At 33.1% G+C, this 72,089-nt stretch overlaps 5 protein-coding genes and 1 long non-coding RNA gene across 15 annotated transcripts in view; 3 read left to right on the forward strand and 3 right to left on the reverse strand.

Annotated features, from left to right (window-relative positions):
- The window catches only part of LOC107889377 (uncharacterized), a 2,763-nt gene extending 1,454 nt beyond the window's left edge, over positions 1-1,309 (forward strand). Inside the window, exons 1-2 of one of the 3 annotated variants that reach the window (XR_005901152.1) lie at positions 1-52; positions 1,014-1,309. The exon at positions 1-52 is cut by the window's left edge and continues 1,454 nt beyond it. The gene's annotated coding sequence lies outside the window, so the exon portion shown is untranslated. Of the gene's footprint in view, positions 611-1,013 lie in introns of all 3 variants that reach the window. The other 2 variants (XR_001681729.2, XM_041076568.1) reach the window with 2 other exon arrangements.
- Positions 1,310-6,235: 4,926 nt separating this feature from the next.
- Positions 6,236-8,675, forward strand: LOC107889381 (mitochondrial fission 1 protein A). The gene is made up of 5 exons (XM_016813786.2): positions 6,236-6,505; positions 6,908-7,046; positions 7,878-7,999; positions 8,260-8,323; positions 8,430-8,675. Exons 1-5 carry the CDS (start codon positions 6,413-6,415, stop codon positions 8,513-8,515), a joined length of 504 nt encoding a protein of 167 aa, XP_016669275.1. The 5' UTR covers positions 6,236-6,412; the 3' UTR covers positions 8,516-8,675.
- Positions 8,676-9,032: 357 nt separating this feature from the next.
- Positions 9,033-12,150, reverse strand: LOC107889380 (DNA-directed RNA polymerase V subunit 5A). Its single transcript, XM_016813785.2, has 4 exons — positions 11,759-12,150; positions 11,084-11,260; positions 9,826-9,939; positions 9,033-9,320 (listed from the first exon to the last, which is right to left on the reverse strand). The coding sequence occupies exons 1-4, from the start codon at positions 12,026-12,028 to the stop codon at positions 9,195-9,197; spliced, it is 687 nt and encodes a 228-aa protein (XP_016669274.2). The 5' UTR covers positions 12,029-12,150; the 3' UTR covers positions 9,033-9,194.
- Positions 12,151-14,407: 2,257 nt separating this feature from the next.
- On the forward strand, positions 14,408-19,333 carry LOC107889379 (rho GTPase-activating protein 68F). 6 transcript variants are annotated; one of them, XM_016813780.2, is made up of 4 exons: positions 14,408-14,572; positions 14,953-15,267; positions 18,246-18,510; positions 18,895-19,333. In XM_016813780.2, the coding sequence occupies exons 2-4, from the start codon at positions 15,024-15,026 to the stop codon at positions 19,127-19,129; spliced, it is 744 nt and encodes a 247-aa protein (XP_016669269.1). In that variant the 5' UTR covers positions 14,408-14,572; positions 14,953-15,023; the 3' UTR covers positions 19,130-19,333. The 6 variants fall into 6 exon arrangements, with proteins under 6 accessions (XP_016669269.1, XP_016669273.1, XP_040932504.1 ...); XM_016813784.2 differs by having other exon boundaries at positions 14,423-14,572; positions 14,953-15,228; XM_041076570.1 differs by having other exon boundaries at positions 14,423-14,572; positions 14,981-15,228.
- Positions 19,334-20,452: 1,119 nt separating this feature from the next.
- LOC107890310 (uncharacterized) lies at positions 20,453-21,647 on the reverse strand. The gene is made up of 3 exons (XR_001681914.2): positions 21,507-21,647; positions 21,313-21,406; positions 20,453-21,102 (listed from the first exon to the last, which is right to left on the reverse strand). It is a non-coding gene; the product is annotated as an uncharacterized lncRNA (long non-coding RNA).
- Positions 21,648-53,876: 32,229 nt separating this feature from the next.
- Positions 53,877-57,207, reverse strand: LOC107889382 (BTB/POZ domain and ankyrin repeat-containing protein NOOT2). Of its 3 annotated transcripts, none has more exons than XM_016813788.2 (3): positions 56,461-57,174; positions 54,502-55,454; positions 53,877-54,246 (listed from the first exon to the last, which is right to left on the reverse strand). In XM_016813788.2, exons 1-3 carry the CDS (start codon positions 56,929-56,931, stop codon positions 54,225-54,227), a joined length of 1,446 nt encoding a protein of 481 aa, XP_016669277.2. In that variant the 5' UTR covers positions 56,932-57,174; the 3' UTR covers positions 53,877-54,224. The 3 variants fall into 3 exon arrangements, with proteins under 3 accessions (XP_016669277.2, XP_016669278.2, XP_016669276.2); XM_016813789.2 differs by lacking the exon at positions 53,877-54,246 and having other exon boundaries at positions 54,337-54,823; positions 54,894-55,454; positions 56,461-57,207; XM_016813787.2 differs by lacking the exon at positions 53,877-54,246 and having other exon boundaries at positions 54,337-55,454; positions 56,461-57,185.
- Between the last annotated feature and the right edge of the window lie 14,882 nt (positions 57,208-72,089).

Genomic DNA, 72,089 nt, shown 5'->3' on the forward strand with positions numbered 1-72,089 from the left:
TGAACTGCAGCTCTAGAAGGCATTGTAATGGGCTCTATGGCATCGGCATAGGGTTTGTTTGTTTTTGTATTTACAATTTTTTGCTTAATTATTACTGTTGTTTCTTTTGGACCTATTATTGTTTTGGAAGTCGGCTGTTAATTAATTGTTAGGGATAAATACCAAATCTGCCATTTTGACCCAATATTCAATGACATTGGTCTATTTTCATTTGGTTTGAGACACAAACAGGAAGACTATTTCATGGAATATACCTTACGAACCATAAAAACTACTAATAAATATAATGATTTGGCAAAGTGCGTTTGAAAAAGAAAAAGAAAAATGTTGAGTTGGAGAGCTATTTTTTTTCTTTTTTCTTTTTTTTCTTTCCTTTCTCTGTTTTCTCCTCCTCAGCTGCTGGCACCAATCCAGTTTTCAATTGCCAAGGCCTTAGGGAGGTTGGCCAGTGTTGATCCAGGCTCTCTGATCCAGATTGGCACTTGGTGGCATGAGATCTGGCCAAATTGACACTGTTTGTTACCAGCTCCTAGCCTGTACAGCTGCTGGCAGTGGTGCTGGCTTGCTCATTGGCAAGGAAAAAGGAGTATTAAAGGAGGGAAGAAGAAAGGTAAAAGGAAGAAGAAAAGATAAAGTACTGAGAAAAAGTGAAAAGGAAATAATATGATAGTTATCCATTTTCTTGTTCCTGTCCATGCCCTTTCCTATACTTAATATATTTTGAGCTTAATATGTGAAGTGATTAACTTTGTTGCAAGCTATGCTAAGTGCTGAACAGATTTAAACATTTCTAATGAGCCATTTGTAGAAATCAGTAACTTTAACTGAGATTACTCCTTGCCAATCAAAACTACTCTTGTTGCAGTAATGCAAGTTGGGGTGCTAACCCTCTTATGAGTTTGTAAAACATGTCCAAATTGTTGCTTTCATCCATCATTTTGATTGTGGTATTTGCTTATTGTTATGCGTCTATCCTTGTCTAAAAGATACGTTCTTATTTCTATATTTTGCAGGAGAAACCTGAAAGAAGAATTAGGAGCATGGGGAACCAAAAGGCTAAAACCATTTCTAATTTCATTCATTGGTGTGGCTTGCAAAGCTCGGTTATTGGTTTTCTTAAATTCCAGTGTGCTGTAAAGTGTCGGTTCAGTTTGATAATGTTAGTCTGTCTGTATTACAAAGCTCCATGGTTTGGTCTTCGTCTTTGATAAGACTACTGGATGTATGAACAGCATACTTTGTACAGAAAGACAATTTTTCTTCAGATTTGTGGCATTCATGGAAGGCACACTCGAATCTTTGATGATCAGTCTTACTGGTTTATCCGAACATTACTCATTTTATACAACTATGTCTGGATGATGAGAGTTTGTTGATTTGTGTTATGATGTTGATCCAACTACCAATAGGTCTGTGTTGTTATTTCTTGTGCAACGATATCTATAAGAGATTATAGGTAGATGCATTAGGGTTCCTATATTATAAAGCTTAGTAAAGATAGGATGTAATATGGAGATGGATAGGTCGAGTGCATGTGATGTACTTAGGAACATGGCATGTGGATGAATGTCCTTGGCATTCTAAGAAATCTTGGGTCTCCAGACAGCATATTCAAAACATGATAAGCACTTGTAAGCAAAGAAAGTAGAAACAATTTGAGCCAAGGCGTTACGGCCCCAATTGATGGATCTTGTAACTGGTCATTCATAGGCAATTCGTCTGTCTTGTTAAGATTCTTTTCTTGATTTTTACCTCTTCCTCGCAAATGATCTATGTTGAACAAATGAAACTTATTGAAGAGAATTCTAAACCTTAAAACTTATTAGAGAGAATCTTAAATCTTATAAAATTTGGTTTAATCTGACTTCCTTTTACTGCTACCAATTGGCCTCTTAAATAGAGGTTACATAAGTTTACTGAATAACAAATTATAAGCTAAGGAAACCAAAATAAAGGACTCTAAATAAAGAAATATTCTTAATATCTTCTAATATCTCTCTAACATACTTTTAATTAAAAAGATTTCTTAAAGATGTAAAATACTCCTGAATAAAATTTTCTAATAAAATAATGATAAACTAATCTAATAATAATTAATTAACATATCTTGTTTGCAAGTTTGAGATTTAAACTCTTCTTGATTTTATGCAAGATAGTCGAGATCTTTTATCTCAAACCAAAATTAGTTTTTTTATTGGTGTTTGAACGAGTATGATTCGTCACAATTGTAGTAAAGACTCTTGTCTCTCTACACGAGTCAACTTTTTAATAAAAAGAGAATCTTTTTTACTAGCACCAGAGTCCTTTGTTGATTCTCAACTACGTAGTTCGACAACTTGAGTTAGTTTATATTTTATCCCACAATTTCATGCCAAATTCATAGCCTGAACCAAATTGTTAGTTTTCTGCATCTCCACATCTATTCAAATTGAATCTGATAATCCCACAGTATATAAATTAATTTGTTGATCCACTCTTATGGAATTTACTCAGGTTAACAATTCTAGAAATTTGCAAAGATAGTCTTCCACCGATCCTATTTGATTCAACTTTGCTAATTCCCCCAAAGGATTCTAGCGCAGTGGCGGTCCAAATCGTAGAGTACAATATCTTTTGAATGCTTTCCATGAAAGATTAATCTCTTCCTACTCCACAATATTGTGTCTTTCCTGTCAAGTGAAAAGCGGGTAGACTTGCTTTATCTATTTCAGTTGTCTTCTGATTCGCAAAGAACTTTTAGTATCGGTGCAACCAAATTAGAGGGTCTTCTGTCCTATCAAAAATCGGAAAATCCAACTTCGTGTATCGTGGAACCACACTGAATCTTGTCGCAGTCCCTAATCGATTTTACTGTTTCTCTAGTCGACTTTTGTTTTTGTTAACATTGTTGTTACTGCTGTCAACCCCTTTTCCCTGATCAAAGTTTTGAGTGAAAATCATCAATTCTCTCATCTGCAGCATGAACTAATCAATTCTTGACTATGTTCTTACTTTAAATGACTCCAACGCTTCTCTCGTACCAAAACCACCGATTATTTCTGGCTTTGATGTCAAGTTGTTACAACCTCAACTGATAGATAGATCTTGTTATTGAATATTCACAGGCAATCTATTGTCTTGTCAGACTCTTTCCTTGATTTTTATTCTTTCCTTGCGAATGATCTATGTTGAACAAGTGAAACTTGTCGAAGGGAATTTCATACCTTAGAGTCATTAGAGAGTATTAATCTCCTAAAAATTGGTTTAGTGTGACTTCCTTTTTATTACTATCAATTGGCCTCTTAAATAGGAAAAAAAATTATAAACTTTCCTTATCAGGTCTTTATCAATTAAAAATAATCATTTTTTTTCACACCATATGTACAAATAAGGGTTACATAGGTTTATTGAATAAAAACTTATAAGCTAAGAAACCAAAATAAAGGACTCTAAAAAAAGAAAAATTCCTAATATCTCTCTAACATACTTTCTAATTAAAAAATCTCTTAAAGACATAAAATATTCATAAATAAAATCTCCTAATAAAATAATGATAATAATAATTAATTAACATGTAACACAATGTATCAATAGCCTTTTAACTAATACCTCCTTAATTTCTTGATTGTGGGAATGTGAATAGAAGCGATAAAAAATATCATGGAGGTCTTTGTATGGATTGCATTTTGTCTTTTTACTTAAAAATAAATAAATTAGTCCATGTTTATTATATCAAAGAGCAAATAGTCTTTTTTGTTAAAAAAATTCATTCATTTTTATTGTTAAAAATTGGTGTGGCTAACAGAGAAATCAAATAGTTACATGTGGTACAATAACCAGTTTTTAATAGTAAAAATAGATAGAATTTTTAATACAATGATTAATTTACTTTTTAATTTAATGTACATGGATTAATTTGTCTATTTTTCCAATAAAGATGATAAAATGCAATTTAATTCCTAATATAAAAACTTCAATATTGGAGCCACTTGCCCCTCAACACCTTAAACCTCTATTTATTATCTTGGTTATCATCAAATAGCCTTTTCCTTAACTATGCTTGTTCATGCATGCTTTTAAGTGGTTTCATGCAATGGTACTCTTAAAAATGTTTTTTTTTAATCTAGTACACTGTTATATGAACTATAACACCTTTTAACTTGTCTCCATTGCTAGATTAATGATACGGGGTATTATAAAAATAAGTACAATTAATCACAAACAAAATAATTATTCAAGTTAATTCCTAACATTCATATAAACATTTCATTTATAGCATAAAATACAATTATAGGCCTTAAACCGAGCCTACGGGGCCCTAAAAATAGTTTGGGAACATTCGGGAACCATTTTGAAACAAAACAGAGAAATTTGGGAAAAGTATAAAATTTTGAAAATAGGAGTCACATGGCCGTGTGGCTTGAAAACATGGTCGTGTCACCAACTGTGTTCAATTCGAAGTATGGGTCACACTGCCGTGTCCCAACTCGTGTGTCCGCCCATATGGGTATTCGAAATCGGGTCACATTGCCGTGTTGCAGGTCGTGTGCCAGACCATATGTACATTCAAAGTTGGGTCACTCGGTTGTGTCGTCAGGCCGTATAACTCTCTTAGATCGTGTGGTTCATCCTACACTTAAAATTTAAATGACATACGACTATGTGGTGTGGCCGTGTGTGGCACACGACTGTGTGGTAGCCCGTGTCCCAGGCCGTGTGCTTCACAAATTGCCCATAATGCAAGCCAATTCAAACCCAATTGCTTTGGGCATCAAACCAAACCAAGTCAAGATACTTTCATATGATTAAAACACATTCAAAGACATCAAAACAAGCCAAAAATCAATCTAGTTGCCTAACCAATGTGCCCTCATTGACACCACAATTTATAAGCAAAAAATGAACCAAATCAACACTTATCAAGCACCCAACTCATTTGTATTTAGATTGATCATAAGCAAACTATCACCTAGCCAATTTGCAAATCAATCATACCATTTATGTCTTGTACTTTCAAGAAACCATAATTCATATCAAACTATCACCTTAAATATATAGACTAGAACTACTCAAACTTCCATTTCATTCCATATACTTATAAACAACTTATATATACATCATCACAACATTAAGCAGAAGTCCTAAAATATTTACAACTAATTCACTAGATCAAGGTACCAAACAAATCCATGACCATAAAATATTACCAAATCAAGTACCAAACATAAAAAACATGGACAAACTAACCAAAAGTCCTAATACATGCCATTCACAACCAACATCTAAAATAACTCAAAACATCTACCAAAGTAAGAGATGGATAGAGTGTATGCTCCGACTTGAACTTTCGACCTACTAGGCTTCACGAAATCTACAAGAAAAACACGATATGTAAGCACTATATGCTTAGTATGTTCAAATATATGTAACATAACTTAATTATAAATTTACTTTACATAACGCATACATAATCCCAAATCTCACTTATGTATTCAAAAATTCACATAACAAACCTTAAAACATTGATATAATAGTCTTTCAATTGATATCCTTTTCAACCTTTTTATTGTTTCGAGGATGTCATGGTATCTTCCAACCAGGGTCTTACACAATTCTGAAATGATGTCATAGTAGCTTTCAACCATGATCTTTTCCTTTTCAAGTATAATGTTACGATATCTTTTAATCATGGTCTTTTCTTTTTCTTAAAATCAAGCAATCGAGTCACTTATTCATATATATATATGTATATATATTTATAGGTATCAATTTACATATCGAAATCAAATAATTTACTTTTAATTGAAATATGAACTTACTTAAGTAGAACCAACTCCAACATGAGACCAACGATTATTCTGCTACTTTGGCTTTTCCGTGATTAACGTTCGATTAATTTGTTTCTTGATAAATTAAAGTTTAAAGGTTGAAATGTTAAAACCTTATCTTTCTCTAAACATTTGAGAAACTGAAACGAGGAAGATATAAAAATTATCATCTTCTATTTTATTGTTTTAACTTATATAGTTTAAGTTTTTTTTTTTAATTAAGCTATGATTAACTATTCTTTAAATTAATTAAATGTTATCAATATGAATGATGAGATAAATATCCACCATCATATTTACATCTTGGTTTAATTATTCAGTTGACCATTGTTGTATGTAATAAAATAAATAACCAACAAATAGACAGTTACAACTCTACCCTAATAAATTTTAGTGCATATAAATAAGCAAGCATTTATAGATGGCGTATAGCGCCCGTGCTTTGGTAGTTTCTACCTCACGTGACATGGCAATTGACAATACCAAAAAGTCAATTTCTTAATCCTCAAGTTCTGCCCACACGAGAGAATAAATGGGGGAGGAAAAAAACCCAGCCAAAGGCTCCGTTAAGATTTGTTGATAAAACTGTGACTCATAATTAAAAAATGGAAGCGAAGATCGGGCAATTCCTTGAATCGATCGGGACCTTCTTCGGTGGTGGCGATCAGATCCCTTGGTGTGACCGCGACGTCATTGCCGTTAGTATACTTTCAACTTTTCCATTTACTCTTTGTATTTTTATCCATTTCAGATTGGTTTAGTAGCAATAATATGCGCCTTCATAGCTTATTTCTCTCTTAATTTTTTCATTTGGGTCTGATATTCTCTCTAGTTTTTTTTTTTTGGGTCCGTATAAAGGGTTCGAGGCATCTAGTGGTAAATATCATTGTAAAGCTTCTTAAAATGTTCAAGGAAAGTCTGAATGTTGGCCATCATGGCAATGCTGGAAGCATAGAATTAGAAGAAAGTGGGTGGGGCAATGGGGAATGTTACATATTTATGTTGTCTTGATTTACTGGGTTTTCTGTATTTCGTGGACACTCATTTTCTTCATTTTTTATTGTTTTGGCATTTGGTTTCGCTTGTGGTATTGGTGGAAGGGGTGTGAGAGAGAAGTTGCTGATGCTGCCAAGGGTAGTTCGGAGGAACAGAAGAGCGAAAGCATTATGCGACTTTCATGGGCGCTTGTTCACTCTAGGCAAGCTGAAGATGTGCAGCGTGGGATAGCTATGCTTGAAGGTCAGTTATTGATATACCATCCCTGTCTTGTGGGTTTCTTTCCTTTATTATGTTTCACAAATTAATGCAGAGTATGTTATTTTTGTCCTACCATGTCTGCCTGTTTGTAACTGTAATAAAGTAATAGTGATCCAATGTTGTCAATGTAAATATTTGTCAAATCTTACTCATGTTCCTAAATTTTATAGGTGGTCTCTCTCTTTCCACATTTTCCTTTATTGCTTCCTCTAATTGCTTTGAATGCTTTCAGATGGTTACCTTTAGGCTCTAATTGGTATAGAGGATGGGAAAGAGTGGGAATGGAAATTTTCTCAATCTAATGGTTATGCTACAAAGTAAGAAAGTGGCTATAATCTTAACCATTTGATTAACAAAATTTTCATCCTCACTCTTTTCCACATTTCATACCAAGCAAAGCCTTAGTGAAGCTTTTAAATGTTTTATAATACCAAGTTAATCTATTGTGACTATATTCTTGACTTGGCTATGTTTTTATCTTCTAGACCTTAGTTTGTTTGCTTCATTACTCTATGTTTCTAATCATAAGTCATATTTGTGCTAAATCTTCAAAATGCTTGTTTATGCAATGTTTCTAGTTGTGAGAACTTGAGAAATACCCCCCTTTTGGTGAGTAATTAAAGCATAAACTTTTCAGTAGAATTATTAAAGGTGTTCTTGTGCCACCATTCATTCTGGCTCCTCATATGGTCCTTGGCAATTGTGCATTGGAATATCACATTGTTATTTGAATATTTTTTTACTCTTTATTACCTCTGTTTTTTATGTGTCACTTTCAGTCTTTAGCATTACCAACAATATTTCTCTTTGCAGCATCATTGGCCAATAGCAGCTCTCCGTTGCAGCAGAGGGAGAAAATTTACCTTCTAGCCGTTGGATATTACAGAACTGGTGAATTCTCAAGGAGTCGACAACTTGTGGGGCAGTGTCTGGAGGTTTGTTTTGTTTGCATTTCCTTAAGTCATTTCAGTCTAAAAATAGATTCTTGGTGGTTTTGCATAACAGTTAAAACTAAATCCAATATTTTAGATTCATACCCATTTCTCTTCTTCCTCTCTGAAAGTTATCTTTTTACGATATAATTTTCCTCAATACATTGCTTGATCGGTTTTACTTGATTCTCATGATATTCCTTGATGACGTTAATACTTATATGTTGTTGTTGTTGTTGTTATTATTATTATGGCTTGTGTAGATTGCACCTGATTGGAGGCAAGCTCTAGTCCTTAAGAAAGCAGTTGAGGAGCGCATTGCTAAAGGTGTGATAACTAGAATTTTCTTACAGATTCTAAAGTTAATTATAGTATAGCATGGGATAGGATAGGATAGGATAGCACAGACTGAATAAATTATGAATTAATGCAGATGGTGTTATTGGAATTGGTATCACTGCTACTGCTCTGGGGCTTATCGCCGGTGGAATTGCCGCAGCTTTGACTCGCAGGCACTGATTGATTAAAACCAAAATTATACATTTGTCCATATTGTTCACATCCTTATGATTTTGCGCCTCTCCCTTTTGCAGATTTTCTCCAAAATATGTTTTGAATAATTTACAACAGTAAAGTTTTAGCATCTGTTGGGTAGATTCTTCCAATGGATGATTTTTTCCTTCTTTCTTATAGAAATGAGATTTCCATTATGCAATATGACGAAGACACCATCCTTGTGAAAATAAAAATTAATTATTGATGGCACGTTACTTTCGATAACTAAATGATGAATGAAAACTTGTTTTAATGACTCATCAGTGATTCTCATATAGCCAGTTTCGGCGTCAGATTAATTATGCACGTTGGGGTATTCTTAAATTTATCAATGGTGAAACATAAACGACAGTATTTTCCTCATTAGCTCTGGTAAAGGTTGTTGATGGAAGCCATTCGACCTGCAATACTACCTTATCCCCTACTAAGTAGTAATTAAACTATTTTAGACAGCTGCCAACAGACATTATAGATTTCAAAGTAGAATTAAGTAAGAATCCACTCAATCAGTGTTCATAAAACAGCAAACAAAGGTCGGAAGCCCCATAGAAAGGTTTGGGAAACCACTTCTGAAAGAAAACTACAAACGCAATTTTCCTACAGGAAGAAACATAAAGAAAAGCGACAGCATTGATTTGTTTCATCACCAGACGCATCGATAAGTAACATGTGACTCAGTGATTTCACCCCCATATGTAACTTTTATCACCTGACCCTTTTCAAAACCATAGTATCTTGCAATGGCATCTTTTTTTAACAGTCGAGGGAGCTACAAAACATAAACATAATATTCAGCTCAGATACCAACAACTTTAACCAAAAACAATATATGTATTAAAATCATATCATATATGACGGCATATGCACATCATTTTAGTGCATTGCATATTACTTGGACTAGGAAGTAAATGTCAAGTACATGTATGACACGAGTATGGTAAAAAATTTCCAAGTATTCTCCATGTATTTGAAGGATCCTTTCAGGTCGTATTCCTGTATCCATGTGTCAGACACGACCACTTAAAAAAAAAATAATGAAGAGTTGGAGCACCATAGGTGCATTGAATGTCTTGATGAATAAACTAAATGCTTTTCAATACGAATTATGATGTTCACATGAATAATACTCAACCAAAGCTCGCCCAACTGTGAGAATTGCAGCCTGTTGATAGAGTCCTCAACTCTTAATTCTAATGACCAAGGGATCAAACCCTGGCAATATGAAGTATTATATATATATATTCAACCAAAGCTCTTAATCTTTCAAAACTAACCTGTTTTTCTTCTATGCTGTACTTCTGCAATAGTCTTTGTTTCTCATGTTCTGTTAGTACCCGGTGCTGGGGCTTCAGCACATGCTTTGTGATATTAACAAGTAGGTCAGTAATCTGAGGACCAAGAAATCAAGGAATAGTATTAGGGATACAAGATGGTTTGAAAAAGTTGCATGTTATCTGAGACCAAAAACAGAAGGTAGCCGACAACCGCACTTGCTAAATTAAACCATAATGGATGTAAAGAACTAATTTCTTTAGTTAACACACAATATTACGTACTGTTTTATTCCCCAAAAGTTACAAATTTATCCATCTGAGATTTAACAAGGAAGAGGGAATACATATTAATGTAAGATGGAATGACAATGAGAAATATTAACCGGTTCCCATAGACTAATAATAGTTAATGGTAGTCAATTAGACTATTTAAATAAATAGAGAATTTCTTTCCCTTCATCCTAATCCCTTCCACCCCAGCCTCTCACTGAAACCAAAGTAACACATTTCAAATGATTATGCCAATCATTCTATAGATGATTAGCTAAATCTATGTTCACAAATTTATTTGATTTGGTGGCGTAACTGCTGCAAGGAAAGAAACTTGAATCTTATAGAAAGAATCAATGTCAGCAAAATTCCTTTTAACTTGACAAAATTGGCAGATGATATATAAGGTCAGTTGAAAATTGCAGACTGAAATACATTTTGTAAGCTTCACATAGCTGAGCTGATTACAATACATTAAATGACTTATTATCTATGACTATTATTAGCAGTGTATAATAACATAATAATTGTGGTTAGCACAAAACACATGAAGAAAAGATAGCCAAGAGAAGTTTCATGTTAGACAAAATGGATGTCCCTTGCAGACAACCACTATTTCTCACGATGTAATCCTAGACAAGTGTGGCAGCTTTTATCGGCATGCAGGATCCCCAGAAACTATAAGAAAATGTTTAAATCATTTCAAAATATCCAAAATTGAATTACTCACAGAAGCAAACCAAAGGCAGTACCCTGATTAGATTTTCATCCTTCATATGCCAATGTTAACCACTTTATAAGTAACAGTAACAAATAATATAAGCCAGAAAACAATCATCACACGGGATGTAACTTTATGAAGCATGGACCAGCCATGAAGGAAGTGGACAATATGGAGTGGACAGAGGACGAAGCTTTTCGTTGAGAAAATGGTTTTCTTGCATGAAATTGAATTTAGAGGACCAACGTCAATGGAAACAGCTTTTACCTGGAATATCTCCACCTTAAATGAGAAAAGGTCTAAAGCTTTCAAAGCTTGGTTTGTTATGTGGTTTTGCACGATTAATATCAACCCGGTCAAAGTTTCTTTGCTAGTAATTAGACCAGCAATGAGCCGAATCCCACTGACTTTAACTACACCAGGCCCATAGAAAACTACCAGCATCTGCTAGGAAAAATGTCATCCATCAGATTGCAGATCACATTGATTAACGAATAAAGAATCACTTCTCAAGACAAAAGCAACAGATATTAAAAAGGAAAAAAATAGTATTTAGTACATCTAAATTTTTTTAACAATCCATCATATCTTTTGACTTTTGGCATTCCCCTTATAAATCAATAAACGCAACTTTCTGCTGACTTAGCTCGGCCAGCATCTGTTGTCGGTGTAGGATGAATTGGGTTGGAAGGGCTGGGAAGAGTTATGGATAGTTCTAATAATCATTGTATAAAAAAAGAAAATAAACGAAGCATGTTCTTTTTTTCACCAAACGAAAATGATAGGGTTCAAATTTGATATAATCTAAACTCAAACTTTTCAGTGAGGAAAATTATATTAAACAATTTAAAGGAACATGCAATGAATGGATACTTATCTAATCATGCAACGAATACAAACAGCAACCAGAACATAAAGCAAAGCCCAGAGAACAAATAATACCCGCTTGGAAGAGTCAGTTTTATGAGTAACAGAGAGTTTGAGACGATCAAAATCAGGGCTTTGGCCATGAATGGCACGAAATTCATGGAGAGAGAGGTCGATTTCAGTGTTGGGTACGGCATAGCCTCTGTCCCTAAGCATCTCCAGCACAGTTCTCCGGGACAGGAAGTATCGATGACTCTCGGTGCTACCATCGTCCACCAACCCACTCAAGCACTTCCCAAGAGCTTCCCCGTTTGACCCATCTCCTTCCAATCCAATCCCTTCCATTTTCACTTTTACTTCAACCAGTCTACGAGTTCAGTATTTACACGACTTAACTACGCTTCCGCTTCGTTTTCCTCGACTGTCTCAGTGGTCTTACTTTTGAAGGGGTGACTACAGTTGCAGTAGTCTTGTAGATGTCCTAATTTGGGCTTAAGATATTGTCCAAGGCTTCAGCCCTTGATTCATACCCAAATCCATTAACTGCCGTTTGCCAAAACAACATTTGATTGGATCAATTTGAGTGAAAAAAGTTTTAAATTAATAAATTTTATAAATTTAATTTAATTTAATTTTTTTATTCAATCAAGTGATATAAAATTTGAGTTAATTTATATTTTTTCAAATTAAATTAAAAAATAAATAGATAAAAAAATAATCATAAAAGTTTCTTTTTCCTCAACAATAAATTCTATATTAGATAAAAGGTAATCTATTTACTAGTGAGAGCCATGATGAATTGCGCTCATTATATTTATCATATTAGGTAATACATGTTTGTAACGTACTTTTAATCAACGCTAAATTAGGCATTTATGTTGGTGTTTTTTTTTAATTTAAGGAAATATGTCTTTTTTAGAAAGAGAAAAGGACTGCACTTTCCTTTTCTCTCTATTAGGGTTAGGATTTTTAATATTTTATATTTAGGGTTTTTTAAAATATTTTATGATTTTCAACTAAAATCAGAGAATTTCAAAGGTAGTTTTGAGGAGTTGAGGATATAATAATGCACCTCATAACACATACATTTCATATGTCGTGGCAATATAGAATTATCACCTTAAAAACCTACTTTGGAGAAATCTAGTTTCAGGGTGATTGTGCTTGATAAGATCAGGGGTTAAAGTCTAAGTGGAGGTTTCAATTGGCGGCCGTAATGTGGTCACAGGTTCGGGTATAAACCGAGGGCCAAAAAATGATTGTTACGCGGTTACGAGTTCAAGCTTTTTGGATAACCTGTAAATGATGCCTTATATACCATACATAAGGGAAAAATAGAGGAATTTCCAATGTAATCAACGTAAAATTTTCTTTATTTCCACGCAATCGGCATCTTTAACCTTTTAATTTTATTCGAAGCCTGACACTAAGGTAGACACAAGAGGACTCTTAGGGGGAGAGCGGATGTTTCGACGAAAGTAAAGGTCAAACTCGGGTCGGCGCGGCAATGGTTGTAGTTATTAATGGGTTGTTTAATAACGACAACCGCTATCAACTCGAAAAGAGCATCACCTTTACTCCACCGAAACAACCGGTTCTTGCCCGATAGTCTTTCTGAGTCCAACTGTACTGGCCTTCGAATAATAAAGAAGATTAAAGGTATCAACTATATGGAAATAGAAAAAAAGAATTACACTAATTATAGAGGAAAAGCATTATTCCCTCTATTTTTTTTCTCTTCTTTTTCATTCAATTTGCTTTATTCCTCATTTAAGTTGATGTTTTGATTTTTTCAGATCAAATCAGGTTTGATTTTAGTTTCTTGGATTGTAAGATTCTTTACTTAAGACCTAGTGCCCCCATCAATCGATCCATACTTCTTGACTAGTTTCCATTTCTTTTCATTTTTTTCCGTTGTTTTCTAATTTGTTTTATTGGTTTCATTCTAAATCCGTTCGAAATTTGGCTTCAAGAAAGCATTTCCCAACCAGCTCTAGAGTTTTTCTTTCCAGCCAAACCATGATTGCTTGAGTTTTCATTGTTTTTATAAATTATAAAAATATATGTATCTAAAATATTAAAAATATTGCAAAAATGGAAAATCTAAAATTCAGGTGAGAAAAAAAAACTACTTCTTTTTTCTAAATAAATTGCGAACAATTATATGTAGATAAATTTTACAATAAATTTTATATTTAGAGATGAGTGCAAATTATTATACAATTCTTTAAATTGACAAAAATACAAAAGATGGTTATTTGAATGCTTTAAGGAACATTTTTTCATTTTTTTTATTTATTAATTATTTGTTAGGTGCCATAAGAAGGGTTCCTCTGTTGAGGAGGGTTATGATTTTGTAGGTTTATTAAATTCATAAATTTACATATAAGTTTAACACGATTTAATTATATATGTTTGAATATAATTATAGTTATATTTTAATTCTATATGATTGAGGATCAAATTGATAAAATTTATAAATGTAGATAATTAAATTTATTAAATTATTTAGAATTAGAATTAAATTTATAAAATATTTTAAATATTGATGATCATATATATTATTGTACTAATTAAAAAAAGTCACATTATTATTTTTGTTAATTATTTACTGGAAAATGACCAATATAAAAATAATTGTGACCAAAATAGAAATAATAAAAAAATTGAAAATTAAATAGAAAATTCTAATAAGTGATGAGGTAAGAGTGAGAAAGTTAAAATGCTAAACGCACCTAGTGAAGGGCTAATTGACTATTTTATAGGTTACCGGCAAAAAGAAGAAAAAAAAACCCGCAAGATAACAAAAGAGAGAGGGTTTCCTTGGAAATTAAAAGCAGCAAGTGGAGTAGCCAAGCCAGAATCCCTGTAATTAGTTTCGTTTCGAAAGTAAGGAAGGACTATTTCTCATATTTCTTCCAAATTCTGTTTGTTTGGACCTAAGCTTTTCGCTCTTTCTGTTTTTTCTTTTAGTACCTAAATTTGTGGCCACTTTTTTTCACTCCTTATCTCCCAGTTATTGCATAGATTTTTGTTTCTTTTCCTTTTTCTTTTTTTTAATCTCGCAAATCTGTTACTTTTATTCCACTTGTTGATTTGTTTTTGTTCTTTGAGATGAGATCTCAGCTTTATCTTCTTACTGTCCAGTACAATCTAGTTATTCATGGTTCTTGTCAATTTCATTTTGATTTCATTGGGAATTAAAAATTGTAAATTTCTTTTTGAAGGAAATGTTAATTAGATTTGGCATGTTAATATGTTTGTTCCAGATAAGTGATACGCGTTTGTTTGTTGAAGTGAGGGACGTTGATAAGGAAAAACAGAAAAGAAATTAGAGGAAATGGGAAGTTCGTCAAATGATGATTTCTCGGTGGTGGTGCTTGCTTCAGATTTGGGCATAGACGCCCGTCCTTTCTTATCGAACCAAGACACTGAAATTGAAGACCAAGACAACTGGCATGACTGTTCGCAGGATTTTTCCGATGAAGATTTCTCCGACCTCGAGTTCCTCCAGTTCGTCTGCCTTCAGGGCTCTGATAAATCGGGTAATCGCATTTTACGCATTGTCGGAAAGTACTTTCCCGGTAAATTCACAAACCCATTTTAATATATGTTGTTTTTCTTCTTTAATTTTTGTAGTTTTTATTTCCTTTAAAAATTTAATTGTAAAGCCTGTAATACTGAGAACATGTCGAGGTTTTGAACTTGTCTGAATGAATTAGGTAAATGCATTAGATTCTTGTAACTGAAAAGTGCAACTCATCCTCTTAGAAGAGAGTTACTTTATCCTCAGAATCATCAAGAACTCACTCATGGGATGAGATTTCATGCTTTTTATTTTGGATTGTTGATATCGACAGACAAATTCTTCTGCTTGTTTCTTTTGCTCAAAGGCTTGATTTCCACAAGCCAAAACTGTCCAATCATCCAACCCCCTATGACGTTCCACATAGATAAAAAAAAAATCAGTTGTGAAATAGAGTTATTGTTGTGGTCAAGAAAATCTTGTTTAGAGTTCCATTTATAAAATCTAATGGGGATATTGCGATTCAATCACTGAATTAATTAAACTACCAAGTCCTTATTGATAAATTGTGTATTTAATTAACTACATTCTAGTTTAATTCCTTAGGTTCAATTTATTTGATGTGATTTGTTAGGTTCTTAAGAAATTGGTAATAAATATAATTATTTCTAATTCATATTTATAGATCAACAAAGAAATCTAAGAATGCATCTTGGTCATTGAATTGTTAAAATAAGAGAACATGATTTTGACTAATCATTCAATGTATAGCATGTTAGCATAGTTCAACTCCTTTATCAAATATCTTGGAGGAGAAAACACGGCTCAATGTCTACTTTCTAACTCCTATATTAATCTGGTATCTTCTTTGATGGCTTTAATAGCTGCCTTGGCTGAGGACTTACATGAGCTAATCATATGCTAGGAATGAGTAACTTATTCAAATCACTAAAGGCGATGAATCTTTTTTGGATCACTCCTCTACCTTTATATGCTTCATGTCATATCCAAAATCACCTTGCCATAAGCATCCTTTTCTTGGAAGCTGTTCATATGAAATCAATGTATGACAATTTGAATACAAGATGACCTATTGTTATAAGTTGGGATCACATATGCTAATGGCACATAAGAGTATTATCATAAACACTTGATTGAGAAATCATTGAAACTTTAATAGCGAGTAATCTTTAATGAACTTGTTCATTTTGACAAGTGGGCATTTGTTAAATATCACTATACTTTCTTTTTCTTTTTGAAAGAAAGCATCTCTATACTTCAACATATAAGATCGATCCAATTCTTCAAAAGCATAGAAGCTTGAAATATGCTAGATTTTGTGCATTGTATTTGTCTTATCTTGATTATTCTGTGACCAAGAACCATTGAACTAATGTTGTCAAGGCACACATAAGGGTGCGCTGTCTTACGTTTTCAAGCATGCACCTAGTGTGTCTAGGTGTGTTGTAAGATATAGGCATAAAATGTTTGCCTGATTGAAGTTCTATTTAATCTCATTTATTTTTAACCTTTCCATTAGCTATTCCTTTACAATTAAGAAATGGGACTTTTCAATATTCGGTATTCAACAACAGAGGTGAACTCATGAGAAAATCACGCATATTCACCAATTAAAGAAAAAGAAACATTTCAATGTTTTACAGATATATTGGACTTCCTTTTAGAGTTTATTATCTTAATTTTATATCTTAAGATTATATATCTTAAGGCTATATATATATATATATAGAGAGAGAGAGAGAGAGAGAGAGAGAGAGATAGGAGGGAGGGAGGCACTTAAATACACAAATATACATTGCACCATGCTTCACTCAGGTGAGCCTTCTTTTTGTGCCTTGTGCCCCAAGCAATAAAGGTTTCTAGTGCTTAGACTGCACCTTGTGCCCTCAATGACACTACTAGAATCTATCTAAGAAACATGATTGTCATGCATAAGGATTTAATAATAGTAACTCTTAATAATTACTTTGTTAGGCTTTCTATGTCATATGGTCTTTGTTTTCATAATTTTATATGATCATATCATTGAAGTTTACTTATTAATAAAGAATATCTCAATTATGATTAACCAATTATAATGTGCAATACGCAAAATAGCAAGAAGTGTCTAAGTAAGCTTAAATGTGCTTGGCTTGCATTGTTTACGTTAATATTGTAGTTTGGATTCTATATTTCTTTGACTCATCATTTTTGCTATAAAAAACTATAGATTTCAGAGCACCATGTAGCCTTAGCATTTTCTTGAAAACAACTCAGTAATATGAGTAGCATCAGAATTCATAGAACAAAGAATGTAATGTGTTATAGTCGAGAATTATCACCACAACAAAGATGGAACCATAAACTTTTTTTTTTTTTTTGTAATCCCAAGACAAAATTAATGCTTAATGAGTCCAAGGCACCTCTAGTATAGGTAATGGAGTGTATATATGTTATGGGCTAAACCTATTTCAGGAAAGGCCATTAGTTAATTTCGAATCTCTAATCAAGGCTTAGGTTTCGATTTTATTTCTTTCCTTAGTTTTCATCATTATGCTTTTACTTCAGTTGATTTGGGAGTTAATTTAGACCGATCACCAAAATATTACCCTATGACCTATCCTACACAAAACATGGCTGAAGATGAAATCTATGAAAAATATACTTTTTAACTTAATACACACTAAACATGAATAGGATAAGATCATCTGATCCTACCTTTTTCCATACACTTATTTGTTTTATCCTCTCCATCATCCTATGTACCTAATGCAATGCATTTATGCCAGAGTCCTTTACATTAGTTGAACCTCTTGGTGTGAAGCTCAATGTGATAAGTCTTTGCAGTTTTTATTTCTATTCTCTAAAGAGTTCTGTTTGATTGTGATGTAATTGTCTTAAATGTTGGTTTCTTGATTAATGTCAAAGACAAGATTTGAAATTGAACAAATTTTATCGGGTTTCTTCAGGCTTAAGTTGTTCCTCTAGTAAACTTCGATTTGGCTTTTTACTAACTACTTGCCACAATGTATACAGCTCCAGTTGTTAGCGGGGAGCGACTGAAGAGATATATATACCACAAGATATGCAGTGAGTTGCCTGAAGGTCCATTCTGCTTAGTTTATATGCACAGTACAGTGCAGAAGGAGGATAACTCCCCTGGTGTTACTATCTTGAGGTGGATTTACGAAGAACTTCCCCCTGAGATCAAGAATAGGCTGCAAGTCATCTACTTCATACACCCTGGGCTTTGTTCACGGCTTGTCTTTGCCACTCTTGGCCGATTCTTCTTAAGTGGGGGGTAAGTTATTTTGAATGCTGCAAGAATCTAATTACCAATTTAGCTATCTAATAAGTTGCCTTCAAATCAGATGAAAATGCTTTCAACTGATTCTTGAAGTGAATATGAAAGCTTCTTCAGCTCTCTTTCTTTCTATCAGTAAGACTACTCTAGTCTCTAAGCAAACTGGTCATATTGTCTGAAATATTTCCTTTTTCACATTCTTAAAGGAGTCAACACGGTATATGCAAATCCTTTCTTTTGTGATCTTAAAACTTAAAAAAAGGTGTTGCAGTCCTTTAACTCATGCTTTTAAATGACAACTGATAGAATATGCTAGAGGTCATAGATATGCAATTATTCTGGCTATATTTTGTGTTAACTCCTTACATTTATTCTTCCCAGTTTATACTGGAAGATCAAATACATAAACCGCCTACAATACCTATGGGAGGACATAAAGAAGGGAGAGGTTGAGATCCCTGAATTTGTGCAAAACCATGACGATGTTCTTGAGCACCGGCCCTTAACAGATTATGGTATTGAGCCAGATCCTCTCCACTTAACAGAGGTACCTAACACTGCTTACTCATTAGGGAGGTATGAAGAGAGATTAACCTCAAGGGAATTCATGTCATAGTTTAGATATTAAACACACAGCTGAACCCAGTAAAAGGGTTTGCAGGATCTGGCCAGTAGGAATTATCAGGTAAAACAAGAAATAAGATTGTCTATAGTAGTCTTTATATTGCGTGCCTTGAATTGTGAGAAATCGCTACGCTGTACTTGTAGTTAATTAAATTTGGTGTGTTATGGCTAACATTAATGCATAGATTTACTATTATATTGCAGCTTTAAAATATCATAGATACTATAAATTTGATAATTAATTTGTCGGCATTTTGTTGGGAGAACCCAACATCTTCAACTAGATTGTTCGTACCCTTTATTTAGTCTCCTAGTGAATGATTCTCCCTATTCCAGTGTAAAACCAAATTTGATAATTCGGAAAGGAATAATTGCCAAATCCGAAAAGTCTTGAATATTTGTACGGCACAATGTCTAAATTGGCTTGGTTCTTTTTTTTGGGGAGTATTTCGGCCCTCAACGTAGGGGAGATCCAATTGGGTTAAACCGGTTTTGGCTTAAACAGTTTTGGCAGTTAAATTGGTTGTCAGTCGTTTATCGATTATTAATGTTTTTATCCCTCTTGACGAACTGCACAAATGGAAGGAAGGTGTTACTAGAACACTTTATCTCCGGCTCAAAATTTCCTTTTATTAAGATATTTGTTTTGCAACATGTTAATATTTTTAAAATCAAATTTGGGAAGTTAAAAAAAAATAGTTCAAATATGATCAAAATAGAAAAATGAGTTATATTTTTATGAATTGGTTGGAATATCACTTTTAAGATTAAATTGGAAAGATTAAAAAGTAAAGAGGATTAAATTATAAAGTTTTCAATTTTACTGATAAAAGGGAAAATGTGTAATTTTCACCATCTTAGATCCATATTTAAGGTTTCAAGGAATGTACAATTGTGAAGAAATTGTATAAATAGTTTTAAAAAAAATGGCAAATTTTGCCATCTAATTATTTAGATAATATAGTTGATGATTTAATATTCAATATTTTTTAGTTATTTTATATAAGTTTATATTTTATAATATATAAATCAGTTAAGTTGAATAAATATATTTATTTTAAGTTGTTTTGTGATGATTTGATTTTTTTAAACTAGTATAATAATAGATTTAGTCTTCAATATTTACACATTTTATTAATTTGATTCTAATTCTAAATAATTCAAAAAATTTTAACTTTCTACATTTACAAAATCTATTAATTTGATCCTCAAACACTTATAACTAAATATAATATAATTATATTTAAATACATATAATTAAATCTTAATAAACCTATATGTAAATTTATGTTTTTGATAAACTCAAAACTCAAAATTTAGTAAATTTGTGATTTTTATAAATGATGGTAATAAGAGAAATCAAATTTTTTTCATGAAACCTAACAACTAATTTGAAGGGATGGTTTAGGAATAAAACTTGATAAATTAATCTTATAATTTGAAGTGCATGCATGGGAATGAAATGGTTGAAGCCTTGGTGGTACAGCTTTCAATCTTGGTAATATGGTGGATATTATTGTGCGTAAACCTTTGCCATGCTGCTTTTTCGTTGATACTGTTTGGATTCACTAGTTAATTTACAGGTAGATGTCGACTGCAAATATTTCTCAGGTTTCCTATAAGCTGCTGCTGCTTCTTCTCTTAGGCTACTGGATTTGCTTTAGTTCCGGCCTCGAAATTAGACCTTTTTCTTTTCCAGAGAGCATATAAAGAACATTAACAAAGAGCATATATATTAGAGAAAAATCTTTATAAAACAAACATGATTAACCAAAAACTACTTGCAACACATCCAAAGATTGTTTAGTAGATTCAAGACTTGTCTACTTTATTATAGAATATGACAAACAAACTCAACCAAATAAGTATAAAGTATTGTCCCTGAATTGACAGTATTCGACCGAAGATAGGTGCATTTTTCAGAAGCATGTTTCGCAGAGCCAACAGCAACAAAGAGCGAACAAACTGCAGGTATGACACCAAATAAAACAAGAGTCAAAATTATTAGATTGAAGGAAGAAGATAAAACAAAAACACAAGGTTAGTAAGTGACATGATTGTATTAATTTGTCAAAATGATCGTCTTTTTAGTAGATTTCTGCCTGCATGAACATTTACAAAACAGTCTTTGTTGCAGAAACTCTTATTATATATATAGGATAATCATGTGTGTACCATCCTTCAATGAAACCTCTGTCTCCTTTCTTCTTTGAGCGAGGGAAGCACTTGTTCTAAGCAGCAGGCCGAGGGGGGTCAGCAGTAGGATATCCTTCCAATATCAAAACAAACAGGAAAAAGAGCAGTTAGGTCTTGGATCATCAAAAAGAATAATATAGAAACTGGATGTTTTTTTTTGGGAGAGTTGGAACCTGCTGGGGGCTGATTCTCTTGTGCAAAGTCTGACTTAGGCATTTTGGAATAAGCAGTATATGTGTGTTCAAAATCAAGCAAAGATGCTTAAACTTGGTACCAACCCATCATTTTATATACATTATTAAGCGTAACAGTGGACTAGTCTCGTAATTTTATTTTACAGCTATGGCTTACTTTTGACTTTGATTAGGTTATATCCGCTACATCAACATTTGTTTGAAATAAATTAAGTGAAAAGATCAATCTCAAATGGAATCCCAGCAGCTAGCAGGTATATTTCCACCTCATCACATTCTAAAAGTAAAGCCACGACGTCCATGAGTTGGATTTTGATTCCTTAATTTGTCATTAAGGAAAAGAAGACCAATATTCAATAGTTAAGATGTAAAACCAATGAAATAAAAGAAAATGCTAATGGGCGTAAATCTGTTGAGTCACTTGTGCTCATCGAATATATGCTTTGGTTCTTTTCAGAGTCACAGCAACACCGAAAGGCGTTTGAAAATCGTGTCACATATTCTTCCCTATCGTACAATGTGTTCCTCTCAATTTTACACTATCTTTAATTTTAATTTTAATTTTATTTGGTAATAAAATGTGTATATAAAATTTAATTTTGATTCAATCATATAAATTTTTAAAAAAATAATACATCAATTTTTTTAATACTATATTATGGGAACTTATGCAAAATAAGAGTTTTAATTAGCTACTGCTCCATTCAAGTTAATAAATTAATATAGTAATTTGTACTTTTATATTAGATAAATATAATTATATATAGACATAAAATGATTCTATATCAATAATTGTGTGAGAATTTAATCAAATCAATATTTCATGCATAAAGTTATACAAAATAAAAATTCATGTATAAAATTATATATTAGACCAAAATTCAAATATAATTTGAATTTTGTCTCTCACTTTAATACTTCAATTTCTTTCCTTGACCTGTGTTGTGTATTAGAAAACGTCATGGGGCTCTTCCAAAAAATTAGAATCCAACACATATACATAAATTCTAAATTTTTTTAAAAAGTTTCTATAAAAAATAGGAAAAGAGAAATCCAAAAATATAAAAATTGAAAAAATTGAAAGAATTTAGTTAAATCTAAAATTGCATAAAAATGTCAAAATTCAAAAAAGGTGTGTATGTACTTTTAGGAAAATTGCAATAATTTATTTTCTTTTACAAAAAAAAAATCCATATATATATCAAATTATTCTAAAAGTTCAATAAAAAAAGGAAAAAAATAGTTAAACTTTAGAAATTTTAAAAAATGTCAAAAATTTAAATATATATCTAGAGAAATTATAATAATTTACAAAATAATTTGCAATAAACTCAAAAAATAAAATTTTTTTAGAAAACTTCTTAAAATCTTAAAAATATTAAAAAAATGAAAATGAAAATTTAATCAATAATGGTTAAGACGGTATACGAGAGCCAATGAAGGTCAACGATGGTTAAAGACAATGATAATATTCTAAAAAGCTTATATATATTTTTATAAATTCTTTTTAATATATATATATATATTATCTTTTTAGAACTTTAGAAATAAATAGAATCATATTTTAAGTTTTAATTGGTTGGAGGTGCGTTTTAATAAGCGCTACATGTCAACAATTTTTTTTCATGAAAATGGATTGAATATAACTTTAAAACCAATTTAGGCTAGAAAAAAAAATTTAAGTATTAAAGAACCAACCTGATTACATGGTCTTAGGATGAGCTGAATTGAAATTGGAGATGGTTGAACAATAACAAAATGAACAAAATCCAATCTATAGGAGCCTTAGAGATTATTTTATGATTGATCCCAATAGAATTCAAGGTAGCATTGGAAGGCCTTCTTTCGACATTGACTATGCTCCAAAATAAGATACAATTTCATGACTGCCTAACGAGGATATTAATTTACATCTTTCTAATTTCTTAGATGCATGTTAGACCTCTCCTTAGTGGTTGATGAAATCCTTAGGCTTATATCGTTTCCTTTTTCACTTAAAGACAAAGTCAGATTTTGGCTAAATTCTTTACTATAAGGACCCAATTAGTGAAAGTATTTTTAGTCAAGTACCGTTCACCTACTAAAACTGCTAAGTGAGGCTTGGGAACGCTTTAAGGACTTGCTGTGAAAATGTCCACATCGTGGTATGCTTGAATGGGTGAAAGTCCAAATGTTCTATAATGGGATTAGATCTACTATAGATGTTGTAGTTGGTGGTGTGCTTATGTTTAAGAATGAATTGAATGATACAGCCTTGCTAGAGGATATGGCTTCTAATAGTTAGTAGTGGTTAACTAATAAGTAAACCACTCAACCCAAGACCTAATTAAGTCTTTAGATGACAATTAGATAATCTAGAAATGAGGCTTGATTCATCTTTAGGCTAGAAAGTTAAGTCCCATCTATGACACTCCTAACCCGAGCCAGTGACAGTTTTAATCAGACGACGTTACATTCCATGCCTGGAGGCATCATTGATGACATGGTCAATGGACAATGATTTTCTAATGATTAATTTACAACACTTATTTGAGGTTCTAGGCTCGATTATATGCTCTATCTTTACTTTCAAAGTTAACTATGAGGTATCAATACATTTGTGAGAGGCATCGATATTCAACATAATATGACCTAATAAAGGCCATTCCATGGTTTCTTAGCTTGCAAGAAATACCTAAAATACCTTAAGTAACACTCTAGTCAATATGGTAATAAGCCTAAGACCTAAATGGCCACATTAGGAATCGCTATACTTAATTTACTCTATAGTTCTATGTTACTATCTACGCTTTCATATTTCCATAATACATTTCAAGCTAACAAATAAACCAACTAAAACCATTTAAGCATCTAATTGCACAATTTATCAAGCACAAATATACCTATATACAAATCATAACATGACCAAGAGATAACTACAATCCTTATAGTGTTGAATGCCAAAAACTATTAATTACTAACTCAAAGCATGAGTAGAAGCTGACATTGATATAGTTATAACTCTGAATAGATGATGCAACCCTTCTCATAATATCAATTCATTTCGACTGTCCTACATACATAAAACAACTATGGTGTGCAGAGCATTATAAAGCTCAACAGAAAACTTATTGAATCTCAAACAATTAATATCAATCTAGTTTGCAACAATCCAATGATAAAACTTAGCTCTTCCATTCATTTATAACAATTCCATCGTCACAATCAAGTATACAATAAAACATATCATTCATCGATGCATCAATTTAAATATTTCAATTCATATTGATTATTTTTATTCATATACAATGATTTTGATAGCACAAATAACATTTCTAATGATACATATTATAACTTATTTGTTTGATATTCATATAGTTATCATTTGCATTAACATAATAAATGCTTCAATCTTGATAATTCATTAATATCTAATACATCAACATATTTACTAACACATTTACAAATTTAACTATCAAACACCTTATTTAATTTATAATATTATTTCCTCTAGAAGTTGGGAGCACTAAGCTTGCCTTTGAACTTACCTCCATTTTTCCATTAAGCTTGTTAAAAGGCTTCACATAACATTGTTTGAAGATGAAATTGTTACACATTTATTCTCAAGAGATTATACCATATCCAAGTTCTCGTTTAATCAAAGGTCATTATTTTCATACTTAATCCATTTTCATTCTCTCTCTCTCTCTCTATATTACAACTATAATATTTACATTTAAACCTTATATAACAATTGGTTTAGTAATTAAGTCACATAAATTTTCATTTTATTATAAAAAATAATTTTATAAAAGCTTAAAGTTACAAAAAAAACCCTTAAACTTAAAAAAAAAACATCAAACCACTTTAATTATTTAAAAAAAATATTTGAGGAGTTTATACATATTAATCTTTTTATAGATAAAATCTTGTATATCTTAGCTTAGCTCAACCACACACCACTTCACAACAAGGACTTTAATCAACCACTTTGATGTTACCTTTAGAGCTAGACACTTCACCAGTGTCTCTTAACTTTAATATCATACCAACACCAAACCCTGGTTGCTATAATACTTATCTTTAAATACATCAAAATGTAACCATGGATGGTTGAGTGGAGAGTGATCTTCTCACCTCTCTTGCACAACCGAAACTAGGAAGTAGAAATCTCCTAAATTTGTTTCCTTCTTGCTCGATTTCTGGAGCTCTTCAATCTAAGCTTCGTTACTCACTTGAACCTTAGCAATTTTGGCTTGGGTTCTCACAGCAGGGAGGAGAAAACTCAAGGACATTTTCTTTTGGAATGGAGGAGATGAGAAATAGAAGCTTCTCCACTTTCTTTTGTTTATTATACGTAATTAATCTATATCTATAAGACAACAAATGATTATTATTTAATCTATGGACTATATAATGACTATGGATTATTTACTACAAGGTCTTAGGAAAACACTCTTTTAGTCCCTTTTCTTTCATATTTATTTCAAGTCTTCTCCTCACATTTGTCATGCCACTTTATTTTTTCCTACAATTTAATCCATATGCCTTTTAGTTATTTGTATTTTAATTTTATTTTCGATGATTTCCCAGTGTCACATTTAATTAATGAATATGGAAATTTAAATTAGCTTAACCCCAAGTACGACACAAACTACGATGTCAAAAATTTTGGGCATTACACCACCAAAATGGAATAATCCAAATTTGAGTTCGGGAAGTAATTCTAACACAGGTCAAACTTATAACCCAACAACCATTCCGACACCCATTTAACTTAGAACGTAGAGAAAAAAAAAACTAAGGGCATTTCTAAAACGAATAATATGATGCTTTATTTTAGGCTAGGTTTGTTTCATTCAAAATGATTTATGAAAAATATTTTCTGTATTTTTTTGTATTTGTTTCATAGAAAATAACTTGATCAAAGAAAAATAAGCTCTTTTTTTTTATAAAACGACTTATCCTTTTAAAAAACGTAAATTATTTTCCGGAAAAGAGCTTCTCTATAAGTAATTTTATTTTTATATATGTTAGGATCGACCCAATTAAGCAATAAGTAAAAAAAAAATAGCGGAATAAATTGAGAAATTTAACACACAAATTTAACATGAAAAAACCCCTTCAAAGAGGATAAAAACCCACAAGAAAAGATAATTTTACTATAATGGCAAAAGAACGAAGAGTACAAAAGATGAAGATAAAACTAAACCCTAAAAACCCGAAAATAAAGAACCCTCAAAATGTAAATACAAAAATTCTCTAAATGTGTTATGAGTTGTAATATCTAATGGGTGTATTTTCTAAGGTTATAAAAGAGCCTATTTGTAGGTTAAATTCTTAGGTCAAATAATAATAAAATAATCTAAACTAAGATCAGTATTTAATTGAAACAAATAAATTATAGAGTTTAACTGAAAGATTATTTCTCAAATTTGACTAAAATAAGAGTCATACTTAACAATATAAAATTAACTTAAATCAAGCTTAATATTATTATATTAATAATAAATTTTATTCTTATTTTTGAAAATATTTAAAATATTAATATAATTTATTATATTAATATTCCAATTTTATTTTAATAATAAATTTAAAATAATCATTTTAAATAATATTCTTTATATTATTGAAAATATTCAATATTAAATATTTTAATAATAAAAATTTATTAAAATTATAAATATATTAATAAATGTTTTGTAGTATAAAGGTTAAAATATGCCATAAGTTCATGTACTTTTATTTGTAGTACAAATTTGTAATTTAGTCCCTATACTTTTATTTTAAAAAATTTAGTCTTTCTAGTTTTCATATTTGAAAATCAAGTCCAATTGTTAACATTGTTAAATTTTTTTTTTGTCAATTTTGTTGATATCACGCTTTTAAATAAAAAATACTCGTTTGGTAGTTATGTAACTAAAAAATGATGTTGTAATGCACTTGAATTTAACAAAATGTTTTTAATATATGTAAAAATAATATAAAATATAAATTTATAGATATAAAATAAACTCAATTGAATAATGAAAATATAAGAAAATATCAAATGTATGTTTGCTTCATTGAAAACAACTTTTATGAAATATTTTCAGGAAATCTATCAAGCAATTGAAAATATACAGATTCATCCAAACACCAAAAAATATTAAAATTTCTAGAAAAGTGGAAACATCGAGAATTTAATGTGGTTGCTAGTCTAACTGAGTGGAAGCTCTTGGCTAGGCACAATGAGAATGGGATTTGGAGCTCATTCTTGGGGCCATGAAATCACTAAAGGCATGAGAGCTCATCATTGGGCCCTTATGGGACCATTTGTAAGGCACATAGACTCATAACTTGGGCATAAAGCCCGCCTTTAAGAAGGCTTCATTTAGCCATACATAGGGGTATAAGTGCTAGACATAAGGAGAATAGGAAAAATCAAATTTTGAAAATGAGAATTAGTCTTGGGAATATCAAAAGTTGACTTCCTAGGGTTCCCAAAAATTGACTTTTAGGGTTTTGAAATCAATATTTTAATTTTTTAGTCTTCTTTAATGTGGATTTTGATTTTGAGGATTAGGGATGAATGCATTACTATGAGAAAATACATTTACTACGATTAGTAACTCATCTAGTTTATTTTTCCAAGTGATTTAACCCTTTATTTAAAAGTTTTACATGCAACTAGTACAAAGTTGTAATGAGCAAGCAAAAAGACCAACTGGATGCATATAATTAAGGCTAAAATAACAAGTAATTAAGTTCAGACTCTTCATCTATTACTTATAGAGTTATTTAGTCATGGAGTCAATTAATTAAAAGTACCATGACTAAACCCCCTATTATTTACCATTATGAAAGTAATATGTGTTATAAAGCTTTAGTCTAATGCCTTTGCCATATGTGTGTTACTCTATTAGAATATCTATGACCTTTTAAGGTTAAATTTGTTCACCTAGTTTGATCACTTTTATCTAAAGGTTTCCACTATATCTACTATGATGAAAATGATCATTATTTGTGCTAATAAAGATTTAATCATTTACCCTAGTCAAATGGCCAATGACCATATTCCATTTTCATAGAAAATATAATGCCATTGAGAGGATATTGTTAACTCTTTATTCGAGCTATGATTCCATTATCTATAAGTGAAGCGATGTTATACATAATTCATATACCCAACATACCAATATTTTGCTTACTACTTTAAGACACATAAGTTATAAATACATCAAAGTGTACAAATCATACATACATAGTCATTCACTTAGTTAGGATTAAGTTAAGTCACACTATGAACATTGCAAGTGCTTTAATCCATAAAAAGATCTAGGAGTAATTCACTAGGTTCCAATAGTTTAGACAATTGCATCTATATCTCTATCTTGAGAGTCAAGTGTAGCTTCGATAGTCAAGACAAACTATCTAATTGGTTTTATAGAGAACGTAATAGTCCTAACATGAGTTAGCTGTTCATTATGATCCTGTAGACTACGAACTAGTTAGACTATCTTTCAAATATAAGTTTTCTTCTACATTACAAAACTTTCTTTATTATGCAACTTAATATTAGTTTTTTTTAACAAAGATATTTAATTTCATTAAAAGCAAACTAGGAAAACATTAAAGAAGTCATTACACAACCTGGTAAAGCAATGAAAGAAAGTAAATAGGTAGTGGACTAAGCTAGCTAGTATCCACCAGTCAAAAGCTATGTTTTGGGCTCTTTCAAAGCAAGAAAATAACCAAAAACCAAATAAACCTAGACCTCTTATTAAGAGAAAATTAGTATCTATCAGCCATAGAAACCACTTTATCCAAATCCAATAGGGAATAAGACACATGTGGTAGTTTTCCGTCCAAAAAAGATATGCATCATGGTAAAGTCATATTGTGCCAATAGATTGACATCCATTTTTGCCTTTGCGAAAAATGTGATGAAAATAGGCAAGTTTGAAAACCGGAAGGCAAATCTACTATCAGTGAGTCAATATTTGCTTGCTTATTTTTTTTAATCAAAATTCTTAAAGATATCCATACCAAAACTATTAAATAAAATGTAAAAATTTTATTAATTCAAATAGTTGGAAACATTATAATAATTTGCAATGAAATTAATAGTTGAAGGGCATAAATACTAACTATTAGTTCATAGAGTATTGAAAATTTTGTTCTAATTATCATATAATTTTTTGGTAAAAACTAGTCGTTGCAAGTGCTCTTCGAAGAAGTAAACGATTGGCCATGAAATATGCTCCATTCCTATGGGCAAAGATCGAATTGCCGACCTCATGATTAAGGGATGAGTTGAGCAACCACCACACCACACATTATAGTTAAATTATTATAATTCGAACCTTGGTAACCTTAACTAAAAAGAGAAAAGAAATTTTACTAGCATGTGTTGGCCCACCATACTTATTGGTTACTTTTAAACATTTCAATCTGTAAATCAAATATAGTTAACAGAGCTCAAATTCAATCTCAAGATTCTAACTTATTTTAGCCTAAATGAGAAGATTGGCCCTTATAGTTTGCCTTGAAATAACTTTCAACATTGCCCATTATTGCCCATTCAAGATTTTGTCTTTTACTTTATAAAATTTCCTCCTAACCTTTTTTTTTTGGTAGGGAATGGAGAGTGGGGTCAACCAAAAGTTAGTAAGCATTTATTTACCATCCAAAATTTCACATTATTTCTATTCAATCTTTTCATTATAGAAAATAATATCAGTGGGAGACTAGAGATTAAGTATGCCCCTCTTTCTTCCATAATTTTACTACAAAAAGAAAAAGAAAACCCTTTTGAACTTGTGGTTTTAGTAAAATTCAAATGGGAATTTGGTTGGGGTTTTCCTTTTTACCTTTAATAATGAATCATAATGGTTATGATAAAAAAGAAACATGATCCGATTACTTCAGGTATGGGACATCCTAATTCATCCATCTTAGTGCATGTTTGCCCTTGCCTTGACACAAAACGTTCACAAGTAGAGCGACACCTAATAATAAAAATATAAACTTTATGATAGCCACAGATACACATATTAAGTTGGATAGATTAAACATCCAAAGAATGAAAAATGTTTAATTTATTGGTTGAGATTCATAACGTATATTATTTTGTAAATCAATAACATTAGATTAGAATTTTATCTTTCTTTTCCTGTTTCTTGTTTTCCTAACAAATCAAACAAAATGTTAGTGTTCTTTATGCTCCCAACATTTTTTATGTTTGTAGCACTAATGGTTGGCCTAATGATCCGTACTTTATTTTTTGCAAATTTTTATATGTTATGATTATAAAGATTCAAATAATTATGATTAAATATTCACACATGCATGTATATATAGTCTCCTTTAATAAATGGGATAAAGCAACATTAGTCCATAAACTTGGCAACTTTTCTCAATTTGGTTTTGTAACACCCCTCACCTGACTCGATCACTGGATCTGAGCTACAAGATGCCACATTCGTTGCCAAAGCAACTACAATCAGTTCACAATAAAATAATCATTAGTACATGAATTCAAACAGATTCATTTATAGATAAACAATAAAAAATCAAATCTTAATCAATCTTACAAAAGCTCTTTTGTAAACCCAAACTCAAAATAGGACCAATTTGCAAAATTTTAAAAGTTCAAGGTCAATGTTGTGACATAATCTCTTTCACATCGTGATGTTGCCAAATAGTTTATCTTGTCATGACTTCCGGCCACTTCACATCGTGGCGTCACATACTATTGACTGACGTTACGACAAGCAAAGGTGTTCGTCGAGACAATGGCTCTGTTTTTGGTAAAAATGAACCATTTGGTACCTATTTCTAAGTTTCCAACCAAGCTATCCAATATGATCCCTTAAAAACCATCCAAATATATAACATTTTCATGCCAAAATAAGATATTTAACCATTTGAAAACAAAATCAATTCATTATGAACTCAACTATTACAAATCATCCATTTCATTACATTCAACCATATACCATTCAAACCAACTAATCAACCATTCAAATATCAACCTTACCTATGCTATACTAAATTAAAACCTACCATTTCATACATAATCTTATACACATAAGTTCAATTTGTACTTTAGTAGCTTATATACCTTAACATATATATCAAGTTTACCAATCAAACATACCATCTCAACTTCATTCCATGCCATTTCACATTTCAATTTATAAATATAGTTTATCACATTTATTAGCATAAGAGTACATATATGTCCAATACCACATGTAATCCAAAACACCAATCAACATGATATATAATGGTTAAAAATAAACTTGCCACAAGTTGTAAACATTCACAAACCAAGATACACCTAGTTACTTATATACATGACACAATCTTTGACTCAAATGATCAAAAAGCTATCGATTTGGTGATAGGATAGTGTGAGCTTCGTGATGATCCAACTTGATGTGTTCCACAAGGTAACGATCTACAAGGAAAAGGGAAAAAACAAACTAGATAAGCATATAAGATGCTTAGTAAGTTTATAGGCATTAAACAAAACTTACATTATCTTACAATCAAATACAATGCGCTACCATAATTTGGCATAGTTGGCTAGACATGACAAAGTACAACATCAACAAGGTCAATTTAACATATAATCAAACTATATGATATCTCAATCATATATCAAACCAATTCATTTTAAAGTAAATATTTCAATACCATGCTCATGCTCAATTCAACCTTTATCCTTTTGAACATCAAGCTCATATCATTACATTTCAATTTTACATTTTATATTAATCGTTTAACCTAATGAACTCTAGTAAATGAACTCGGATATACAGGTAATTACACCACATTAGTTGCTCGTCCGAGCTGAATATATATAATGCCCCAAATCTTAATGTTTCTATTTTTGCGACTAATTGACACAATTGAATATTTGCTTCAGTGGTTAAGTATTCTGGGTGTGTGTGAGAGGTCAATAGTTCAAGCCATGTCTTTAGCAAATTTTGGCTTTTTCCTGAATTAAGCCTTAACTTCTAGCCAGCGGGCTTACATTAAACTATTTGTAATTTCATATCAGAATGGGCCTACTGGTCTGGTGGTTAAGATGTGTGTTGGTGTGTTAGAGATCTAGAGTTCGAATCCCTGTATGAGCAAGGGAGTTTATTTTTGTTTGGTGGCATATTAGAATTTCAATTACACTGAAATTCTGAGTAGTGGAGATAATCAATAGATTTGGGGAAGGAGTTATTAGTTTTCATTTTTGTTTCCCAAAATTTTTTTTATGTTCCCCTCTTCCATCTTTCTTTGTCAAAATTCTCCTGAGTTCCTCTCTTTTTCTTTTTTTCCTTTTCCCATTCTTGAGTATTGGTTTTCTCTTGCGTCGAGGAGTGCATTGGTGTAGTTTTGGTAAGTGGTTTTGGTGCCTTGAAGTTATGGTTATGGTTTTTAAGATGATAATTGGGTGTTCTTTGTTAACTATTTTGACAGCCAAATATCTGGTGTGAGAGGCTGTTCTAGTGCTGAATCGTAGTGGGAAGCGGTCGTGGTTCACAAGGTAAGGGCTTTAAGCTCAGTAAGTGTCTAACCTATTTTGGGGTTTTAGTTCAATTCGATCGTTTAAGGGATTAACTGAGTAAAATATGGTTAATTATAGGTTTGGGTTTGTTCAGGAGTGATTACGCATCGAAGTTGAACCAGGTGTGTACCCGAAACGCAGAAAACGAGATTCAAAGAAAAGCTGAAAAAGTAATCTGTTGACGTTACACGGGCATGTGGTCGCCCATGTGGTAGGCCGTGTGACTGAACATAAGCGTGTGATCGACGAGACAGGCCGTGTGCATGTGACATGGTCGTGTGATAGCCAATTAGGCCATGTGCGACATACGGGCTAGACTGATTTGGGCTGTGTGGCCACACAAGCGTGTAGATCCATACGGACATGTGAGATTCTAGGCCAGGCTGTGTGATCCACACGGCCAAAGCCAATTTAGGCCACCGAGATACACAAGCATGTGGGCCCACACAGGGAGACCACATGGGCGTGTGAGCCTATTTTTCTGGAAAACTCTGTAAGGTTGCACGGGTTGCCCAAATCGACTGTGACTTGTCGTAGGGTTGGTAAGCATTACTTAAATCCCTAATTTCATGATCTGATTATGTGATGTATGATTTAAGCATGTGATACTTAGCATGTAAATCTGAACTGTTAGAATGATATGATAAATTACATTTTAGTATATCATTTTTTGTATGTTGCATTGTATCGGGGTGGGATGATGTTATTTGGAGGAAGTGTTCTGAAAGGCTTCTAAGCCTAATATCTAGTAGCTCAGCTACAATTATCTGATAATATGCCGCATTTCGATACAGCATGGTGTGTAGGGATGGGTGGGTCGATTTTATCCCCATATGGTGTGTAGGGTTAGACGGAGATGGTGTGTAGAAGCTCGTGGGTAGGATTCTGATATTCTGTCCGCATACTGTATCTGACACGGGCTAAGGCCATAATTTTCATCTGATTCTGCATCTGAAAAGGCTAAGGCTTGAACTAATTCTGTAATAGGATCCGGCCCCAGACTGCCTATTACTGACTTCTGATGATTATCTTGTATGTTGATATTTGTGAGGATTACACACTGAGTTGCGAAATTTTCTCTTTTCTCTTTAATCTGTTCAGGTAATCTCCAGCATTAGCTGATCAGTGTAACGGAAGACTCGACGGTGGCCACATGTAATAATTTTAGACTATCTCCATTGGCTTTTCTGATTTTGAATTACTTATTTATTTGGGGTTTTGCTGTAATTGTTGGACTTTGGACTTTTTGGCTTTTAATTTTGACTTTTGAACTGTTGATGATTTTACTACTAATAAGCATGATTAAAATCTAGTTTTCTCTAAAGAAAATAGTTTTCCTAAAATAGAATATTTTCTAAAACTTCCGCGTAAAAGGGATATGTTTAAAAACAAATTAGTGAAAACACGTTTTTTGGACTAAGTAAAAGATAATAGCTGAACAATTTTAATATATCGATGCATTTTCAGAAACACTCTCATGTGACATCGTCAGATTCGGTCATAACGTCCAGGCTGAATTTAGGGTGTTACATTTAGTGGTATCAGAGCCAGGTTCAAAGCTCGACTGTGAATTTTGGGTTTCAAAATTTGTTTTTAAAGAAATTATTTCCAAATGTTTCCAAATATTTTGGTTAAGTATGTGGTACATCGACTCTCTGAAGCCGATCCTGTAAGTTTCTGAAACTCTATGTAGAATTATCTGAAGGTATGATTAGAATATGCTGAAAACACTCTAGGTAGTGTAAAATAAAAACTGTAGTGAGACTACTACTTGCGATAACAGACTCTGAACATTCTAATACTATACTGCATAAAATATCTGTTATTAAAATATCAGAACTGTTAACTAATGCATAAAACTATTAATACAGATAAATTCTAAAATTTATGATGAGCACACATGGAATCTGCCTAACTTGGATACTAGCGATATCGGTATCGCCTGTTGCAGAGACTGGGGATAACGCTTTGTCCCAAGCAGTTCTACAAATTTTAGAGAGGGTCGCTGAGGCCAACACTGGATCTAGGGGCCGTGGGTTGGTTACGAAATGACTCCGTTCTAATGGGGCTAAGTTATTCAGGGGTGTCGCTGGAGTTGCCCCTAACGTGGCCGAGTATTGGATGGAGGCCACAGAAAGAATTATGGACAACTTGGACTTTACTTCTGAGCAAAAGCTTAAGGAGGCTGTTTCTGTACTTCGTGACGAGGCATACCAGTGGTGGCTCACGGTTAAGGAGAGCACTCAACCCGACCGATTGACTTGGGATTATTTTAATACTTCATTCCAAGGTAAGTATGTGGGGGCTAGCTATGTTAATGCCAGGAGGTGTGAGTTTCTTAATCTCACACAAAGAGATCGTTTAGTAGCCAGGTATGAGGCCAAGTTCCTAAGGTTGAGTCGTTATGCACGAGGTATGGTGCGACCAAGTATGAGTGTTGTATCCGATTTGAGGATGGTCTCAGAGGTAGTTTGTGAGTCTTGATAGCTCACAAAAGGGAGCGTGACTTTTTTTGCTCTGGTTGAGAAGACGAAGATCGTCGAAGAGGTAAAGCACATTGAGCGCCAAAACCGAGACAGAGAGAAGAGTAAAAGGGATTTGGAGCCTTCAAATTTTGGGATGAGGCCAAAGAAAAAGGCCAGATCTGATGGGCCAATGAGAGTTGGGCCTCCTGCTATATCTACTGAGGTGGCACTTTGGTAGACGCCATCCGGACGGATGTTGGAAGACTACGGGGGCTTGTTTAAGATGCGACTCTACTGAGTACCGTGTTTGGGATTGTCCGTTGAGAACTGATCAGGTGTAAGCTCCGGGTTCTAGCACTATACAGCCGACGAGAGTGGTTCAGCAGCTATCTAGGGGCCGAGGTCAGGCCAAGGTTGGTAACTTCATGGGCCGAAGACAAAGAGTACCGGGCAGAGGTGCTGGACTGGCTGAGGTTAGATAGCTTGCTTTGGTTTATGCTGCTTGTCGCTGTAAGGACTGAGATGTTCCGAACGTCATTACAGGTACGTTTTTAATATTTAATGTACCTTATTTGGCATTGATAAACATAGGCTCTACGCACTCATATGTAGCTAGTACCGTGTCTAAAAACTTGGGTATTCCGATTGAGAGTACTTCTAGCAAGGTAACTGTTGTGAGTCCACTGGGACAGTTTATCCGAGTGAGTAAACTGTTTAGAGATGTTCTGCCAGAGGTCCAAGGGACAATATTTCTAGCTAATTTGATGGAGCTTCCGTTTGACGAGTTTGATCAGATTTTGGGCATGGACTGGCTGGTTAAACACCGAGTGAGTCTGGATTGTGCGACGAAAAGAGTTGTTTTGAGGATCGAGGAGGACAGTGAGGTAGTGGTGTTTGGGGAATAACGAGACTACCTAACTAATGTGATCTCCGCTTTGGTAGCAAAAAAGTTGGTTTAGAAAGGGTGTGAGGCATTCTTGGCCTACGTCAGTATTTCTGATTTTGGGGACTCTTCGGTTAAAGGCATCAGAACAGTGAAGGATTTTCCAGATGTGTTTCCTGAGGAGCTACCGAGGTTGCCTCTGAGCCGTGAGGTGGAGTTTGGGATTGAGTTGATTCTTAGCACACGTCAGTGTCTATCACCCCTTACCGAATGGCACCGAAAGAGCTGATGAAATTTAAGGCTCAAATTCAAGAACTGTTGGACCGTGGGTTCATTCGTCCTGGTGTGTCTCCGTGGGGAACGCCTGTTCTATTTTTAAAGAAGAAAGATGGAATAATGAGGATGTGTATCGATTATCGGCAGTTAAACAAGCTAACGATCAAGAACAAGTACGCACTTTTGAGGATATATGACTTATTTGACCAGTTCAGAGGGGCCTCTGTGTTTTCTAAGATCTATCTGAGTTGGGGCTATCATCAGTTGAGAGTTAAAGAGGCTGATGTGCATAAGACGGTATTTAGGACTCGATATGGACATTACTAGTTCCTAGTTATGCCCATTGGTTTGATTAATGCACCAGTGACATTTATGGATTTGATGAACGTAATATTTCAGCCCTACCTAGATCAGTTTGTAGTGGTGTTCATCGACGACGTCTTGGTATACTTTAAGATAGAGGATGAGCACGATGAGCAATTCAAAGTGGTTCTACAGATCCTTGGTGAGAAACAGTTGTATGTGAAGTTCAGCAAGTGTGAATTCTGGCTTCGAGAACTAACCTTTTTGGGTCATGTGGTTTCCTCTGAGGAGATTTGAGTTGATCTTCATAAGATCGAGGCAATGTTGGATTAGAAACGGCCGAAGAATACATCTGAGATCCGTAGCTTCTTGGGGTTGACAGGATATTATCGACGTTTCATAGAGGGGTTATTCTTAATCGCCAGGCCGATGACTAAACTTTTGCGTAAGGGAGTTCCTTTCATTTGGACTGCCTTAACTTAGGCTCCTATTGTGATGCACCCTAAGCCCGATAAAGACTTTATGGTATACAGTGATGCATCGCATGTGGGTCTGGGTTGTGTTCTGATGCAAGACAATGATAGTTGCTTATGCATCTCGCCAGCTCAAGACTCATGAGGCTAACTATCCGACGTACGATTTGGAGTTGGTAATATTGTCTTTGCTCTGAAAATCTAGAGGCATTACCTGTACGGTGAGAAGTGTACTATCTACACTGATAACAAAAGCCTCAAATATCTCATCACTTAGAAAAAGTTGAACTTTAGGTAGCATAGATGGGTTGAATTGCTTAAGGATTACGACTACACTATCGAGTACCATCCTGGTAATGTAACACCCCGAACCCGAGACCGTCACCGGAGTCTAACACGAGGTGTTAACAGACTTTAACCCACTTATAAAAAAAAATTTCCCAGACACTGCCAATCTGCGTACTAGTCGCTTTAAAAATCATATCTTGAGTTTCACAACTCGAAAATCAGTTTCGTAATTTTTCCCTGAAACTAGACTCATATTCCCATCTACATATTTTTTTATAGAATTTTTGGTCGGGCCAATTAGTATAGTTTATTAGTCAAAGTCTCCCATGTTACAGGGATTGACTACACTGACCTTTGCGCATTACGACTTGGATATCTCCCTGTACAGGGCTTCAATACTGATGTCGTTTGTTTCTATAGAAACTAGACTCAAAGAAGAATCTATACATATATGGCATGACTCCTAATTATCTCTGGTTAATTTATAATGAATTTCCAAATTCGAAACAGGGAATCCAGAAACCGTTCTGGCCCTGTCTTACGAGAACCTAAATATCTCTTAACATACTGTCCATATGATCGTTTCGTTACTTTCCTATGAAAATAGATTCATCAAGGTCCGTTTACATAATTTATTTACTATTTAATTCCATTCCCACTATTTTTAGTGATTTTCCAAATCCACATCACTGCTGCTGTCAGCATCTGCCTTTAAGGTAGACTTTACCTATTTCATAGTTTCCATGATTCAACTAGCCCTTTTAGCACAAATAGCACAAATTATGATAGTGATTAACCATTCCCAAGGCCAATACTTGTTAAGCATATCCACACCTCTCAATAACCATGTCCATACCAAATGATTATAACATTATACTCAAACATATATAAGCCATTTTCGCATGGCTATCCAAAATTATACAAGTCCAAAGGGTCCATGACCCCCAACAAAAAGGGTAGTCCTATACATGCCATTTCGAAGTTCAACCAAAATTGTACCAAAAAGGGGGGGGCTTTGATAGTGTGGGCGACTTCGACTTCAAAATCCCGAGTCCGATAGCTGGAGAACCAAAATCTATAAAACAGAGAATCAAGGAGACGGAGTAAGCAATTTATGCTTAGTAAGTTTTGAGCAAGGGATTCCAGCACAACAAAAGTATAGCATTCATGTAGCTAAACGGATAATTTCATATGCACAATTTTTCAATATCATACTTACTTCACATTACCAACCCTTTTATTCATACACAAAGATCAACTTAGCCAAAGGCCGGTAGCTCATTTATCAACTGAGCGAATACTTATTTGTAAGGGCTCAACTAATTCAAAGCACATACGAAACATACCTCAATGTTGGGATGTTTCAAGCGTATTAACTGAAATTTTTACAGCAAGATCATTCATTCCCAAATCACGTACCTTCGGAATTTAACCGGATATAGCTACTCGTTCAAATGCCTTCGGGACATAGCCCGGTTATAGTAACTCGCACAAATGCCTTCGGGACTTAACCCGGATTTAGTAACTCTCACAAATGCCTTCAGGACTTAACCCAGATTTAGTAACTCGCACAAATGCCTTCGGGACTTAACCCGGATTTAGTAACTCGCACAAATGCCTTCGGATCTTAGTCCGGATATGGTCACTTAGCACAAAGCCTTCGGGACTTAGCCCGGACATCATTCAAATAACCATGCACATTTAACAATAAACCATGGCACATTCGTATTTCGTTTTCGTTAGCAAAACTCAAACACAAGACACTTATCATTGTTGCAATTTCGGCTCAATAGCCACACACAAAGAGCATGATTTTGATTTGCTTAAAACATGATCTAATCAAATCATAATTTAAGCTCTTTTACTCAAGAACTTACCTCGGATGTTGTCGAACGATTCCGATAGCTATTCGACCACTTTTTCCTTCCCTTTATCGGATTTAGTTCCCCTTTGCTCTTGAGCTTAATTAAACAAATAAATTGATTTAATCATTTGAGCATCGAAAAGAGGAACACAAGGCACTTAGCCCATATTTATACATTAGACATTAAAGTCACATATGTACGGAATCATGAATCAAACTCAACATTTTAGCTAATTTTCCCCCTTGGCCGAATTTTCTAAGCCAAGACAAAAGCATCAATATGCTTGCCTCTAACCGAATACATGCAACACCAATCTCCTTCCTATGGCCGAATATGCATGTCTATGTTGGGGCCGATTGCAACACTTAATACATTCTACAAGTATGGTCACTTGTATTGACTAAACACCATTTTGTTTCAAGTTCAAAACTTGGCTAATACACACATATATACACTAGTAAAGCATCCTCTCCCTTTCCATCAATTTAACACATGCATTACTCATTAATATACAAAAATTATATTCGGCCTTAGCACACAACTTGCTAGCCGATTCTTCTCCATCTAGCAACCAATGCACATATGTGCTCACTCAAAAATGCTAAAAAGAAGATTCAAGAATCATCAATCCACCATCAAATGCATCATTAACAAGCTTCATATTTAGCATGCAATGGCATTAATACAAAATCCACCTAGGCCGAATATCATCCCCATGACATAGCAAAGATTTGAACCATGGGCTAATTAGAACTCAAGCTAGCAACTAAAAAAAAAAAATGCATGAATCTCATGGCACAACCTCAAACATACCTTGATCTAGATACAAGTATGGCCAAACCTCCTCCTAATCCTCTTCCAAACCAAACATGAAGCAAGAACTCATTCCTCCTTCCTTAGAATTTTCGGCCAAAAGAAGATGAAAAAGGATGAACAAAATTTTTCTTTTCTTTTCTTTAACTCACGGCAATGGGGGGGGAGGGGAAACAACCACACACTTTTTTTTTCATCATATTCCCTTTCATTATTTTATGCCCATGCTCCTTATTTTATCATACTTCCCATGAAACACTAACTCAACATGTTTATGACATGTTCTTGCCCATCACACTTGGTCTACCATGCTTGTCATGGCCGGCCACTACTAATAGAGGGGGGAAATTGACATGCCAGTCCCCCCTTTTTCAACATGCACTAATAGGTCCTTATGCTTTGACCTATCACATTTCAAAATTTTCTCACATAAGTCCTATTTACTAAAACTCACATGCAATCGACTAAATCGAAGCTTAAAATTTTCACACATTCATAATTACATATTCTAGACAATAAATATCACATTCGAACATTTCGATGACTGGGTTTAGCGGTCCCGAAACCACTTCCCGACTAGGGTCAATTTTGGGCTGTCACAGGTAAGGCTAGTGTGGTAGCCGATATTTAAGCCGTAGGGCTATGAACGATCTGAAAACGATGTTCGCTCAACTTAGTCTCTTCGATGATGAGAGTCTGTTGGTAGAACTTCAGGTTAGACCGGCATGGATTGATCAGATTACGGATGAATAGATGGGGGATAAGTCTCTGGAGTTGTGTTTCTGTTAGGTTGAGAATGGTATTACTACAGAATTTGGGATTAATAAGGATGGGGTATTATGTTTCTGTGATCGAATTTATGTATCGAATGATGAGGACTTAAGGCAGTCGATTCTGAGAGAGGCGCATAGTACCACTTATGCTATGCATCCCGATGGAAATAAAATGTACTAAGATCTGCGAGATGTATATTGATGGCCAGGGTTGAAGCGTAAGGTTACGGACTTCGTTGCCCACTGTTTGATTTGTTAGTAAGTTAAGGCTGAGCATCAGTTACCTTTAGGTTTGCTACAGCCGATTAAGATTCCATTATAGAAATGGGAGCGAGTAACGATGGACTTCGTTAGTAGGTTGCCTCTGACACCCACTAAGAAGGATTCTGTCTGGGTCATTGTGGATTGATTGACCAAGTCCGCATAATTCATCCCGGTCAGGACAGATTTTTCTCTGCAAAAATTGGCCAAACTTTATATTTCTGAAATAGTGAGGTTGCATGGGGTACCTGTCTCGATCATCTTTTATAGGGATCCTCGTTTCATGTCTCGATTCTGGAAGAAACTTCTTGAGGCTTTGGGTCAAGATTAGACTTCAGTACTGCTTTCCATCCTCAGATAGACGGTCAGTCGAATAGGGTGATTCAGATACTAGAGGACATGTTGAGGGGCGGTATTATTGATTTTAGAGGCAGTTGAGAGGAGTACTTGCCATTAGCAAAGTTTGCTTACAATAACAACTACCAGTCTAGTATATAGATGGCACCTTACAAGGCACTGTATGGTCGTAAGTGTCGCACTCTCTTATGTTGGACTGAGTTGGGTGAACGACGTATTCTGGGTCTGGAGTTGGTTTCTGAGACTGAGGACAAGGTCCGTTTGATTCGAGATCGACTAAAAGTGGCTTCTGATAGGTAGAAGTCCTATGCAGATCTAAAGCGTCAATAGATAGAGTATTCCGTGAGAGACTTAGTTTTCCTCAAGGTCTTACCATGGAAGAAGATTTTGAGATTTCGGTCGCAATGAAAAGTTGAGCTCTCGGTTTATTAGGCCGTATTGAATTCTAAAACGAGTAGGGTCAATTGCATACCAGTTAGAGTTGCCTCCAGAGTTAGATTGCATACATAATGTGTTCCACGTCTTAATGTTGAGACGCTATCCCTCTGATCCCACGCATGTTGTTTTTGTTGAGGAGATCGAGGTTAGGCTAGATTTAACTTTTTAGGAGGAGCCGGTGTAGATTTTGGATTGCGATGTAAAGGCTCGAAGGAGGAAGTTTATCTGTCTGGTTAAGGTTTTGTGGCGTAACCATTACATTGAGGAGGCTACGTGAGAGCTGAGGGATGCAATACGATAGCAGTATCCTCATCTGTTCTAATCAGGTAAAATTTCGAGGCCAAAATTTTCTTATTGTGGGGTAGAGTTGTAATACCCCAAATATTAATGTTTCTGTTTTTACGACTAATTGACACAATTGAGTATCTGCTTCAGTGGTTAAGTGTTCTCTGTGTGTGTGTGAGAGGTCCCAAGTTCGAGCCATGTCTTTGGAAATGTTTGGCTTTTTCTTGAATTAAGCCTTAACTTCTAGTCAGCAGGCTTACATTAAACTATTTGTAATTTTATATCAGAATAGGCTTGCTGGTCTGGTGGTTAAGATGTGTGTTGGTGTGTTGGAGGTCTGGAGTTCGAATCCCTGCGTGAGCAAGGGAGTTTATTTTTGTTTGGTGGCCTGTCAAAATTTCAATTGGACCGAAATTCTGAGTAGTGGAGATAATCAAGGGATTTGGAGGGGAGTTATCAGTTTTTATTTTTGTTTCCTAAAATTTTCTTTACGTTCCCCTCTTCCATCTTTCTCTATTGAAATTCTCCTAAGTTCCTCCCTTTTTCTTTTTGTCTTTTTCCCATTCTTGAGTATTGGTTTTCTCTTGCGTCGAAGAGTACGTTGGTGCGGTTTCGGTAAGTGGTTTTGGTGCCTTGAAGTTATGGTTATGATTTTTAGGATGATAATTGGGTGTTCTTTGTTAACTATTTTGACAGCCGAAAATCTGGTGTGAGAGGCTGTTCTAGTGCCGAATCATAGTGGGAAGCGTTCGTGGTTCACAAGGTAAGGGTTTTAAGCTCGGGAAGTGTCTAACCCATTTTGGGGTTTTAGTTCAATTCAATCGTTTAAGGGATTAACTGAGTAAAACATGGTTAATTATAGGTTTGGGTTTGCTCGGGAGTGATTATGCATTGAAGTTGAACCAGGTGTGTACCTGAAACGTAGAAAATAGGATTTAGAGAAAAGCCGAAAAATTAATTTGTCGATGCCACACGGGCGTGTGGTCGCCTGTGTGGTAGGCCGTGTGACTGAACACAGGCGTGTGATCGACGAGCTAGGCCGTGTGCATGTGACACGGTCGTGTGTGACACACAGACTACACCGATTTGGGCCGTGTTGGCCACATAGGTGTGTGGGCCCACACCGATGAACCATATAGACGTGTGGGATTCTGGGCCAGGCCGTGTGATCTGTACGGCTAAGGCCAATTTAGGTCGTGTGGGCTACACGAGCAGACCATATGGACGTGTGAACCTATTTTTCTAGAAAACTCTGTAAGGTTGCACGGGTCGCCCAAGTCGACTGTGACCTGTCATAGGGTCGGTAAGCATTACTTAGACCCCTAATTTTGTGATCTGATTATGTGATGTATGATTTAAGCATGTGATACTTAGCATGAAATCTGAACTATTAGAATGATCTGATAAATTACATTTTAGCATATCATTTTTTTATATGTTGCATTGCATCGGGGTGGGATAATGTTATTTGGAGGAAGTGTTCTGAAAGGCTTCTAAGCCTGATATCTGGCAGCTTAGCTGCAATTATATGATAATGTGCCGCATTTCGGTACAACATGGTGTGCAGGGATGGGTGGGTCGATTTTATCCCCACATGGTGTGTAGGGTTGGACGGAGATAGTGTGTAGAGGCTCGTGGGTAGGATCATGATATTCTGTCTGCATACTGTATCTGACACGGGCCAAGGCCCTATTTTACATCTGATTCTGTATCTGAAAGGGCTAAGGTCCGAACTAATTCTGTAATGGGCTCCGGCTCTAGACTTCCTATCTCTGACTTTTGATGATTGTCCTATATGTTAATATCTGTGGGGATTACACACTGAGTTACGAAACTTACTCTTTTCTATTTAATCTGTTTAGGTAATCCCCAACATCAGCGGATCGGTGTAGCGAAGGACTCGACGGTGGCCACACGTAACAATTTTAGACTATCTCCATTGGCTTTTCTGATTTTGAATTACTTATTTATTTTGGGTTTTGCTGTAATTGTTGGACTTTAGACTTTTTGGCTTTTAATTTTGGCTTTTGAACTGTTGATGATTTTACTACTGATAAGCACGATTAAAATATGGTTTTCTCTAAAGCAAACAATTTTCCTAGAACAGAATATTTTCTAAAGCTTCCGCGTAAAAGAGATATGTTTAAAAGCAAATAAGTGAAAACACATTTTTCAGACTAAGTAAAAGATAATAACTGAACGATTTTAATGTATCGATGCATTGTCAGAAACACTCTCATGTGACATTGCCAGATTCGGCCATAACGTCCAGGCTGAGTTTATGGTGTTACAATATATATTCATGTCAGGTTACCCGTCCGGGCTAAACCTTTATAACAACACATTTGAGTGCTTGTCTAAGCTGAAAATACATACAATTTAAGTTACCCATCTGGGCTAAACCTTTAAAACGTCACAAGTATTTGTGAGTCTGCAACAAATGCTGGATCTTGGTAACATCTGTAATCAATCCTGGAAAAGCATGCACAAAACTCTATTGACATGCCAATTGTATCATAGCCTTTACTAAGTTCACAAGGGCCTTTTTTTCACTTGTAATCATCACCTTTCAATTTAGTCCATTTATCACCTTTTATACCAATTCACAACAAATTTAATATTTAATCAAGCATACATACTTATAATTCAAATACATACAATCTAAGTTATAAATATCATATGAACTTACTTGATCAAAACAACAAATAAATTGAATCTTTAGAGACTAGTTGATAATTTTAGTTTTTTTCCCATTTATCTTCTATTTGATCCAATTCTTAATCTAAACGATTATTTTAGATAATTCATCAATACCACACATTTTCATATTATGCCATGATATGTATGAACCTATATAATTTCATTTTTTTGATACCCCTAAAATTTTTCATTTTATTCAATTTAGTCTTTGGAATCGAAATAGCCATAATTTTAAATTTTGAGTTTTAGTTTGAAAACTAACCTCAATTACATTCATTCTAGACCTTATATTATCTATTATTACCAGAATTTCACCTCAAATTTTCATTTTATTCATTTTAGTCCTTGTGTACAAAACTAACAATTAAACATTACAATTTAGTCAATTTTCACATTTAAGCTTAAAACCTATCAATTTAATACCAATTTCTTTAAGAAATCATCAATGGAAACTTTCAATAACTGTAACTATTTTACAAATTGATACATGGGCTAGTTAAATCAAGCTCTCATGACCTTAAAAACATCAAAATTACAAGAAAATGGCTTAAAAATCTTACCTAAAAGTGACCAAATGTTTGAAGGCTTCTTAGGTTTTTCTTTTCTTCAAATCACGACAAGAAGAAGATGGAAAATAGAAATAATGACATTTTCACTTTATTTTAACTTATATAGTTTGATTAGGGATTAATTAATTTAGTTTAATTAACTTAAGCTTAATTAATCAACCATTAAACAGAGTTAGTGGAAATGTCATCATATGCCACTAATTCATGTTACAAAATGGTTTAATTACCATTTTAGACTTTTGGCTAATTGCAATTTAAGTCCCTAAATCTTTGGCCAATTAAAAACTTATAGCGATAAGACTTTTATATTTTAGTCCATGTACCCTAATTAAGAAATTAAAAGCCAAATTTGAAGGGCCAAACTTTAATATTCTATTATACCAACTCCATAAATGTTTATATTCAATATTTATGGATTTGGTTTACAGAAATGAGGTTTCGAAATTGCTTTTCTTGGCACCACTGAAAATCGGGCTGTTACAAGTTTAGATTAGTCTCTGAACTTGGATTTTGCTAGAAAGTTTATTCCTTTTTTTTGTAACAGTATTAAAAGGTGATGATGTGGTATCTTGAGAACTTTCCTATTTCCTTTGGTTTCAAATCATACAATTGGAGGATGAAACTTTCTTATCACAAGAAAAAATATGCCAAAATTCTTGTGAAAGAGTTTGGTCTTGATCAATCCCAACCAGCCAGAACACCCATGTCTATGGATGAGAAACTATGCGCAAATTTTTAAGGAGTGCCACTTCTCTAACCACTTATAGAAGCATGATTAATAGTATTTTTTTATCTCAATGCTAGTTGTCCTAAATTTTTCTTTAGTGTTGGAGTTTGTGCAAGACCATATTGGGACAATACAAGAGAATCTCATGTCAAGGTAGTCAAGTGAATCATTAGGCATGTTCATGGTATCCCTGATCTTGGCATTTGGTTTACTAAAGATAGTTCGATGTGCTTAGTAGGATATAGTGATACTAATTGGGCTGGGAACATGGATGATTGAAAAAACACTTTTAGAGGGTGTTCTTACTTAGGAAGCAATCTAGTTTCATGGTGTAGTAATAAGAAGGGGTTTATATTATTGTCAATAGCAGAGGAAGAATCTATTGTAGTAGGTAGCTACTGTGCTCAATTGTCATGGATGAGGCAAAATGTTAAAGGACTTTGAAATTTTCATGCCAATTTCCACAGCTTATTGTGACAACACAAGTTCCACTAACATTTCAAAGAACCTAGTGTACCACTCAAGAATAAAACACATCGATATAAGGCACCATTTTATTATAGAATTGGTTGAGAATGGGTCAATTGAATTGAGGTATTTGTCCACACAAGGTCAATTAGCCAGCTTATTCACCAAAGCTTTGGAGTCCAACAAGTTCAAGAGCCTGAATAGTTCAATTAGAGTCTACAGAGCCAGAAGCAATTATTAGTTATGGTTGGCATCCACGTAAAAAGTTTTAGATTCCATTTTTGTGATTATTGTGATAATATCATCCTTAATTATTTGCTAAGTTTTTGGAGGGAATATTTGTTTATTATTTTTTGATCCAATTGTAATTTTGGTAGGAAATATTTGAGAGTTTTTCTCTCTATATATCTGGGAGAAGTCGTGTATTAAAAGGGAAGTGACAACTTATTTTCCATATTTAAAAATACCATTATATCAAGTAGGATTTTATTTCTATTACTCTCAAACATATTGAAGTTACATTAGTTTTTGTTGTTGCCTATGTTCTTATTGTTCAAAGCCTAGTCTTTTCTTCAAATAATCTTTTTATTCGATTCAATGGCTTTTACCAATATCACTTCAACTAAAGAATATGTGAGACATTAGAAACCCCTACACTAATTTGGGGGAGGGTTTCTAAGCAGACAAGTTTAGGGAACCATTGAAAAACATAAAGGGAGTGCCTTTTGCTAGAACATCTCCTAGTCAAAATTGGCTTAAAACCTACAAGGAATCACAAAAAACAACTAACCCGATGGATGTCCCTACAGATCCAAAGATCGATGAGGAACCAATTACCTTAAATGTGGATGTTTTTATCGGTCTATCTCAACAAGCCCTTAACCCAGCAACCAATTAAGATACCGTGGTCCACAAGTCACCTTTACCAGAACCTTATAAGGATCAAGATCAAAGGATTGAAGCCCTAATCTAGGTGATGAGAACTCAAGATGATGAAAACCTTGAAATAGGTCCTTCCCTCGTCAACACAACCATTATAGAACCATCATCAACCTTTGATAGCCGTACGGAAACAGAAGTTTTCATCGCAAACATTTATGAGCCTATTATGAAGGAAAAAAAGGAGAAAATTATGAAGAATAGGTCATTGAAAAGTTTTCTGAGGAAGCTAAACCTAAAGCCTCTAATGATAGCAATAAAGATGAGATCACTAGGGAGGTGCCCACTTCTTAAGGCCTGTTTAGACTCGTAGGGTTTGACGAAGATCGGTTGTGGCCAAGGAACTTTTCGATCTTGTAGTTTTCAAGAAAACCAAAGAAAAAACTCCAATTGTGCCTAAATTGAGCAAGAAGAAGAAGGTTCTTGAAGATAGACCTTATAATTCCTCTACTAAGTCTAGCTTTAGCTCTAGTCCATTTTATGTTGCTCGTCCCTAGTCCATGAAGAAACCAAAAACTAAGAATCCCAATGTCCTTCCATCTGTCCCTTGTCAATTAAAGAAAATAAAAAAAGTTGATGCTTCTAAGCTTCTCTCTCAAGCCACAACTACTACCAAGAAGTAAGAGAAAATGATCCTGATAACCAAGAACAGAGTGTTTTAGGATGTTAAGAGTTCCAAGAGATATACAATTTTGATTCTAAAGCACTTCATTGATGAACAAAATATCGATGCAAATAGCCTTGTTAACCATGGCTTGGAGGTGACTCTCTAGAATGTAGGGCTTCTAGGGTTTGTAAGTTTTGTGCAACCCTATGTTAAAAATGTTGTATATGAATTTTATGCTAACTTGAATACAAGTATAGTTGACAAGAACATCAAATTTCATCATAAAGTCTTCATTTGTGGTGAGTGGTTATTTTGATTTTGATTTTTCATTATATATAATTTTTTTATAAGGAGCTAGATTATTTTTTATTTTTAGGAAATATACTATGTAACACCTAAATGTCATAAAAAAATATAAATTATACATGAATGTATATATCTTTAAAAATTAATGCATAAAATAACAAATTTCATAAAAAAAATTCCAAATTCCTTACCTCAATTGAATTTATCAAGAATTATTGTCCTCTTTCAATAATCTCATATGGAAGAAAATTGATTATACTTGCTCTAAGCATAAAAGAAAAAAAAATAAGCTAGATACTATAAAAACTAAAAATTAAACAACAATACAATATAAACTAATAAAATATGAAACAAAAATTTCTTTTATTTTGGTCTTCACCCAATAACTCTAATGATGGAAAATTCATGAACCCGTTGAAAAATTTATTTGAACTCAAATTCCAGTACTAGATTCTAATGAGTTTTTTTGTCTCAATTTCGAATCATTTCTCAATCCTTTCTTATATACTTTTCATGAAATAATTAATGTCGGGTGAATTTTTATAATGAATTTTTTTTAAATAAAGCATGAAATCCAAATATTGAAAATAAATTGAGTAGAAAAATAATGGTGAGAGAGTTGCAAAGAAAATTTATCCATTAGTTAAAAAAATGTATTAAAAGAGAAAATATTGTGGGGAGAGAGTATAAAAAAATGAAAAGGTTTAATTTTTATAATTTAATATAATATAATTTTTTAATTTAATTTAAAAATTCATGTGTCATAATGATTAGTTAAACTTTTTTTAATGACTGGAGTAAAAAAGTATAATTAAAGTACCACTTTGAGTGATAAAATATAATTTAGGTATAACTTGCAAAAAAAAAAAATCAACAAAATATAATTGAAGCCTAAAGCTAAATGGTTAAAACACTGATAGAGTAGGGTAATTGAAAGTAGAAAAATTCAATAAAGGAACAATTAATGATTTGATAAAATGATCCATGTTCTTTTAACCTCACCATTGTCTTGTTTGTCTTGATGAAAGCAAATATCATAATCTCGATTTCATTGGTGAATGCCACAATTATTTCACACATAATCATGTTGTATTAAGAAAAAAAAAAAAGGTTGGCTTAATTGGGAAAACACATTGGGATGCTTGGTGGGGAACTACGTTAAACTATTAACCAAATTTGACGGAATCTAAAGTACAATATCTACAATTAGCATAAAGAAAAGGTTTATTAAACCTAATTGATGATGGTTCCACTTTAAGTTGTTTTCTGGAAAGCAGAGCGAAAAAGACATTGAAGAGAAGCTTAAATTGGAAAGTGAGATCCTCTCATTAATTTACTTTCTTAAATAATCATGATGTTTCCTCTAATTACCAATCCCAAGTTTGTTGAACATAATGTCACTATGCAAATGCCTTTTTTGAATTTATACAGCAAGTAGAAATTCAAATTAAAGTTAAATATCTTTTCGTACAAACATACTAATAAAGTTGGTCTAAATTCACACTTTGAAACTTGAAATCAGAATATATATCCAGACCCACAATAGTAGGCATTTAGGTAGGCGTAGGAGTAATAGAGTAAAAACATAGGATAAATGCTAATTTTATGCTTCACAAGTGGTTAGAGTAGCAAACATTTCATGTGGAGTAACTCCTTTTTGATAAAATAGAGAAATAATTTATTCTTTTGACTCTGACATTTACTTATTATCTTTCACATGCTTTCGCATACACAATAATATTTACTTCATCATCAACATTTAACTGAAAAACAAATAAAAAAGAAAATGGGAACTAATGCCAAAATTTTGCAATTTTTTAACTGCAGCCGTACGTAAATTGGTAAGAGTAAAAGCTACTGAAACTTTCACTAAATGTTTAATGTTGTTGTTGTTTTTTTTTATAGAAAAATGAGAAATAAAATTAAATAATTTATAAATTTGAACTAAGGTGTCAAGTTTATATAGTGTTGGTTCGAAGTTAAAATGTTTAATTTTACAAAACAAATGTAACGTAACAACTTTTTTTTTTAAATTTTCTGAAAATTATTCATGTTTTTCAATAAAATAAAGCATTAGTTTTTCAATATTGTTTTAGCAATTGAGATACTTATGAATGGCAGGCAAGGGGTAATCATATTTTCTAACCTGTCCCGCTCAATCATACATATTCTCAAGTAGCTAGCTAGGTTGTAAAACTTATAAAACTTGTCCTTTATGCCTATTGCTTGCACGTGTATGGTTTTATTACAACCATTCTTTCATACCATCAAAATTATTTGTGATTTGGAACCTAGGGTTTGTCTTTTTGTGCAGCAATTCAAGATGAAGATGGGTGATCACCTCATTCTTGACAAATGACAAAAAGCTAACTATTCTTTTGCAAGAGTTTTTGTAATATCCATCTTTTTCCTAACCTGTTCCCTTGAGTACAACAAGTTAGAAAATCCATTTCACAATATTCTCATAAGATTTGCATTTTTACAGCTTAATTTAATTTTCAATTTCCACAAACACACGAGGGAAAGAAAATCCAACTTTTACCACCATAGATAACAAAAATCAATTACATCTATTTACCTTACACATTCGTTCATCTTATTGTGTTTGTGAATAAAGAAAATGAGAATATAATATATAGCTTGAAGCATGGAGGGTAATTGTTCAAATATTGACAGTATATTTTACAGTTTTTACTTTTTCAAGTAATTATTAAAATGGCATAAACGAAGGGAAAAAAAGCAAATACGGTAAAGGAGTAGCATGTATAAATTAATTGTATATGGCTTAAAGCTTTCAACTATTTATGTATAGTACATATATTCAGAAGGTAAAAGGCTACTAGCTAGACATATAAAGCCAAAAACTACATAACCAATGATCAATCAACCTCACTGAGATTTCATTTTCGGTTCAGAGTAGCAGAAAAAAGTACATACATACTCAACCTATAGGTTTAAAAATCAAAATTATATTCCATTAATGAAAACAAAGAGTAGAGTAAATTATTAATGTGTCTTTCCATTTGCTTCAGTACTTTACGTGTGTGCATGTCTCCCTCTCTCTCTCACTCATACAAAGCTAAATGGATTAATCTAGCTATAGAGTGATGTAAATTGTAAGGAAGAGCTAAATACATAATATTCGTTTTCCTTAGACATGGCTTCTTAGAGCAATCAATTTTGTAAAGGGGATTTTGCTATTATTTTGGTGGACAAGACATGAAAGTCTTTATCTTTTCCAGCTTATGGCGACTTTAACCTAAATAAAGCTTGGAAGCTTTACAGCAACATAATGTATAAGAATTTCTGTCTTTGTTCATGCTAATGCAACCATACCAATACATGAAAGCATCCATATATATGATAGAATTTTATTCACAGGTCACTAATCCTCCAATCTTATTTAAATATATATCATATCTGTGGAAGATTTCATGGGGGATTCAATTCAACATCTTTCGTTTCAAGATTACATTATGACATTAGGGATGGTTAAGAAAGTGTCATAACTACAATGGCCAATCAACGACTTGCTGTGAATCAAAAATAGCTGCGGAAAGATGATGAAGAGACATAAAAGTTACAATACTTTTGATAAATAAGCTAACAAGAATTGATTCAAAGGGCATGAGATAATTGAACAGATCAGAAAGTATGGGACGTAACCTTACAGCATACGTTTAGTATTACTAAGAGGTTACAAATCACTAATCTGGAGTGACCAGAATAAAAAAACTATTGTGAAAATGCAACCATGAAAATATGCTAGATAAAATTTTATGTTTGTCAAGGAATGGCCATGGTTATGGATTAAAAAGCAGTACTAATCCCTCAAGAAAAAAAAAAAAAAGGATTGATGTTTGGTCATTAGGTTCCTAGCTTGTCCCACTATTATCGACAATGGTTCTAGCAGACGAATAAGGTTCTGAAAAGCCATAATCAACAGCTAAAACTTATCTAATTCAAGCATCATCAAATATCCAAGTTCACCATTATTTGTCAAACACAAGCAAAGTTACCACAGCAGAAATTTATAATGTTTTGCCTATTTATCATTTTGAACCACCTAAAGGAAGTCACACAAGCTCAAGAAATTAGAATAACGAGTTGAATGAAAGATGAGACGTTTTAACAGGCAAATTACTATTTATAATTTTTTAGCATGACTGAGCAAAAAAAAAAGGTCCATATATATTTAGATAACTCATTGTGAACAAAAAATCTACTGAAACAAATTGCAAGTATCATGCAATTGCTAATTTTGATGAATCAGGTCAATTCTAGAACATAAAATATAGAAAAGAGAAGTTAAGAAAGAAAATATATAAGATATGCACAGGAATCAGCTGACCAACATGCCAAGTATCAATAAATAAATATTAAGAACTTTAGGGTTTAGCTCTTAATGGTGTACTTGATTGGCTAAAAAGGTGGAGAAATAGGAGGAAAGGAAAAGTGGAAAAAAATTAATTTTTAGTGTTCTTGATCGGAAAGAAAAATGAGAAAAAAGAAAATAGAAAGCATGACTATTTTTTATCATAATACACAAAAATTAATATTTTCAAATTGAAAAGATGAGAGAAGAAAAAATAAAAGTGTATATTAATTTAAAATTATATATTTTAATATTTTATTTATTTCTTTCTATTTATCAACTTTACTAAACAATAGACGAAAGAGAAATGCAACTTTCTTTTTCTATTTTTGCATCTCCCTTATCAAGTACATCTATACAAAAAAATATTTTTTCATTCTTCTAATTTTCTATCTTTATGTTGTAATAATCATGCAAGACAGCCAATCAATTTGAAAATTGGCTTATGATTTTCTACTAAAATAATTAGCTAGACAGCACTTTTAGCCTAGCAATCTTCTAGAGAACCCCTTCGAGTGCTAGAAATGAAATGGAAAAAAGAGGGGAAAACCATCTCATTTCTTTAATTAGAAAAACGTATAGGCTCAATGTGCAAACGAAGTCCAAGTAGGGCCGAGAAATCAAAACCCTCCCTTCGAAGTGATTACCATATTTTTCCTCATAACTAGGTATTATGTATTAGTTCCTCATAACATGTTGAACATTCTTATCATTTATATGTGTATATAATAGTATATATTAGTAGCGGTACATGCTATATAATGGAAAAGTGGGTGTGGTGGGACAAGAGAAATAAAAGGTCACAATAAATAGGCCATCATACTTGGAGACGGTCAATAAATACAAAGGAGTTGACAGGCCGGGTTTGAAAAGATATATTGACCTGCATTTCTCCTCCATCACGCCCTCACCCGAGGGCAAATCTCAGATTCTCCTTGTCTCATCCCACAAGAGAGAGAAAAATAATGAAATATCCCATCTCCAATGAAACTCTTCACTTCATATCAAGGTCATTGGAAGCCTACAAAAAAAAAAAAAACAATAGAAAAAGAGAAAGAGAAAAGCACCCTTCACAGCAAAGGGAAAAAGCTAGTGATTGGAAGCAAAGCACTGACAAAAGAAAATATATATAATCCAATAATCTCTCATGAATGAGTTTTCATGAACTAGTATTCTGCCTGTCTTTCAACATCCATTGTTATATATAAATAGAGAGAGAGAGAGAGAGAGAGAGAGAGAAGTTTTTTGGAGCTAGAAATCATGAGAGTGATGGTACATTGTTGGGTCATGTCGGTTCATGGCTTCTCTGTGGCTGTTGTGGCTGCTATCATCATCACCCTCCATTCTCGAACCCATTTGACTTGAACCTGTAGCACCTAGATTGAGATAAACCAACCTTGAATCCAGATTAAGGTTAGCAAGATTGCTTCCACTGCTACTGCTGTTATGTTCATCACTCATTGGTGGGTAAATCGCAGTTGAAGTTGGTGGGTTTGCGTTTCCTTCTTCACGCGAGATAACCAAAGCTGCGGATTGAACAAGCTCAAGACATAGCCTAAGCTTATTCGGTTCAATGTGAGTAAGCCCCGGCACCGCACCTTTGAACAAGAAATCAGAGGTTAGTGTTCGAAGAATGTCCAAAGGAGTCACCCCATCAACGGTTCTTACATTAGGGTCCGCGTGGTGATCTAGAAGCACTGCAACCATATCTGGTGATACCATTTCCGCCGCAATATGAAGTGGGGTTTTACCTGCAGGGCCGGCCGGGTAGTTAACATCGGCTGCCCCAAGCTCTAACAACGTCTTAACCACTTCCCGGCTGCAGTTCTCGACAGCGTAGTGTAAAGCCAATGCTTCATCAAGATTAAGACCCTCTCCCATGACCATGAGCTTAACAAGTTCAACATCCGATGAGTCTAATGCCCTTCTCATCCTACGAATCTTTTGGTCCTCAAGATGAGCGGCCGTAGCAAGATCATGGTGATGCTGCTGATGATGATGAGGGATGAGGGAGCGTCGAGCAAGGGATGACTTGAGACGCATCTCCTCAATTTTGGCAACCACATCGATGGGAAGATGCTTGGCGAGAACTTCTGGTGGTAGGCCTGATTTGGCCACTAGGTGGGAACAAGTAGACCAAAGTTGGTGCATGTCTTGCTTTCTTGAAGCTATTAGTACTTTCATAACATCTTCAATTGAGGCCTTCTCGACCATGCTGGATAATTGTTTCTGTCAAAGAAACAAAGAGAACAAAGCGTCAGCTTTGGCAGATAGGGAAATCCTATGGGAGATGAGAAGATGTGTCGTTTGCATTGGTAAAAGCAAAAATATAAAAATAAAAGTAAAAAGGATGTTTGTGCAAAAAATAAATAAATTATGTTTAGTAAGGTGGTGCTCGTGGAGTAGGTTGGTTCCTTTCCAATTTAAACCCAAATGAGGAAAGTGAATGTTTGGGAAAGATTTGGTGTGCCTACTGTGGAAGACATGACTAGAGATCATCAAGATCTAAATTTAGAAAGTCTTGGGTGTGTAGAATTTAGATGGAAGAATACCAATTCAAGGAAAACTGAACCATATGGTTGTGCATAAAATCAAAGATAAACCCTTTGGTGTGTTTGTATGGTTGTATTTGTTTTCATATCATTTCCACACCCACAAAAAAAAAATCTTTTCAACAGCAACTGTACAAAGAACCAAAAAAATATAGAGAGAGATGATGAAGAAGAAGTAGAGGAAGAGCCCGTGAATACGGTAAAAGAAAACTGAAGGAACTACTAGTTGAATCAAGTGCTGTAGCAGAAGAACTGAAAAAGAAGATTTTCTGTTGCAGAAAAGAGACAGTTTCTCAATGAGTTGAAGATCAAACCCAATTACTACTACCACAGTACCACTACTTCAGAAGGAAGAAGATAAATATTTTTGTACAACAAAAAGGTTTTGATTTTTATATATATTCAAAAAAAAAAAACTATATGCTTTGATCATGTATGATATTACGAATCCCTTCAAGAAAAAAAGGAATAAAAATAAAAGAAAGAAATTCTGATTAAATTCCACTTCCCAAAAACAAAGCTTAGTTTTTTTCTTGAATACCCAAAAACCCAAATAGAAAGGTTAACAAGACTCCTCAGACACACTGATCAAGACTCAGACAGCAGAGAAAGAGGAAGTAAAATAAAAGAGTGTTAGTTTTATGAGTTATGATGATGATTTCTGAGAAAAAAGGAAGGGAAACCTGAGTAAGCAATGCAAGCTGTTCAACACCAAAGTATCTAGCGGCAGAAAGAGTATCAAGAGCAAGATCAACGGCAGAGGTGCAATGTGTATGCCAACACGCTCTTTCACTACAATTAGGCCTCGGCTCGTGCTTTTGAGGCACAATAGAGACTTGGCCACTATACAAGAACTGTAACAGCAGCAAGAACACCTCATATCCCACTGAGCTCACTAGAATAACACCAGGCCTTGATCCTGCTGCTGCTGCTGTTGGGTTCATCCTTGAACCAACCGGGTCTAACCCAGACGGAGGATCAGGTGAGCAAAAGAATTTCCTAAAGAAAAGGCTCCTTGCTGCTAAAATACACCTGTGGGCATGAACTAACCGACCCTCTACACTGAAAGTTACATCGGAGAAAGCTTGGCCATTGATGAGGAGATTGAGGTAGTCCAAGGAGAGAGATCTTAAGGACTCCTCAAAGCTACTCATTTTAGGGTTGTTTTTCACGAGAAAAAGAAAAAGAAATTCTGTTGCTTCCGGAAAACCAAGAGTCTCGATTAAGAAAAGATGAAGGAGATAGAAAAAAAGAGAAAGATGGAGACGGAGACGGAGACGGAGACGATGGTTTTCATTTCGAAGGGAAGAAGAAATGGAGGTTACTGTTACTGGTTTTTGTAGAGAGATTCTTCCATCCCGATGGAGTGCTGTGGTTTGTTTCTGTGTTTAAATAGCGGCCCTGATTTAATATAATAGAGTGGATGTTATTTTGTAGTTTTCTCTTATCCATATTTCTCGTATATTATATCTTATTCAGTGTATTTATTCCCGCGATTAATTTAATATCTATAATATCATATTTTACTTTAAAATTATAATTTTACGTTTTTAAAATAAAATATTATTTCTCCTCACCTAAAACCCTTTCTAATAATTTTTGTGTTTGAGAGAGAAAATCATTCAAAGTTCAACTCTCTCCAAATATTTTCATTCTTAATCTTTTCATGAATATTTCATTATAAAATTTTGCTAACTCAATTAATCAATTAAATATCATTTTTCGTAATGCAGAGATTAATGATATAATAGATGTGCTTAATTTTCTAATTATATGTTATTATTGGAAAATAAGTTCTTAAATATGTTTTACTTATAGAAGTTATGTTGTGTGTATGATTGTCATTGTGGTAAGTTAAGTTAGTATTAATGTTGTTCAAATCGTTGATATTAACAATTGTTGAAATTGTTAGAATTGTAATGGTTTTATTGGTGTTACATTCGTTGAATATATACCATGTATGGTATAAAAAAGTTATGTTATTTTGTATGGTTGCCATGGTAAAAAGTTAGCGTTATTATTTTCATCCCCATTGTTATTAATAATTGTTGAAATTGTTAGTGTTCTTTATATATTTGAAATGCAATATTTGGCAGCATCAAGATGCTAGATCGATTATTGACTCAAATCCATTTGAATAGAGATATGTATTGATTGATGATGGATTCATATTCCAATCGAACAAAGTATTCAATATGACCTCAAAGAGTGATGCTTCCTTGAATAGCTTGAAAAGGAGGATTCTATGAATTTTCATGGTCCAACAAAAGGGGTATATATACATTAAGGTGGATTTCAATGATAATAAAAATGTTGAGATGATGGCTTTTGGGCAACAAAAAAATAAGGATGTTGTTGTGGAGTTGTTGGTCGAGGTTGAAGGTATGCCTGATATCAAGTATGTGATTTCAAATTACACAAGCACATTAACTATCCTAGTGCCTACATATCATCTAGATATTCCATCATTGTTGAATAGTTTGGTCCCTTTTGGGAATACTCTGTACTAAGGTCAATGATGCCTGAGAATCTCTCAATACTGAATATTCCTAATACCTATCTTGATTACTATATTCTTAGGGTCCACAATGCCGAAGATTCCTTTAATATCAAATATTCATAGGCCTATCCTGAGTGTTATACTTAGGAGCCCATGATGTTAGATATTTATGAGTTGCATGATAGGATGTTGGTTATGTCATTGTTCACACCTGTTTAAGTTATTGAAGCATATCATTTGAAGATGCTTAACACTTTTGGTAGGGGATACTCTAGGAGCAATGTAATTTAGGAGGAACACTAACCTTACCCATTTGACGATATCTCAAAACTAGAGCATCCTAATGATGACGTTGATGACTTCATCGAAGCCAAAGTGAAGCCTAAGCCTAGGGAGAAGTAGATGTTGACGACATAAGTGCCACCAAACTTGTAATGACCCAAAATTTTTTTGATACTAGAAAGTTCAGAAAGTGCTAGAATTTCTAGAAGTTAAACTGAGAGGTTTTTGGTAATGAGCATGGTGATGAAATTGCATTTCATTAATTAGTTAGTTGATGTTGTTAAGTTTCATTAAATAGTTGGTAATTAGACATTAGGATTTTGGCATATTGAACTATATAGTAAGAGTAGTAAAATTAGAGGGTCAATGTTTTAAGACTCGAAGTATGGATTGGAGATAGAAGAGGTCTTTATGTGATAAATATACCATGGGTATGTGAGGAAAAAAAATACCACTTATTGAATTTTTTTGGAAAGCACATTTTTCCTTAACTAATTTACACGATTTTCATTAAATTTCACAAGTAAAATTCTCATATCTTTTCTTCACCAATTTTGATCATATTTATTTAATCCAAAAATGGAAGGTATGGTTTCTAACAAAATCTTTCATTCTTTCAATTTTTAAAACAAAAAAATCTTTCTATTTTCAACGCTTTAACTCATTTTTACAAAACTTTCCATGAAAGGAGGGAGAAGATTCTTTGAGTTTTCTTGAATCTAATCTCTTGGTTTCAACAAGATATGTGTTTTTCAATCATTAAATTTGGTTTCAATCCATAGAAAGTTTATTTCAATAAAATTTTTTCATTTTTTTCATTCAGGTTTTGTTATGTGCTAGAAAGAGAGAGAGAGAGCTTCAATTTTGTAGGTTTCTTAATGTTTTTTAGGATAGTTTATTAATGATTTTGGCTTTTAAATCATATTAGAACAAAAAGGTTTCAATTTTTTTAAAGTTTAGATTAAGTTCTTGACAGATGCCATTAATTTGCTCTAAAGAGAGAAAGGAACCTAGAGTTTTGTTGGGAATTAGAGTTGTTCTAAAGTGATTTAGATTTTCTAAGCTTAGGTATAATGTTAGATTTTAGTTTCCATAAGGTTAGATTAGAGTTCTTTGACTACTAATGTACATGCGCTAAATATAAGCAAAATATGAACAAAGATAACACATGATGTACTGCAAGTATACATGTTAAATTGTAATATAGAAATTTGTGTTACAATGGAACACGAAAGTATCTCAAGGATCTAACCCAAATGAGATATGATGAAATTAACATATGAGATAACTAGCATGCACCAGAAAAGAAGGCTATCTATTGATTGCCAATGTACGTTCGTTGAAATATGCAAAATAAGAATAAAGAATACGATGGTTTGTACTAGAAGTGTACACGCCAAATTGTAATATAGTATTCTTACAACGAATTATGAGAGTATTTCGAGAATCGTACCCAAGAGATCGTCAAATTGGTAAATGCAACCGTCAAGTCGATTATGAGTCAAGCAATTATTAATCTAATAAATTTTGAAATTATTAATGCTGAATAAAAAAGAAATTGATTTTAATACTAATTATAAATTAACAAATGAAGAGACTAAACTAACTTCCATTCTTGCTATAAACAATGTAAATGGTTGATATGGTGGTTGATGGATTTGTTAATCACTAACTAAGCTAATAAACTTATTCCAGATATATTATTTGCTACTTCTAACTAGGAATCTCTTCTCGGTCTCACCCTAAATTAAGAATTACATCTAAGCTCTCCTTTCGATTTCAACACTCGACACAATCATACCAAACTATCACACGACAAACTCTCCTCTCAGTCTCATTTGTCTAGATTTTCCACTAGAGGCTTCAATTTTAGTGTATTAAGCAATTTGATAAATTAAACATACAATCAACCAAGCATAGATATTAGCATGAATTAATAATCAACTCCTAAATCAACTATCAAATAAAATCAACACATAATTAAACTCTAATCCCAAACAAGCATTTTATTAAACACATGATTAGCATAATATATGAAAGATAAGGGTTGAGAAAATGCTCATTTATCAATAAAAATATGATGAAACGCAAGAATTTAATCCATCTTCATCCACAAAGTCTTTAACAAAACGAAGAAATTCTAAAACGAAAATGATATCTACACTATAAATAAAAGAAAAAAAAATCCTAGTCTACTAAGAGAAAAATATAAAAAGTCTCCTACAAAACTATTCTAACCTAAAAAATTTTAGAAGTTATCAAAAAGTTGTTTAGAATGGGGCTAGTAATTGGTTTATATAAAACAAAATCGAAAGATAAACATACTTTTATTACAATTTGACTACACAAAAATTGAAGGTAAAAAATGAAAACTAATTGCCCTTAAAAATCAAGTCAACATTTAGGCTTTGCAATGTGATGCCACGACTTGGGATATATCTTGTTGCACATGATGGTCATCGTCGCGATATTGCTCTTCTCTTCATTGCGATAAGACTGCCTATTTTATCTTTCATTTGTTTTCGTCTCATACTTTTATATTGTGAATTCCCTAACTTGTGGTGTCAACCCTTTGCTATTATTCAGCCAATATGTGCATTTGAAGCTCTGAATTCATTCTACACAACCATATAACCTTTATTAAATATTAATAGTTACTAAAACTATAACATAACTTGAAAAACACTAAAAATAAATTAAAAATAAAATTTTACTTTCTAAACACTAAAAACATAAATTGTCACTAAAATAGCTTGGTTTTACTAAAAAAAAAGTGCTAAAATGTGTGTGTGGAAGGATGACCGCCTATAAACGTGTTATCGTTTATAGTATAAATTACACACACAAAATATATATAATTAAATTGGTAGTTTTTGCAAGTATACAAGTCAAATTGTAATGTATTTGTGTTACAATGAAACACAATAAAATATTCTGAAGATCGTACCCAAGGGAGGATGAAATAAATCTATTGAAAATCTCTTTACAATAACAAGTCTAAATAGTAATAGTTAAATTCTATATTAGGATAAACCATAAAAAATATTAATATCGAGAACTATACTAAAATAAATAACAACAAATAAAACACAAACGACTAAACAAATTAAACCAATCATGAAGATTAACTCGTTTCAAGGGTTATAATTGACTTTGAATTAGGGTTCAAGGGTGGATTAGCTATTAACTAACCAATTATTACCTCCCGGTCTCTAACTGATTAATTAATTGATTGATACTTGCTTATCTCTCGACCTTTCTTAACTACGATAAATTACGTTTAACTAGGCAAACTTATCTCCCAATCTCGTTTAACTTAAACCAACTAATCCTTTTGGGAAACCCTAAATCCTTCGTTAATCACGTCCTCATCCACTCGTTAATCCCTCCTAAGGGATTTAACCACTCATCTTATTCATAATCTCAAACTCAATTGAATTAAACATGTAAATAACAAGATTAAATCAGAAGAGAAAAGATATTAGAATAATCCTGATTTGATGTCGATTGAAGCACGGAGTAACTAATCTCTAGATTGGAATAACAAATCTTGTTGCTTGCGAGAGAGAAATAAACTTAAATACTTTGATTAAATAAAAGAACTATTGATTCGAAATCAATTCCAAGAGGAAAGAAGAAAGAGATTATGAAAAACAAATGAAAAATTAATCTAATCCTACTTCTAAACTACGAGGGTTTTTTGAAAGCGTCCAAGATGACATAGTTACATCAAATCCCTAAGGTTTTATTTATAGGAGTGTTGGCAGCTCGAATTAGGTCTTCGAAATGTCCTAGGTCTTTGTATATAGTTGATTGTGCAGACGAAAATAGTCCTGAAATGCTTAGGCACCACGTCGTGTAACAATTTGTTTTTGATCAAATTGAAATAATGGTTTTGAAACCATAAATTTCAGGTTAAAAAATTATTTTAATATTTATTTTAAGTGTTTACAGCATGATAACATGTATGTGTGAAATTTTTGTGTAGTAATTTTATCGTTTGAATGTTTAATTCGGTAAAAAGGACAAAATCGCGTAAAATGTAAAAGTGGAGTTCTATTAGTTAAAAGTATCTAATAGCTATAGAACCTTAAAGTAAAGGTCCTTATATTGTAATTAGACCATTAATAGCATGAGTGGATATATATGGACATATATTAAGGTGTTTTGATGGTTATAAATTAAGGTTAAAAATGTAAATTAATAAATAAAATTAATAAATAAAGGTCAATAAGATAAAACAAAGTCTATTATCATCTTTATTTCCGATCTTCTAGCCGAAATTAACCTAGGAAGCCAGTAACAAAGCTTTAAGCATTCGACCAAGCTATCTAGCTTAATTGTAAGTCCGTTTTCATTCCATTTTTAATGATTTCTCTATTTTTGTGATCGTTGCAACTAGTACTAACTAGCCCAGGGACTATTTTGTAAAACTGTTAAAGATTTTGAATGATGCCATTGTTGAATAAATGAGTGTTTTGATGTTTAATGATAGATTTTGATTAGTTGTTGTTAGTTTAACAAGTTTTGTTAAGTAGTTTCTAGTGAAAATGCAAATTATAGGCTAAATTATGAAATGTGTAAATTTAGTGGTTAAAATGTGAAATAAATGGAAAGTATGGTCTATTAGAGGCATTATGGTAATTCAGCTATCATGCGTATTGAAGAAATTTCATGAATTTGTGATTTTGTGTAATAAGGACTAAATTGTAAAAATGTGAAAGTTTAGGGGCAAATATGTAAAATAGCCCTAATGTATATTTTGGATTTAATTGAATAAACAGATGATTAACTAAGTTAATTTTGAATATACTTAGATCAAGAAAAGCAGAATTCGGATTTAGATCGAGGGAAAACTAAAGTTATCAACTTTTTGACTTATTTCGTTGTTTTCACGTTCGAGGTAAGTTCGTATGTGATAAATTTTAATACAAATATATTTCATATGCTTGGATATTGCACAAATTGTGAATACAAGACTGTGGATATGAACGATAGTGATTTGACGACGATTCGACATTCGAAATCCTGGTTTAACCTTAACAATAGTTTAGGATGCTAGTGACATGTCATAAGGGGATACATTGAGTTGGCTTCGGGCCATGATATAGCACTTTGGGTACGAGTTATACCGATTTGGATTTGGGCCATGCATATCGACTGATTTGGCTTCGGGCCATGATATTAGTACCTCAGAGATAAGTTACCTTGATTTGGCTTTAGGCCATGGTATAAGTACTTATCATGTGAAAACCTTGAGTATTCGACTTCTATTCTGAATAGTTCAACGGGTAAAAGAAAGATGAGAATGTGTATGAGATTCATACGAATCAAAGAAATGATGAGGAAAGTAAATAGTTTTGTGAAAGAGTATTTGAAAGGTTTGTTAGCTAATGTAAGGGTTTAGGGCTTTAGGGTTTAGGGTTTAGGGTATTGGTGTATTCAAATTATTGAATTATATTTATGTGATTGCATTAAGTTTATTTCATATGAGCTTACTAAGCTTTATAGCTTACATTTTTTATTTTTCTATGTTTTATAGTGTATACAAAGCTAGCTCGAATTCGAGGATCATCAGAGATTGCTTCACACTATCTACCAATCTCTTGGTACCTATGAACTTTGGTATTAGAAGTATATGGCATGTATAGGAACTTGGTATTTTTGGTATATGTGTTGTTATGAATTTGGCCATTTGTGTTGTCTTATAAAAGTTGTGCTTATAATGTTGTAAATGGCTATGTAGTTTACCTATTAGGCTTGGTTGGTGATGTTTATACATAGTTGTGTGAATGCCATTTTGTAATGTGGTTTATATTACTTGTGGAAAGGTTGATTATGGATTGTTAGTTGGATTAACAAATGGTTGAATTGGAAATTTGGTATGTTTGTGGTTCTAGGTAAATGAATGGTTAATATGCTTGTGAAATTAAACCAAATAATGCATAGTTGTTAATGGTGATTTTGATGAATTGAGAAAACAAAGATTGGTATGAATTTAGATGACAATATGTGATATTTATGTTTTGTATCAGTTGGTGTTTGAATTAGTATAAATGATGTTTGATTGAGAGTAGTTAAATGCCTATATGTGTATGTTTTGTGCCAATTAGGTTTAATATAGGTGAGTACAAGAATGGGTGGCAAATTGGCTTGGTAAATAGCCTATTTTTGTCCACACGAGCAGAGACACGGGCATGTGTCTTGGCCGTGTGTGATACACGGTCATGTACACAACCATGTGTCCCCTGATGTTGAAATTAAAAACCAACTCAGTATTCTCCACTTGGCCTCAAACACGGGCGTGTGACTTGGCCGTGTGGCATAAGTTATTATACCTTACAGGTTTGGCACAGCCTAGCACACGGTCTGGCACACGGGCGTGTATGGCAATTTTTAGGGCACATAGGCTAGCCACACGGGCGTGTGTGTTGGCCATGTGACCCAAGTCAGAGAGTTACACGGGGTCGGACACAGGTTGGGACATGGCCATGTACTCCCATTTCGAATGTCCAGACGGTCTGTGACACGGGCGTGTGTCCCCTATTTTGAGAAAATTTTTTCAAAGTTTTGTGAAAGTTTTTTAAGTTATCAGTTTAGTCCCGAGTCACTCCCAAAGCATGTTTAAGGCCTAGTAGGCTCGTATTAGGGGCAAATTGATTGAGATTGAATAATGGTTGTATGAATTGATTAAATGTAAGTGAAAAGTATGTATAAATGTGTTGTAAGTCCGGTAATGCTCCTTAACCTTATTTCAGCGTTGAATACGGGTGAGAAGAGTTACACATTGGGTCTATGTCGTACCATACAAGACTTATGGCACAACACGACATATGATTGATGCTTTCTTTGGTTCATATCTTGCTTTCACGGCTAAGGAAGCTTTTGCATCACTCGTCCCTTGATCCTACGTCCATTAGGCCTATAATTCATCATCCTACACTCTCAAATCAACACGTTAGAACTACCTAAGGCATGTGTTGGCCTAGTAGGTCAAAATACTCACAAAATGTGTAAAAAAACACTTATTTTACTAACTTTTAATACTAACTACTAAATACTGAAAAGGAAATAATTAATAATAAAACTACTACAAAATGCAATAATTAATAAAAAAATGCTAGAAACTAGGCTCCTTAAGTGCTGAAATAGACCAAAATAACTATTACGTTTGATGTCAAGTCAAATGCCCCTACACTTAAGTCTTTTCTTTCCCTTAAGAAAACTAAACAAAAATAAAATAAAAATCGAAAACAAAACGAACTGAAAATGGAAAATAAACATGCAACAAAAGAAAATGTACTCGAGCTAACTTGATATAGGAAATTGGATAGAATCATATAAACAGGATAGTGTAAATAAACATATAACTCTATCATGATATACAATGGACTCATAATATCTAAAATTAGACGGGTTAGTTCATTAAATTATGAAGCAAACAATTAAAAGAATGTCATGTATAGGTTTCCATCAAAACAAATATATATATACAATTATGTTCAAATGAATATAAGTGGTAAAAATATCATTCATTGGCACAATTTCATCCACATAAAGTACTACCTAAGTCCCATTGGACTCTTCGACTTGTAATGTTTTGTAGCATCGGTTGGTTCGGAATTCAAAGAACAGGTTCAACAAAACAATTGAGCATGAAAGTAGTTTGGCAGAATATATTGTCCCCGATACTCCCCCCTAATTTCAAATAATCTCACCACCTTGTATCCACTTCTTCCACCTTTATTTTCTCTCCAATTACTAAGGCATGGTATAGTATTCATGAGTACAATCATCCGAGTTCATATTTTTTTTCTTTTCGAACAAATGTGAGCGTACTTTTTTCCAACTCACTTTACTTTCATTTTTTTCTTCGAGATTTTCTAGATTGACATTTTGCCTTATTTTTCTACAAGCTTAAGAAATCTTATACTTGTTATACCATACAATTCATTAGTTCACTCATTCATTTTTTTTTGAAACTACCGTAATGTATCTACCTAATCCCTCAATATTAATGGTCGAACGTCTAAATTTGTGCAAAGACTAAGAAATTGAAGAATCAAATAAAATATTATTTAGGCTCAAGGTTTCATTCACTATTCATTAAGAAAATGTATTAAGGCTTCAAAATAGGTGCTAGGGAAAATATTCACAAGATAGCTTTTTGGCTGGAAAAGTTATCTACCAAACAATGCCTTAGGTCGTCCCTAGGTGATTCAATACATAGATTAAATCAGACAAGGCTACCAATTTCTACAACCTATAATTCAATTAAACATGCATGCTATTTATGTACCTATTTATTATATGGTATACTAACATCTTAAATCTATTCACAATGTAATAAATTGAACTAAGTTGTCAAAAATTAGAAAATTTAGAATCAATTGTTATGAATCTAAATTTATAGATTATTTACAAAATGCTATGAACATGCTTTTAACTAATCACTTGTATTTCTACAAGCTCAAGCACATAGAAAACATGCAAAAATAAAAATATAAAAACTACTAAAAACTAGAAAAGCAAAATAAAATAACAGAAAAAATAAAAATTTCCTAAATTCCCCCACATTTTATTCGGCACATTGTACCTAATGTGCAATAAAAGATAAAGGAAATAGGTTACCTGATTGACGTGATATGTGCAACGCAATTGGTAAGTCTACTCCTCCTTTCGGGTTTGGCCAATGAGTGGTCTAGACAAAATACTCATTCATAATCCGATGGTGCGATAACGGTCTCCCTCTTGTCATTATTATCATCATCATCTCCTTCATCGTTGGCATCCTCCTTGCCTGGAGGTGGGAATCACTCGAACATGTACAGGACTGGTGTTCGTGTTGGCCATCCATTTTATTCTGCAATGCGAATTAGAATATCGCCCATGTCTTGCACCCATCGTGTTTTCCACTCCAAAATGAGCATGTTTGTAAATCTGATCTGCTGTAATTCAGTGTAGAAGGTTAAACTAGTTTTCGCATTTGAAGAGCTTGAATGTAACCATTTTCATTATATTTTAGTTAAGCTTTTATAGTTTAGTTTAAATCCAATAAAAAGTGTATTTTAAGTCTTTTATTGACCTTAGGGACCGAATGAGGCCTAAAGGTGAGCTAATGTGTTTAATTAGTGTTTAGGAGACCATTAGAGGGCGTACAAACTCAATACAAGTTCCTATGTTGCAACACAGGAAGTTTGATGTCACAACATATAGAGCAGAATGCAAGAACATCGAGTTTCCTTCGGTGTCACGACAACCATTGGATGTCGCAACACACCTCTGAAGCTACCCTGAACCTAAGTATACTGTTTTCGATGTCGCAACATAGGCACAAGGGTGTCGCGACATCGATCTTGTACGAAAACACTTACAAGCTAGGGGTGTTTTAGTCCGCATAATCAAAAGTTAAACACAAGAGTGTCAGCTAACCTAGGGTTGAGGACGACGACAACCCTAACTCTATAAATAGGCTCCTAAACACTTATTAAAGAACAACTTTTGATATTCTAAGTTTTTCTTTGTAATATTGTTTTTAGTTTTTTTTTCTCTTAAGGTTTTGATTTTATTGCAGTTCTTTTCATTCGTGTTCTTTAGAGAAATTTATTTATAAACACAATCAAACTATTGTGGATTTCTGCACTTTCACCAATCAAATGCAATCAAGATTCTCTTAAACCTTATTCTTAATTTATTCTTTATGCATATCTTATGTATCAAGTTTATTGTGTTTATGGGTTCCATGAGGAACTAAAACTTAGGCTTGACAATCCTAAGAAATCATCAAGGTGGAAATTAACTCAAATTTGGTACGGCCTATCTGTGAACACCTTAACCCTGAATCGGTCTGGACTATGAAATCGAAAGATAAGTAGTTCTTGCCTACTCAGTATTTCAGTAGACTAATCAGAAGATCCTGCTAGAGTATGGGCTAGTTGATTGAGCAAGAAGGCCGAAGACGACAATTGATTATGACTACCGAAGTAAGCTAATCACCCATGTTTAAATTTGATTAAGTTTAGATTTTAGTTATTCGAAGTTCACTTTATTTATGCAATTCTTATTCTTGCATTCATAAAAACCCAAAAATCTCTTCTTTATGTTTTATCGTAATATAATTTATCTATATTACTAACTAATTCTATTTGCATTTAGGATAACTTTAATCTAGTACTCACCTCCCTTAGGCACGATCCTCGGAGTACTCACCTACTTCGTTGTAACTATCTTACAACCTGAACCGTATACTTGCAGAGCCTGCCTCAATTCTATATCTTTAGTTGTAGTATTCACACTCTGGATGTTAGTACATCTGGAGGCGGTCATAAGCCACAGCCATAGATTGACATATACAAGGATATTATACTAAAACAGACTTTAACTAGCTTATGTTTATTCAACCTATGTATATGTCACAACTAACCAACTTATCTCCAATTATATTTCACCAACTAACTTATCATGTATGCACCAATTCAACAAACCAACAATGCTTTAAGTTTTAAGCACACATATGCCATCAACTACCAAACCAACCAAAATACCATTAAAGATTTACATCAATACACATATTTCATAATTAAATGGCACAAAACATGAGCAAGTGATCACCAACATGCATATACCAAAGCCCTCTTTACATGCCACTTATCATAGAGCCAAAATAAACGTATAACTACAAAAAGAGTTAACGAATATTGTGATCTCCAAAAGTAATCCAATTGACAGCTCGAATTTGACGATTTAAAAAGAAGAAAAACCAAGTACGTAAAGCTTAGTAAGTCCTTATTAAACTTAAACTTTGACTCATTGTAGCTATTGTCACTAAAACATTTCGCAATTTATTTCATAAAAAAGGTCACGAGTTCATTTATTTCCTATACACACCATAAATCTTACAAGATTAGTGAGTTCACATATACGAAACATACAACTTTATCATGTTATAAACATTACAAGTAAACACATTTAAAACCCAATTCAACCATCACCTATTCATTTAACAACTTACATTTTATTTCAAATATCTATATCCAATGATCCATTTCGTATATCTATTTTCATATAACTGATTCATATAACCATTTCATGTCTATTTTCATATAACTGATTCATATAACCATTTAACATATCTGTATTCATCTAACCATTTCATATATCTATTTTTCATATATTTATTTTTCACCCAATGACAAATGAAATAACGTTGCTCACACAATCTGTAACTATAAATGCTCACACAAGCTGTAAAATGGGTATGCTCACACGAGCTGTGGGTCAGGATGTTAGGTTACACAATGCTGCTCACACGAGCTGTGGAGAATCCGCAATAAATGCAATACCTCAACCATTAGGAGGACATCTAAGACCAGAATCCGAAACGATAAATAACCCTAATGACATGTCATTTGTGTCCTAAGCATTCACGAGGATCATACGAGCCGTGCTTCATATCTATATCATTTCATTATATACACATTATTTCATCACAAGAATTCATCCATGTAGTTTCCCATTTTCAAACATAACATCTTATTTAATTAACATTACAACTTAGTCCATTTCATCCCTTACCATTTAACAAGTAAATGAACTCAATCATAACATACATAAATAGAAATTATATCACAAAAAAGTAACTAATTACAATCTTATCTAATCACAATAGGTGCAAAAACTTCAATGACGACTACTCGACGACTATTCCTTTCTTGCGATTATCATCCAACTGATCCGTTTCTTGATCTAAATATAATATTTTCATTCAATTAACCAATTCAAATACTTTAAAGCACTTATATTAAAAAATATAACCCTTTATCAACATTTTACACTTTTACCCTAAACTTTTACCTTTTATTCAATTTAGTGCCTATACCCAAAACTTTCAAATTTATCACAATCAAACCAAATTCATGGTAGTTGAATTCTCTCCTATACATATACAACCCATACTTACTGAAATTTCACAAGAATTCATGTAACTTTATTATTTTAATAATTTAATCATTAATCTCTAAAATAAACTAAAACCAGTTTACAAAATAATCCTATATAATTATCAAACATATAAATCTATCATCAAACTTCAAAAACATCACACGTTTATCACTGCCATAATTCAAAACATTTAATAGTTTTACGAATTAGTCCATAGGATAGTTAGATTAAGCTACAACGATCTCAAAAACATAAAAATTATTAAAAACGTATAAAAACACTTACCATGCAAAATAATTTAATCATGTTGAAGCTTTGGTTCTTCTCTAATGGAGGTATCGATCTAAGGATAAAGATGATGAAATAAAGATGATGAAAAATGCCAATGTTTTCTTTTCTTTTCTTTATTAATTAACTTTTTATTTTTATTTTTTAAAATATAAAATTAACATATTATTATAATAAAGACAAACACAATCGTTCACTATGCATAATTATGGGTTAAATACCATTTAAATCCCTCAAACCATGGTTTCATAGCTATTTAACTCAAATAAACTAATAACGATTAAGTTTTATGACTTTTACAATTTAGTTCTTTTTTCTAAATTAACTATCCAAATGTAAAAAATTGCTAAACCAAAATTTAATAAACCTATATTGTAATTCCATAAATATTCTTATTAAACATTTATGATCTCGGTTTACCAAAATGAGATCTTGGTATCTCATTTGTCGAAACCACTTGACTTTAGGGACAACTCATTTGTACTTAACTATTCATTCAATTAACAAAATTTATCATATAAAAATTTAATATTATACTATATTTAACTCGTAAATATTAAATAATAGTATTTACAAGCCTACTCATTGGAGTTATGGTCTCAAAACCACTATTTTCGACACTACTGAATATGAGCTGTTACATCTCATACCATATCCCATACAACGCACATATAATCATATCAGAATGGCAATTTTAACCTATCCTTTCTTACATTCATTCAGGCACATTTAATACATTAGATCATTTCTTGACAATCCAGTCCATTTCTCACCTTTTTGTACTGATTTGCATACAATTCAAATCACATTCAAGGTATATAAATTCATAATGCAAACACACATATTAAATTTACATATATAACTATACCATATGAACTTACCTTCAAAAAACTGCTAACGAGTTGAAGTGTAGAGACTAATCAGCATTTTTCTCTTTTCCTCAATTATCTACTAGTTGATTCAAATGCTGATCTATATGATAATTTATTTCAATTTATAAGTTTAAAATGTTTTATAACAAGTTATTTCATGCAAATGGTAGTTCAATTTCATTTTATAAAAATTCCCTAAAATTTTGCATTTTATAAATTTAGTTGATAAAACCGAAACAATCATATCTTCACATTTGAGCTTCGTTTTATAATTCAATTTCAATTTCATCCTTCTACAACTCTCTAAATTCAATAATTATAGAAACCTCATGTCAATTTCAAAATATTTACATTTTAGTTTCTATACTTAAAAGTAACAAATTTCACTTTACAAAATAGTTCTTTATCACATCTGAACTTACAATCAAGC

This window comes from Gossypium hirsutum, chromosome A09, assembly GCF_007990345.1.
Source record: "Gossypium hirsutum isolate 1008001.06 chromosome A09, Gossypium_hirsutum_v2.1, whole genome shotgun sequence".
In the NCBI taxonomy this organism is placed as follows: Eukaryota; Viridiplantae; Streptophyta; class Magnoliopsida; order Malvales; family Malvaceae; genus Gossypium; species Gossypium hirsutum.

Excerpts from the sequence above, each read along its gene's own strand:
- LOC107889381 (XM_016813786.2), top strand. The coding sequence starts at position 6,413 with ATGGAAGCGAAGATCGGGCAATTCCTTGAATCGATCGGGACCTTCTTC. Across the intron at positions 7,047-7,877 it reads TGGGATAGCTATGCTTGAAG|CATCATTGGCCAATAGCAGC; the intron begins GTCAGTTATTGA and ends TTCTCTTTGCAG. Across the intron at positions 8,000-8,259 it reads TTGTGGGGCAGTGTCTGGAG|ATTGCACCTGATTGGAGGCA; the intron begins GTTTGTTTTGTT and ends TGGCTTGTGTAG.
- LOC107889382 (XM_016813787.2), bottom strand. The coding sequence starts at position 56,931 with ATGAGTAGCTTTGAGGAGTCCTTAAGATCTCTCTCCTTGGACTACCTC. Across the intron at positions 55,455-56,460 it reads AGCTTGCATTGCTTACTCAG|AAACAATTATCCAGCATGGT; the intron begins GTTTCCCTTCCT and ends TTTCTTTGACAG.
- LOC107889380 (XM_016813785.2), bottom strand. The coding sequence starts at position 12,028 with ATGGAAGGGATTGGATTGGAAGGAGATGGGTCAAACGGGGAAGCTCTT. Across the intron at positions 9,940-11,083 it reads TTAAGGTGGAGATATTCCAG|ATTACTGACCTACTTGTTAA; the intron begins GTAAAAGCTGTT and ends CTTGGTCCTCAG. Across the intron at positions 9,321-9,825 it reads ACAGCATAGAAGAAAAACAG|CTCCCTCGACTGTTAAAAAA; the intron begins GTTAGTTTTGAA and ends TATGTTTTGTAG.
- LOC107889379 (XM_016813780.2), top strand. The coding sequence starts at position 15,024 with ATGGGAAGTTCGTCAAATGATGATTTCTCGGTGGTGGTGCTTGCTTCA. Across the intron at positions 15,268-18,245 it reads TGTCGGAAAGTACTTTCCCG|CTCCAGTTGTTAGCGGGGAG; the intron begins GTAAATTCACAA and ends CAATGTATACAG. Across the intron at positions 18,511-18,894 it reads CGATTCTTCTTAAGTGGGGG|TTTATACTGGAAGATCAAAT; the intron begins GTAAGTTATTTT and ends TATTCTTCCCAG.